The 72,089-nt window shown below is 37.9% G+C and overlaps 2 protein-coding genes across 2 annotated transcripts; both read left to right on the top strand.

Annotated features, from left to right (window-relative positions):
• Positions 1-42,019: 42,019 nt before the first annotated feature.
• LOC105438960 lies at positions 42,020-52,773 on the top strand. The gene is made up of 10 exons (XM_030983608.1): positions 42,020-42,372; positions 44,497-44,569; positions 45,340-45,547; positions 46,144-46,277; positions 46,925-47,126; positions 48,000-48,198; positions 48,449-48,476; positions 49,186-49,393; positions 51,428-51,561; positions 52,627-52,773. Exons 1-10 carry the CDS (start codon positions 42,197-42,199, stop codon positions 52,771-52,773), a joined length of 1,509 nt encoding a protein of 502 aa, XP_030839468.1. The 5' UTR covers positions 42,020-42,196.
• A 2,483-nt stretch (positions 52,774-55,256) lies between these two features.
• LOC105445585 (probable E3 ubiquitin-protein ligase HERC3) lies at positions 55,257-64,101 on the top strand. Its single transcript, XM_030983136.1, has 8 exons — positions 55,257-55,501; positions 56,663-56,929; positions 57,383-57,484; positions 59,894-60,015; positions 60,584-60,742; positions 61,659-61,836; positions 62,279-62,381; positions 63,462-64,101. Exons 1-8 carry the CDS (start codon positions 55,499-55,501, stop codon positions 63,812-63,814), a joined length of 1,287 nt encoding a protein of 428 aa, XP_030838996.1. The 5' UTR covers positions 55,257-55,498; the 3' UTR covers positions 63,815-64,101.
• Positions 64,102-72,089: the final 7,988 nt, after the last annotated feature.

The raw sequence follows: 72,089 nt of genomic DNA, 5'->3' as shown, positions 1-72,089 counted from the left end.
TGTGAAGGAAATAAATGTCGCGATTGAATCAATAATAATATTGGGTTGTTGTATAGGGCTCATATCTGTCAGAATTGACACCCCTGGCGCCCCCGATCTTTACGTCATGGCTATAGCACGGCTGCCATTATGGCGCTCTGTAATTAATTATTAAAATACATTTTTTCAAGCCCTCTATACAATCAGTTAACGTACAACAAGCTCCAGTAACGGACGCACTATCTACCAGGCGCGGATCCAGGGGGGGGGGGGGGGCGAGCGGGCCTTGCCCCCTCCCCCCAGGCAAAAAAAAAAAAAAAAGGAGAGAGAGAGAGAAGGAAAGAGTACACGAGAAGAGAAACTGAACGACGCACTTGCTCCCAGTATTAAACCCCGCAAGAAATGGAGGAAATGGAGTGTACATCAAAGCAGGCATATGCCGGGGTAAAACGGCCTCTCTACCACAGCTCGTTTTTGCTGTGTCTTATACTCAGTTTGTCCTCCCAAACGACAAAGATACGCCACGCGGGGATTTAAACTACGTCATCACTCGGTCCTGTCTCACAGCGACCCTGATGCTCTTTGAAATATTTGCGTGCTATGTTGTTCGAAAGAGAGACAGTTTTCATAGGAAGCAGGAAGTCTTTTGGCCAATGAGATGCCGACACTGTGCCCCATATGCTGTAGGCCTTCTACCGCACCTTACGGATAACGATGATGATGGTGAGGCCAAACTGAAAAATATATACAGTATGTTTGCGGGGGCACCATGTGTGAGAGAGAGAGAGAGAGGGGGGGTTGAGGAGTCCTGAAAAAGGACTCTGACTCGGTAATCTTTCTTTGGGGTGTGTAGTCCTGAACAGGACTGTTGTTATCTTTCTTAGCAAATAGTTATGAGGAGAACTATAGCGCTTGGAGAGGATGAGTGGCTCGACTTTTCGAACAGGTAGACTATCCGTCGTCAGGAGTAGAGAATAGCTGGCGTGCGTGAGCTTAAGTCACCGGGGTGCGGACGTCAAGGAAAAATAGGTGACCGTGTTGGCTTGAGTCGTCGGGGAGTGGGCATGGATGGTCGGCTGGTTCGTCTGGGCTGGAGTCTCTGGGTTGCGGACTTAGGAGAGTTTCGAGTCGATGAGTTGGGTGTGCAGTCGGCGAGACGCTGTGTGTGTCCCCGACGTAAGCGGCGTTGTAGTATGTTGTCGTCTTCTGTGCATTGTAGCTGTGAGGCTGGCGGCTGCTTTGGGATGACTGCTGTCCCATTCAATGGTGTGTTCGTGTTGCTGGGCGTGTTTGACGATGGCAGACTTATCCTAATCGCCGAGTCTGAAGCTGGTTCTGTGCTCCTTGAGTCTTGTTTCCAGATTTCTCCCCGTTTCACCAATGTAGACTTTTCCACATTTGCATGGTATTTTGTATACTCCAGCTTTCTTGTGGTTTGGATGCTTGTCTTTGTGGGAGTGGAGTATCGAATGGAGTTTGTTGGAGGAACTGTGTCGAACTTGGATGTCTGCTGCTTGAAGGATACGTTGAATCTTGTGAGAGGCTCCAGCCCAAACGGACAGTCAGACGAACCAGCCGACCATCCATGCCCACTCCCCGATGACTCAAGCCAACACGGTCACCTATTTTTCCCTGACGTCCGCACCCCGGTGACTAAAGTTCACGCACGCCAGCTTTTCTCCACTCCTGACGACGGATAGTCAACCTGTTCGAAACGTCGAGCCACTCATCCTCTCCAAGTGCTATAGTTCTCCTTAGAACTATATGCTAAGAAGGATAACAACAGTCCTGTTCAGGACTACACACCCCCAAGAAAGATTACCGAGTCAGAGTCCTTTTTAAGACTCCTCAATCCCCTCTCTCTCTCTCTCACATGGTGCACCCGCAAGCCTACTGTATATATATATACATCACCATGCAAGCCGACACTTACAAGCAGCAGAAAAATATATGTTCACCTCTGTACTCTTCTCCTTATAGGAGGGCGAATCCTTTCAGTGAAGTACATCAACTGTACCTCAAACATGTCTCTGCTGAACACCTTCTACATTTTTGGCACGATTGCCGGGATCAACCTTCCCATACCACTCATTGCTAACATCATGCGCCTTATAACTTTGGTCAATTCTGTAGTTGCCAATGTTGTCCTTTTAGGGCAAGTGCTGCTAGATTTCATATTTGCCACTATGATGTTATCTGGGATGTTATTCTTCAGGAACTACTATGATGCAGCATTAGTCGACAGTAAAAAGTTTACGTTCCCCCTAGCAGATGTACATGTCATTTTAAAAGAAAAGGGTACAATATTTAGGAAGTCAATTAATAATTTATGATATATTAGTATTAAAAAAACACGTAACTCTTAACCAGAATAACAGCACACGCGCATAACCAGTTCGCCGATTGGAGATTCTCGAAGAGTAATAGATTTTAACTTCTAAATTTAACAGCTACGCAACTTTCACAGATACACTTTTATTCCCGATAAGTCGTAATTTTGCAGAATGGAAAAATGAATATACGATTAAGAAACCACCATAACTTTGGGAGTTCTTTTCTTCAGCCATTCTCTCACAAACCAAAAACACATTTGGAAGTGCAATAGGATATGCAAAGTGGTTAAAGCTTTCTACCCATATAAGAATAATAAAGCAAACATAGATTATTGGAAGTGATTCGAAATTGTGTGCCAATTAGAAACTCTTGTCAATCTTGGGGCGATTCAAACCGCCCCCTTCTCTGATTTCCGCTCATGCCAAGCATTCGCTTTGTCACTTCATTCGACTGAGGATCTTCTTTGTTCTTTGTTGATAATTATGACTACACTCCCCGTTGAAGGTCTTACTCCTGCCAATCAAAAAGGAGACTAACATTTGTATCCATGAGTGGATTTTAACTTTCGATATCTAAAATGTGTAAATATTTGATCAAAATAAGTTACAAACAAGTCTAATACATTCATTTGTTAAAAGTTCTAATAGTGGAAATTTAAATAAGACAAGTAATAGTCCGGCAGCCAAATCCAGATTATTGGCCTAACCTTGTTTTAGGGTCTATATTTTTTTTTCAATGGATTTTGATTGCCTAGACCTTCTATTTCAAGAATCCGATTGCTGACACTCTGTCAGCCTTGAGCAATTTAAGATATATGACGTCATACAAAATGGCCGCCAAAGTACATGATTTTCCTTTAAAAATGAATAATAAATATATAATAAGGATTTTTCTACAATTTCTGGCAGCCAAATGTCTGTATCTATCTAGGACCATCACTAAAAAAATGTTTCGTGATGTTGCATTGCCATAGATGACCAGCTTATTTGCATATTTTGAAATAGCGCCCTCTATAAACATATTAATTTGAACGAAATATGTGTGCCAGCCAAATGCCAATTTCTTAAATCTATGTCACGTTGAAATCATATTAAATGCTTTTGGGGGCAACAATTGCAGTTGTGCTGCATTAATCTTTCATCGTGTTTGGTACAAAGTTAGATAGGGTAGGTGTGGGGAATGGAAGACCCTTAGGCACATTTGCATAATTTACATAAACATGAACAATGTTACACATACGAAATTGTCGTCATGATGTAACTGATTAACTCTTATCGTGCCAAGAACACTGTTCTGTGCATGTGCTGGCGTGCCACGCTCACATAATCGGGTTTCTGTTGACTTGCCATGCACACATAAACTCTCATTCGCTCGCGTGCCACGTACACATTTTTGTGCATAAGTACACACGCTAATTGTTTATGCCTATTGTGCGATGCGCATTGCATGCACGCATGAATGCTTACTGTATTTGTGGAGGGGGTTTATTGTTGTTTTGATTTTTAGCGTGCTTCACATATACCGTTACATTGGATTTTCCTGAGAAAATTGTGATATTTTATCATCAAATTTGTCAGTTTTGATCATGGCCCCTTAGATTGTGTGCGGGAAATGAGACAACTGATTGGTTTGACAACTCACTGATAGTGCTTATTTACCTTACCAAAATTACAGATTCATGAAATGATATTGGTATCAACAGAAAGAGGGTTACATTTTCTACAACTTTAACGTACAATTCTTTTTAATACTACAGATGAGATGTTATAGTGGATCAAACATAGTAACACTTTAAACTACACGCACTTGAACCAACCCTAAATTAACTTGGCACACAGGAGATTAGTGGCTGGCACAATAGGGATTAGCACTGTGGCACTGGGTGAATTGCATGGGGGCAGCTTAAGAGTTAATAAGATAACAATGATTAATGACGTCATCACCAAAGGTCTCTCATTACCTACATGTGTAGGTAATAAGGGACAGTTACAAATCAAGACATTTTAAATAAAATTTGAATGAAAATGGGATTGTTATAGTTAGTTCAAACACTTTTTGAAAGAGATACATGCAGCCAATGAACTTATTGTAATTTTGAAACGATTTTAAAACAATGTGGCCCAAAATATTTCTGTAGTTTTTTTGTTTACAGTAATAAAGGTGCTCTCAATTATGTCAAAAATACTTTCAGAATAATGTTCTGGCAATTTGACTTTTACATTGATCAAACTCACAGCATAGAAACAACTTCTTAAAATTAAATGCATTCAAATTAGAATGGTGACACGTACAACCAAATATGTTTCATGATAGTGCCTTTCAACATGAAATGGACAACTGGGGAGAAGTAGGCCCCCATCTTGGACCTGGTGTCCCCCATTACCTACACACATTTCTGATCAGACACCATTCATAATGTGAATTGCAACACCCATTCACAACACACAATGGCCATAAGCTTTCTGTGATGGTTGGCACATTTCATAAACTTCCTTTTAAAACTAATTTTTAAGAGCCATCCCTAAATATCTGCATACACCACAACATTCAGTGAAAATTGTGTTTTTATATCAGAGCAAAATGTTACGATCAAAATTGCTTATCTTGGTCAATCATTTTGCCAATTTTCTCGGAGAGAGAACGCATTGTACTCTTCGAAATGAATTGGATATATGCAAGAGTGTTGTTGAAGGCCACATATGTCGCTATATCAATATTGGAGCCAACACGGACAGACAGTGGTGGGTTCAAGCTTGGTGGTCTCCAATTCCCTACACCTACCCTACATATGTCAAGGAAAAAAATGGCTATGAAAGAATTCATTTTTCATCAAATCAGTGAGAAGTGGTTTTACGGCACACATTATTATTCAATTGATAGGCTTTATTTAGACCAGCATTGCTCCAACGTCAGTGAATGTGGATAAAGCAGTTGACACCTATACTAGACTGATGCATGATTTTCAAAAGAAATTACCTGGTGGATTCTATGACACAAATTCAAAGAGAGTTCAACCCGTGGCAGCCATGAAGAAGTCAATGTTGGGGTACGAAAGTCTATGAAAAGTAGATCTACTCCAGAGTAATAGTTCAAGAGAGGTCAATGTCAAGGACATTTTGTCATAAGAGCTTTCACCAGTCCCAACAGCAATTTTTGATGATTCTGGAAACAAGCACTCCCATGTCAAAGACGGACTTATAGAATTTGACAAAAGTAGAGATGTCAGTCAGGCATGAGACACTGGAACAACCTTGTACAGTCATTGATGGTTGTGCTCTGCTGTGGATGAAAATCTGATGATGTTTGCTTGGTGTTTGACAGATCCGAGAGTATCTAGAGGTCATAACGGGTCGAGAGTCTTCCAACTGAGTCCCGCGTCACTGCTGCCCTCCAAGAAACTATCTCTTACTGTTCGTCGTCGTCGTTGTCATATATTGATCATGGCTCACCCTTGTGACCCGTTTGGTGAGACCTTTTGATTGGCATCTGTCTCCTGCAATCCGGTAGAGTGTCTTTAGTATTTAGAGGGTGGCTAATGATTTCCCTAAGGTCGTCAGTCCATCTGAGCTTGAGTCTTCCTTTGTTACGTGTTCCTTCAAAGGTACCTTGAATGATAATTTGTCAAGGTTGTCTCCTGATCTTCTGCTAACGTGACCAAACTATTGTAGCTTGTACTTGTCAATCCTGGTAGCAAGTGGCGGTTGATCTCCGATGATGAACATTAATTGTGTCCATTGGTGTTGTAATCTCTTCATGATATCCCAAGTAGCTTCCTCCAACATCACATTTCAAAGGCAGATATTGCCGAGCTTCCACCCTCCTTGACAATTATTGACCCAAGAACATTATATAAACTTGTCCACTTGATCAACTTCTTCTCCATCAACCACCATGCTCTGTTGCATGTAGTCAATTTCCACCAATCATGATCTTGGTCTTTTTCACATTGAGGTAGGGTCCAAATTATTCAATTGCATCCTTAACTCTTTTTAAGGAGTTCTAGTAGTTCTTCTGGTGTTCTTGTTATAAATGTGGTCAGTGGCATACTGAGCAAAAACACTTAGAGGGGCAGAAAAACAATCTGCATCACCACCCCTCATACATGTTACATGCAGGCCCCGCGGAACTTTTTAAAGCGGGGTGGGGAGGGGGTGAAGTATTTACGATCAGGAAGAGAGGAGCGCAAATTGGCGTGGTGTTCAAGGGGCACAGCCCCCGGAAGCTCAAGGGTTTCAGGCATTTATTAACTGTAAGATGAACATATTTTGATACCTCATTTCACCTCGGGTCACTTTCTTTCTTTCTTTCTAGTTCTCTTTAACATACTTTATACAAAAAGTGAGGGGGGCTCGAGTCCCCTGAGCCCCGCTGTTCTGCGGACCCTGACATGTAGGCTTTTAATAAAATGAATTAATGATTTGTCAGTTTCTAACATACGCTTAACAAATAATAATTTACTAAAAAGTGAGAAAAAACCCAGGCAAATCATGTCATTTCAGCAACATTTGTAAATCACTGGTATCGAACATATAGAAAAAACAGTTTGAATTTTGTTTGGGGGTTCAACTGCCCCCCCCCCCTTCCAACCCTTCCCCATCAATACGCCAGAGAGTGTTGTATTGTCGGCGTATCTTAGGTTGGTGATCGTTCGTCCACCAACAGAAACTTGACCATAAAATGCCTTTCTCATGATGAATTCAGCATAGATGTTGAAAAGTTATGGTGATAGGATGCAGCCTTGACGGACAACTTGACCAATAGTGAATCTTTCGGTGTAGCCATTCTCTGTTCTTACTGTTGCTTCTTGGTATTGGTAGAGCGACTGGATGAGTTGAATTATATGTGCTGGAAAGCCCATCTAGCTCATAATCTTCCATAGGCGTTTATGTTGTCCGCAGTCAAAAGTTTTTCAAAGATCAATAAAGCTAGGGAGAGAAGTTGTTGAAACGTGTATCTCGTGTTGCTAACTTCACTATCTTTTAATGACAACAAACTACAGTTGATCGACATCATAATTATATGCGCGAGTCTGCAGGATGATTGGGTGCTCAGAAATAGGCAAAAGCACAAGCAGGTCATTACCGTCAAGATGAGGTTCCTGTTGAAGTGATTCCAGGCAGTGATGTCATGCCAAGGAAAGGTCTGTCCACAACATAGTTATGATGAAGCAGGCAACATCAAAGTACAGAAAGCAATTTGAATTGATGCTAATGAGAAGATGTATGTTAGGGTCCTAGTGGATGACATAGACGTCTACGTACTACTTTTGCATCATTATCTACATGACGGACTTATAAAACGCCAATGACCATGGAGACGCCCCTCCACAAATCGAACTGTTATTGATGTTCCTGCCAATGTAGACAAGTTAGGAGATATCATTCCATCGATGTTGGCAGGACATGCGTTGACGGGATGCGACACTCTTGGGTCATACTTTGGCATTGGATAGGGTACAATGCTGAAAGTGATGAAGCAGAAGTTTCGACTCCCTTAGGACTCAGTTGGCAATGTTGATGCAGCATGGTCATATGTCATCACTCAACCTACTCAATGCTTTGCTTCATGTTATGGACAGTCAACAACCAACTGAATGTCAGAGGCTCTTATCAACGTGTGGCTATCAAGGGTCCGAAGACTAGGAGCTCCAAATACCCCCAAACCTTGCCTCACTACCTCAAACTACTGAAGTGTTTGTAGAAAATGTTAAGAGAGTTTATTTGCAAACATGATTGTGGAAGCACGCATTTCAGTCACGACCTCACTTTGCAGAGTTAAGTGTTAAATGACACCCTCTTCCGCATTGAAAAATTTTAGGGTTCCCAACACTTTAGAGGGCTTTTAAACAAATTTCAAGATTTTGAAGCAAAATTATAAACGGATATAGTCCTGTATCGTATTGGTAGTTCGTAATTTTTAGGTTAATTTAAAAGAATCTAGTACCTTAGAATACAAATCTAGTTTCTTAACGCTGTCACTGAAAATGGGCATTTATCACCATATGCCACCTCATATCTATGGGACAGAGAGCATAAAATTCAACCGTGTTTTCTTCGAGTATCAAATTACAAAATAAAAATAAATGTGCAGCACAATCCAGTGCATCTGACTCATGACATATGATAATCTCATGTTAGAAATTGGTATTTGGCCATCATTTTAAACTATGCAAGTTAATGTGTCTATAGAGGGCGCCATTCCGAATTATGCAAATTTGCATATCATTTGTGATCATACAGCATCGCAATTTTTATTTAGTGATGATTCTAGAAAAAAAATCAAGATATTTGACTGCCATTTAATGTAGTAAAATGCTGTTAAAACTTTTTATATCATTAATTTTGGTTAAAAGGGGGATTTTGGCGGCCATTTTGTATGACGTCACATATCTCAAATTGCTCAATGCTGACAGAGTGTCAGCAATCGAATTCTTCAAATTGATGGTCTAAGGAACTATAATCCGAAGAAAAAAAACTATAGACCCTAAAACAAGGTATACCGAGATGGCTGCCGGACTATAATTTCAACAATTGAGTTCGTTGTGATATTAAGTTTTACCTTCTCGACTAATGAAGAAAATAAGCGTTAAGACGAAGATTATTTGAAATATTATAAATATTAAAAACGAAATTGAGTTAAGAGTTTAATTTTATTTTCTAGAATTTGTAAAGTCTTGATGAAAGGGAAAGAGAAAATAAGTGAAATTATATTAAAACATTGATCCTATTTAGATTTTTAAAAATAAAAAAAGACACGAACAATTCATTTCATTAGGAAAATCTCAATAAAAGAAAAGAATGCGAGTAATCAAATAGTATATCAAATACGAATAAGAGGATAAATAGATGACGTCATTGAGGTTTAAGTTTTCAATTCCCGAAATGTTAAAATCTTGAAAGAGGAGAGGGCAAATGCAATGTAAAACATTCTGTAATAGTGATGATATTTATACATATGATCATGTCAGAAGAAATGAATTAGTAATTATACACGGGTAATATTGTAACTCTACTTTGGCTTTTTATTCAACACTGAAGAGACACTGCATGGTATAGAATGTAAAGTACGGTTTGAGTAGATGGAATCATGTTAGAAAACAGCACTTTTTATACACATGCACATTGTACGAGGAATTCTGATATCAATATTTATATGTTTTGTAGTATCAATTTAGAATTGTGTGCAAATATACACTGTATATATTATTCTAAAACAGAATGCAAGGGCTTCATTTGATCTTGAAAAAGTAAAGGCCCGGTCACACAGAGGGGACGCATGGGGGACGCATGGCCGGCGCATGGAAAATTTGCAATTTTGGCCAGTGCGTTGTCGTTCGCTAGGCGTGCGTCGTCACTCGTTACTCGTTCGTCGAGCGCGCTGGACCCACGCTATGCATTCGTCGTCATTCGCTGTGTGCGTCGGGATTTTTTGAGCATGCTCAAAAGTGTGCGCGGAGCTCGACGCATGAATGTACACGCCAAAGGCACGTCAGACGTGCGTTGAGCGCTAGACCAGCGCCAGACATACGCGGAGCACACGCCCTGTATACGCACAGCGCGCTAGCTACACGCTGTGCATTTTGTGTCAGCTCGCTAGCTTTTCCAAAATCATGATAAAAGTTAGGCACACGGCCTTTTCCGATTTCCAATGCGCTGGCCGTACGTCGTAGAACGCGGTGCATGCGTGGACCTTTCGTCCAGCGCGCTAGCAACACGCTATGCATTCGTGGAAGTTGTTATCATGTGCGCTCTGGGTACGGTCTGTATGCGCACTGTATGCGCCCTGTATGCGCTCAGCGCGCTAGCAACACGCTATGCATTTGGTGTCAGCTCGCTGTAGCTACGACAAAAGTTGGGCGCACGACAAAGCACTGGCCAAATTGCAAATTTCCAATGCGCTGGCCGTGCGTTCCCCATGCGTCCCCTCTGTGTGACCGGGCCTTAAGCCGAGTTGCTGAGATTTAGAGAGAAGATGGTTATTTATGTGAATTACACGTAACATAAAAAGGAAATCGTTGTGAATTTTCTGTAGGTAATGCGATGACACAAACAAGCAAGAATTTGCCTTCTTCAGGCAGAACTGGCGTGTTTTGTAAAAAAAAAAAAAAAAAAAAGGAGGAAGGAAAAATACCACAAATAATAATTGGATGAAAATGTGCTGCCTCTGGTTTTCCCCCTTTTTTCCTTTGTTAATGTGTTTTATTTTATAGCTGATGAATACAACCAGAACAACAAAGAATCCCTGATATTTTTTTTTTCTCCACATTCATAACACAATTGAATTCATTATAATTCATTGCTCACTTGACGATGCTTAATAAGCTATTCATGGATGTTTCGGTTTCACTTTACATCTTCTGTTAGGGACATCAGATGTCAAGGGTTTATTCATCATCAAGTCACAAGTAATTTTGGTATCAATTACTTATCGCTGTTCAAAAAACAAAGCACATGCATCAGCTTCTGGATCTTAAAAACAATTATAACTCGATGATTTGGCCTAGTTCAAGTAGTCAGTTTTGAAGATTTGGTGGCACAGAACCTCCAGAGGTACTTTTTTTCCAGTCAGCTATTGTTGGTACTTCATACACTTTTGTTATCGAGTAAAGGAGCAGATAAACTGAACTACGAACTTGCCCCTAGTATTGAACTGCGTAAGAAATGAAAGAAATGGAGTGTACATCAAAGCAGACAGATACCGGGGTAAAACGGTCTCTCTACCACAGCTCGCTGCTGCTGTGCTTTATTCTCAGTTTGGGAAAATGCGCCGCTGTCCTCCCAAACATACCGTTTGAAGAAAACGACAAAGATTCGGCACGCGGAGGGTTAACCTACGTCATCACTCGGTCATGTCTCACAATCTTCCTGATATTCTTTGACATATTTGTGTGTTATGTTGTTCGGAAGAGAAACAGTTTTCATAGGAAGCAGGAAGTCTTTTGGCCATTGAGATGCCGACACTGTGCCCATGCCGTAGGCCTTCTGCCGCGGCTTATGGATAACGATGAAGCTGGTGAGACCGAACAGAACAATATATTTTCACCACTGTCTTCTTCTCCGGATAGGAGGGTCAATCCTTTCAATGAAGTACATCAACTGTACCACAAACCACACATGTCTCTGCTGAACACCTTCTATATTTTTGGCACGATTACCGGGATCAACGTTACCATACCAACTATTGCCAACATCATGTGCCTTATAACTTCGGAAAATTCTGTAATTGATAATATTGCCCTTGTAGGACAAGTGCTGCTAAATTTCGCTTTCACCACTTTGACATTGTTTGGGATGTTATTCTTCAGGAACTACTATGATGCAGCATTCGTCGACAATAAAAAGTTTACTTTTCCCTTAGCAGTGATTTTCGCCTCTTGCTTCTGGATCGTCGCTGTCAAGATTTTATATCCCTTAGGTGAATTGACGTCTTCAAAATACGGGCAAATGGAATATCCTTGTTCCCTTCCCGGAAACTTCGGAATCTTTATAAAACAACATGAAATAACTTTGACCCCTTTCTACGCTGAAAGTGCCATTATTGCTGCTGCAATGATGTGGCAGATGTGGTACTCTAAACTTCCAGAAGCTCTTCTGAAGAAGGCTCAAAGCACCTTACAGTTTGAGAGTCTCGGTCCAACCTGCGTTGGACCATTTTGGGGAACGATCCGTGCTTGGCTGAAGAATATTTTCCACTGTAGAAAGTTGAAGTTCCTTTTGTTAGGATCATCTAAAGAAGAAAGACAAAGCCTCGTGCCAAAATCAAGAGACCGAAAAGAAGGCGAATTTCGAGAACCCCCATTGAACATTACTTTAACAGTAGCCTTCTATGTATTGCTGGGAATCACTTATTTTTCCTTACGCCAAGTTTTTTATTATTCCAGCTTGGGATTACAAGAATCACTTCCTTCAACCGAAATTACCCTACAATATCTAAGATGGTTCTTGCATATTGTATTTTATCTGCCCTTGCTGGTGATGTACCATTTTCGTATATTCCTGACAGACAGTGCCAAGACTTTTCGTCCGAGACACACAGTATCTCTTGTTTCGGGTTTAATAGGAGAACACGACCGGGTTATCCTGGTTAGTTGTGTTGGTATTTTCATATTAAACATATTCCGCTTTGTCAGTGCAGTAGGAATCCTTGCAGAAATCCCCTGGCCTCGTGAGAACACAGTTCTCGCTTGCTACACTGGTATATACGCAATATTTCAGACCTACTCAGCCTGGGTCATGACATCCTTCTTAGTCGTCGTTCAGCGGCAGGAACTTGTTGGAACGGATCAAACGAGATGGACGCTCATTTGCCTGATCTACACCGGTATCCTAAACGCGACTCAGTGGGCGACTGATAGTTTGGAAATTGCTTCTTGGGTAGAGCTGACAACATTTTATGGATATACCCAGGGCAAGGTCATTGGTTTTCTTCTGGAGCCCCTAACATCGCTGTATGGCATTCATTCAGCTATGATTGCATATGAAGCCTATAAGACCGTTCGCAAAGATTTACAATCAAGATACAATTTGCCTGATGAAAAGGAACCCTCGGTTTGATTCTAAAAACTCGATATTATCAAGTTTGGTAAAATTGTATTGTTGTATTTCTATTTTTCCACGTGGAGCAGAGAAATAATGGCATTGGGCTAAACTATTTTAACTATCTATTTGGTAACAGCGGGGCTCAACACAAGAGACATGCATTTAATTTGTCCGCTATATGATCCAACCGTTAGGAAATAATTATGTGAATCTCTCATGGCACTATTCTTTAAGTCACTTTCATAATACTGTAAAGCAGCTTCCATATACTTATACATTGTCATAGAAAATATATTTTTTCTCAATGCCATTATATACCGACTAATTGTACTCGGTTTCTTTTTCTTCTCTGAAGGATTAACATGAATTCCATTTTCAGCACATGTCTTTTTAGAGAAGAGGATACATTTATTAGGAAGTCTGTTGGGATTTGATGAATTTTAGTATAAAACTAATGACTGTTGACAAGAATAACAACACAGTCACATAACCAATACGCCGATTGTAGATTTTCGAAGAGTAAGAGATTTTTAAGTTTCAAATTTAACATCCTTTTCGCGATTAAAACCTGGTAGTTCAGGAGAAATATAATTTTGCCAGATAACCCGTTTTATTTTGCAGAATAGAAATATTGATAAACATTTTGAATGTAACCATAAATTTTGGAGTCCTTTTCTTTCCAAATTGTCTTGCAAAAAAGAAGCCTTTGGAACTGCAAATGGATATGTTAATTTTTTACTTCTTCTACCCCTATAACGTGATAAAGTAAACAGAAATTGTGTGCCACTTGGAAACTTTTGACAATCTTGAGACGCTTCTCACCGCCCCCTCCTTCTAACCATCGCCTCATGCCAAGGAATCGCTCTGTCACTCCCTTCGCTAGAGGATCTGTCTTGGTTTGTTTTAGCTTTCGCTTTCTAAAATTGTATAAAGATCTGATTGAAATGGGTGAGAACCAAGTCTAATACGTGTACATTTTGTTTACAGTTTGTTTACAATAGGTCAAGTAGTTTGAACGATTTAGTTCATAGTGATGTTAGCTTTTACTCGCTCGGCTATTGAAATGAAAGAAGGAAACAAGACAAAGATTATCCAAAATAGTATAAATAAAGAAATATGTTGCAGTAAAATTACTAAAGGGGGTTTAGGTATGGTTGACCCTATGGGTTGACTTACAGAAAAGAGTTGGTTCTCTTAGAATTTGCTTGGATAATGAGATTTGTTGACGATTTGAAAGCTACATGAAATTTTGTTAAATGTTCGTTAAATATGGTAGGTGGAAAAGTTTAATTTTGATGATAAAATATCTAGGATATCCCATTTTCTACTTTGATTTACTTTGTACATGGTCAGAGTTAAGATATGTAAATATCATGGAATAATATTTGTTATATTACTTTGAATAACATAATATATTGCATTTAAAATTATACAGAAATTGTGGGATTTTTAAAGTAAAACATATAATTAATCGAGGACATTGAAATGATGTCGATTTCATGTGTAAAAAAAATTAGTTTCTAAAACTGCTGTTTTCTTTCAGCTTTACAAAGGTGAAGAAAACATTTCCAAAATTGTTGGTTGATCAATTGCGAAATGATTTGCATCAAACACATCACTCTAGCTTTAAACAAATATCAACTGATGATTACATCAATACTTTGAATATGAAGGCTAACCAGTTACTGATTCTTTGTGCAGAAAAAAATAACTCTTTTGTATACACTGTTTGGCAGCAACGATTAGCACTGCCCTCCGAGTTTAATTGTCATCCGGTATTAATGTTAGGTTTAAAGCTATACGAGATAACAGAATCAAACAATAAAATGTTAAAATTTTGCATATATGTTTTAACCTTCCATATATAAACTTTATAAATGTGAAATAAAAATTATTAAAGTGGAAATCCGAAGAAAATCACAAATATGTCAACTAATGTATCACTAGAAACTGGTAGGCCATCGTACAGGTTTTAGGTAAACTACATATCGGGTGATTTATACAAAATACGACTACCTCCATAGCATCTGGGATATACGAGAGATTCGCAAAGAAAAATAACAATGTTTTAATGACCTCACATAATGCACCAATACTGCCCAAGCAGACGACATCCCATACAGAATGAACATAATTGCAAAGCTATTATTTCTCAAATTGTAATGAGTTTAGTTTATATAAATGTGATGGCATTTCAAACCATTCAAAAGGGGATATGAAACCGACCGATTCTGATAACGAAAATCTTTTGTTTGTAAATATACAGGATAGGGGTTACCTAACAATCAAAGAAACCGGACTTTCAAATTGAAATACCCCCGGAATGATAATAAGGACGGCATTTGTTCCCTCTTGAAACGCCGAACATACCGTGTGTGTGCAGCTGAATATACATGTACAATTGCGTCTTATTTTGTTTACAAGCGACAGATTCCTTTATTTTTGTATCGCTGCATTTGTCATTAAAAACAAACTGCGCGGGGTTTATAATGAGGCAGTAGATTTTACCATTAGCCTGACAGTAGTAAAGTAAGAGAAAGAACTCAAGAGAATATGAAAAAACAGGCACTGGAAATGGTTTAGATGTCATAGGACATCGTCTGCTTGTGCAAATCATGTCCATACTGTGATGTCACACATCTCAGCAACGTTCAGAGAGCTCTTTAGGTGCTATGCCGGGGCTGTATTTAAGCGTTTTGTAATGTATAATAATCATTACTTCGAATGTCTCCAGCATCAAATTTAACATTGTCGAATCAAAATTTCAAATTTGCAATAATGAGAATAAAGTTAGTTTTTAAAATCAATGAATATCCACTTTAAATATGTGAATATTTTAATACCATTGAAACATCAGAGAATATAAATTTATGTCACATTTCAATTTCGAACAAAAGCAAAGATTATTGAAAAACAGGTAAAAGCTGTAATTCGTGTGCTAAATAATGTCATAAATATATATATGATATTGTAAACGTTGTAGTTGATCTGTAAAATAAGGTTCCATGAAAGGGTCCAAAATATTTTTAAAAGGAGAAAAGAAAACAAATTGAATTAAAGGTTATAGGTTTCATTTTCTAGAATTTGTAGAATTTGATGAAACGAAAAGAGAAATCAAGAAAGATGCCTTTGTTCACATCTATCCATTTTAGAGTTTATAAAAAAATTGCATGGAAATTCAATTAATAACGATTCTAAATTTCACATCCAGATATTGCTAAATCATAACGAAAGTAAAGGAGGCGATGAAGCAAATATTATTTTATAAATGTAAAAAGGGGACAAACAAATGACTTCATCGAGGTTTCAGTTTTGTTAAAATTTCCCAAAAATTCTTATGATAGAGGGGAGGGTGAATATAAATCTAATACGTTTGGCATTGATTATATTCATATAATAATTATGTAGGAAGAAGTTATTTAGGAATTGTTAATGGTTCGTATTCTTATTTTTCTTGGACTTTTTATTCATCACTTACGAGTAAACTGTATTGTATAGAATGTAAAAGTACGGTTTGAGAAGAAGAAAATATTTCAAACATGTAGTAGTATTAGAAAATAGCAATTTTGATATACATGTGCATAATTGTACAAGGATTACTGATAACAATATTCCTATGTACTGTGGTATCAACTTGTAATTGTGTGCATAAATACAATGTATATCTAATTTTAAGACAGGATGCGGGGCCTTTCTTTGAATTTGAAAAAGTTACCCGATTAGCTGAAGATTTAGAGAGAAGATGGTTATTTCTGTGAATTACATGTAACATAAAAAGGAAGGTTTGTAAATGTCTGTAGGTGATGCGATGACACAAGCAAGGAAAAAAAATGGTGTGTTTGTAGGTATTTTCTTTTGTTTAAAAAAAAGGTTAGGAAAAAATTACTACAAATAATAATTTTTTAAAAATACTTATGACCTGCATTGAGCAAATTGTGCTGATTTTGTTGATTTTATCTTTGTTTAATAGTGTGTTTTAATTAAAGAGCTCAAATTATAAAAGCTATATTGAGGAATAGTATATTATGCAGAAAATTATAAAGTATACTGATGAGAGGGTCTGATTGTGTTTACGTATATACAAATATATATATATATATATATATACAGTGTGTAGTGATGGAATATTATTGTTTATAAAGAATCGATTGAGTTGAATAATTTTCAAGCGGGGAAATTGTCGGGAGACAAACCTTTTAGATGATTGGCCTGATTATTTTCAATTATCTCAAGTGTTTGATGTATCTACACTATAGTAGAGAATTTGATGTTTTGATATTAATTGCTGTAGTAGGAACGTTTCTTTAATATCAAATATGAATGAATTACATAAAAAAGAATTTAATTTAAAATATCGGATTTCTTGTAGTAGCTCTGCTACTCTGTTTAATACTGCACACCTATAACAGTATTCTTTTCTTGTCTTGATTTCCTATAATAGGTTATAGTTGTGAAACAAATTTGGATACAAAGAATTTTGTAGTCTAAATTATTCGTCATATATTGTAATTATTTTGTTTTAATTATGAAACAATTTGTCTTTTATGTATATTTTGTTATCTGTATTGGATTTGTATGAAACATTTGAAACCAATAAATGCAAACTCAAGCTCAAACTAACCAATAGGAGCATGATTTTTAACTTGCACGTCACTATGTTATTGTATATACACTGTTGGTCATGAAGGTGGATTTTCCCCTGGTCCCCAACAAGACAAATTCCTCTGTACGGCTATGCATTATAGGCAAGGCATGGCCACACAGAGAATTAGTTTCTTTTGGAGATTGGGGGTAAATGTAATCAATTATTGATAATTGTTTGCTTTTTCTTTGTTTTTGTTTAAATTCATGGGGGCTGTCCCCCTACCCTAGCCCCCCACTGCGTACAGTCGTGATTCAGTGGAAAAGCAATGTCCTCGTAAGTTTGAGGCCCCAGGATCAAAACCGTGCCAATGTGCTATATTAGTGCCCTTTTGTGAGGCATTAATCCTTATTATGTCAGTTATAACTTAGGACGTAGATCCCCTAGTTTATAAGCATAGTAGTACACACAAATAACTCGTAAATTATTATTTAATACAATCTGAGAATGTATACCATTATCTAGATCTATTAGGAGTAAATTATTGTCAAAATCACTCCATAAATAGGGGTAAAAAAAAAAATCATTCCACCTTTATTACCAACAGTGAAGACATGTCCTTTGTTGTCTGTATCAACACATCCCTTTTCAAGATAGATTGGGGAAGCTGCTTCTGGGATTACCTCATCAAGATTCACGAGTAATATTTTGATAGGATAAGGTTACATGGTTGCAATTTTCGAAATACGAGCATTTAACCTTAATTCCTTTCGAAATATACCAGACCTCACAATTACCATGAACTACGCAAATATATGGTAAAGTCAATAAAAACTCGATAAAAGCACTGCTTTCTTGCCAGAGAATCGAATCCCTGACCAGTACTTCGTGGTCAATAGTCTGATGAATAAAAAATAATACATATGGTTTAGATATATTCGTTGTCCAGGGGAGGTGGGGATAATTTTAAAAGGGGGAAGAGGTGCTCCTTTCTTTATATGACTCACTTATTACCGGGGCAATACATGCAATTCTCTATGTCAGCTTTCAGCTAGGAATAGTGTCTAAAACGAGACGCAATAAAACGCCTGTTTAGCCTTGCCAATGGTGAGAAGTGACAAGGAACTGTGTATGTGTGTGGGTGTGTGTGTGGGTAATGAGGAGGGGGAATTTTAACCGGGGGCTTGTTAATCCCCCTGTTCAAAGGAATACACGAATAAATAGGATAGGATATAAGAATGGCCGACATATATTCAGTAATGGAATATATTTGTATAAGTTACTCCTTCATTTTAAACAATCGTGTTTTTGTTTGGTCTTGATAATAGAGGGGTACTAAGGCATACCTTCCCGACAAGCAAAATCTATCGAACCTTACAAACGCCCAAAAGAGAGAGAGAGAGAGAGAGAGAGAGAGAGAAAGAGAGAGAAAAGAGAGAGAAACGAACTGTGACTGGTTTATTAAAGGGAGACAAAACAGGGCTGGGGAAAACTGGATGGGTAGAATACAGACATTTTTGTATGTAAATACAAACGAATTATTGCTTCAACATCAAAGTGTGAATACGGGTTGTAATGCAAGTAAAAGCCCACTAAAAAAGAGGAGTCCATGTCTTGTGTGATGTTGCTATTAAACCATCTAAGATGAATGTCCGATTATCAGACATTGTAAAGGGGTGATAATAAAACCACTAATACCCCATCCCCTGTTGCGCTACGGATTGTGATCCAAGTATCGATACTACAAATTTATCTTGATATATCAATATCCTGCTGCTGATGAATGAAACAGCAACAGATAATTCCTTACAAATTTTCTCTCCACATTCATAACAAAATGTTAAATCATTTTAATTCATTGTTCACTTGACCATGCTTAACAAGCTGTTTATTGATTTTCGGTTTCGCTTTACATCCGCTTTTAGGGATAGCAGATATCCAGATTGTATTCATCAAGTCACAAATGATTTTTGAATCAATTACTTATTACTTTTCAAACAACAAAGCAAATGCATCAGCTTCTGGATCTTAAAAACAAATATAACTCCGTGATTTGGCCTAGCTCAAGCAGTCATTTTCAAAAATTGGGTTGAACAGAAGCTCCGAGGTACTTTTTCCAGTCGGATATTGTTAGTACTTCATACATATTTTATCGAGTAAAGCAATCAAGCAAGAAATCTACCGAGCAAAAAAATGAAAGAAATTAGATGTAATTCAGAGCAGGTAGATACGGGGTAAAACGGTCTCTCTATCACAGCTCGCTGTTACTGTAATGAACATTCCCATACCACTCATTGCTAACATCATGTGCCTTATAACGTTTGACAATTCCATAATTGCCAATGTTGTCCTCGCAGGGCAAGTGCTGCTAGATTTCATATTCGCAACTATAGTTTTATTTGGGATGTTATTCTTCTATGATGCAGCATTCGTCGACGAAAGTTTCGCCGGTTGCTTCTGGATCGCATCTGTCAAGATAATATCACCCTTAGGTAAATTGATGACTTCAAAATACGGGCATTTTGACTATCCTTGTTTCCTTCCTGGAAAATTTGGACTTTTTGCAAGACGACAAGAGACATCTCTGACTCCTTTCTACGCTGAAAGTGCCATTATTGCTGCTGCAATGATGCGGAAAATGTGGTACTCTACACTTCCAGGAGCCCTTCTGAAGACGGCTAAAAGCACCTCAGAGTTTTATGGTCTCGGTCCTACCTACCTTGGACCATTCTGGGGGAACGATCTGTGCTAGGCTGAAGAAAACCTTCCGCTGTAGAAAGTTGAAGTTCCTATTGTTAGGATCATCAAAAGAAGAAAGACGAAGCCTCGTTCCAAAATCAAAAGACCGAAAAGAAAGCAAATTCCGAGAACCCCCACTGAATATCACTTTAACAGTGGCCTTATATGTATTTCTAAGCATCACATATTTTTCGTTACGTCAAGTTTTTGAATATTCTAGCTTGGGATTAAAAGAATCACTCCCTTCAACCGAAATTACTCTAACATATCTAAAATGGTTCGTGCATGTTGTATTTTATATGCCCTTGATGACGATGTACCACTTTTGTATATTCCTTACTGATAGTGCCAAAACCTTTCGTCCGAGACACACAGTAACTCTTGTTTCGGGTTTAATAGGAGAACACGACCGCGTTATCCTGATAAGCTGTGTTGGTATTTTCACATTGAACATATTCCGCTTTGCCAGTGCAATAGGAATCCTTGCTGGAATCTCCCGACCTCATGAGAACACAGTTCTCGCTTGCTACACTGGTATATTCGCCATCTTCCAGACCTACTCAGCCTGGGTCATGACATCCTTCTTAGTCGTCATTCAGCGACATTCAGCCTGATCTACACCGGTATCCTGAACGCGACTCAGTGGGCGATTGAAAGTTTGGAAATAGCTACGTGGGTAGAGCTGACAACATTTTACGGACACACCCAAAGAAAGGTCGTTGGTGTCCTTCTGGAGCCCCTAACCTCGCTGTATGGCATTCATTCAGCTATGATTGCATATGAAGCCTTTAAGACCGTTCGCAAAGATTTACAATCAAGAAACAATGTGTTTCCTGAAGAGGAACACTATGTTTGAATCTAAAGGTTCGGTATTATTTAGATTGGTCAAATTTTGTTTTTATATTTACATTTTCTAAGTGTTATAGCGTGAAAAAGCGAATTCGGCCAAACTTTTCTAACTCCTTTTTTTGTGTGGAAACAGTCGAACTTTTGACAAAATACATGTATGTCTACGCTATGTGATCCAACCTTTTGGAATTAATCACATGAATCTCTCATGGGTATATTTGTTAAATCGTCGTCATATACAGTACAGCAATTTCAATATACTGATATATTATTGTGATAGAAAAAAAAAATTATCATTACCATTATGTACGGACGAATTTTACTCGCTTTCCTTTAATGTCTTCTCTGAAGTAACAACACGAACAAAATCTTCCGCACATGGCTTCTTAGAGATGATAGTTCAACATTTAGGAAGTCTCTTTGGAATTTTTGATATTTTTTATTTTATTTTGCAGAATAGAAATAACAATATACATTAAACATGTCACCATAACTCTGGGAGTTCTTTTCTTCCCAAATTCTCTTGCAAAAAACGCTTTTGGAACTGCAGTAGGATATGTAAATTGATTTCTTATTTTCTACACCTATGAACATAAAGCAAAAAAAATGGTGGGTTGTGATTTGAAATTGTATGCCACTTACAAACTCTTGAAAACCTTGGGGCGCTTCACAACGCCCCCTTCTCCGATTTTTGCTCATGCCAAGGAGTCGCTCTGTCACTTCCTTCGAAAGAGGATCTTCTTTGTTGTCTATTGATAATCATGACTGCACTCATCGTTGAAGGTCTCGCCCCTGCCAATTAAAAAATAGATGAACAATTGTATGCATGAGGTGTTTTTAGCTTTCGTTTTTAGAAGTTGTAAAGATTTGATTGAAATGACTGAGAAACAAGTCTAATACATGTTCATTTGTTAACAGTGGTAATTACAGTCGAAGTTAAAAAAGGACAAGTAGTTTGAACAATTGAGTTCATTGTGATTTTAACTTTCACTTTCTCGGCTAATTCTCCCGAGTTGTATAAGACGTGGTCTCATGAATATTCGAAAACATTTCCGGCAAGTTGTCCAACATTTGTGTGTGTGTGTGTGTGTGTGTGTGTGTGTTTTGAGGAAATTTCTGCATGATATAATTTTCGAAAGGCAAGCACTTTTATACTTTTCTTCGAAATATACCAGAACTCACAATTATAAAATGAGAATTATAAAATGTAAATTTGATAAAAGCACTGGCTCTTTGGCACAAAATCGAAACCATTACCTCGTGGTCAATAATCTGATGAATAATACACCAGACCAATACATGCCCACTTCAATAACTATGAATTTAAGTATGACAGATAAATTAATAACATATGGTATAGATTAATTCGGTGTCTAGGGAGCGAATGATACTTTAAAAAAGGGGGGGCAGGCCTCTTTTCTTTATATTCCTCAACTATGACTGGGGCATTAACATGCAATTCTCTATGTCAACCTTCACTTAGAAATGGTGCCTAAAACGTGACACAGTAAAATGCCAGTTTAGCCTTGCCAAAGGTGAGAAGTGAGCAAGGAATTGTGTGTGTGTGTGTGTGTGTGTGTGTGTGTGTGTGTGTGTGCGTGTGCGCGCGTGTGCGTGTGTGCGTGCGTGTGTTTGTGTGTGTGTGTATTTGTTTAAGTTTTTTTTTTTGTAATATATAAGTAAATAACATTTACAATTGACATATTATGTTTAGGTACTTATACGTTTACTTTGTTGCTAAGTTATATTATACTGCAAATAAGTTTGTGTTTAATTATGTTTATGTCAAAGCATTGATATTGAATATGTTTATTTTATTCAATTGTATGTCATGGTTTGTATTATATATCTGGAGAAATAAAACAAAATTGTTAAAAAAAAATTAAAAAAAAGTGTACAGTTTTTTTTAAACGGGGGATCGTTAATCCCCCCCCCCCTCTCTCATTGGCCGACACATATTTTGGAATGGGATATTTTGGTATGAGCTTCTCTTTCTTTTTATACGCTCGTTTTCTGATATTAGAGGGGTGCTATAAAGGCCCGACAAGTCAAATATATCAAACCTTACAAACACCAAAGAGATATTGAAAGAAAGAAAACAAAAAACTGTGAACTCTTCCATGCAAGACAAAACTTATTTTAATCTTGAAGTTCCCTAGCTGTTAGTCTAGAAATAAAGCTCATTGGCTCGTATTATACCAAAATTCAAACCCGACGCTTGGTTCAAGCTTTTGTTAAAATTCGTGGTTATCAAAGGGGCGGGGTCTGGGGTCATTTATGCAAGAAAAAACAGAGCCGGGGTAGACTGAATGGTTATAATGGGCCCTTGTGTATGTCGATAAACGAATTATTGCTTCTCCATCAAAATGTGACGACGGGTTTTAATGCAAGTAAAAGCAAAGTAATAAAAAGAGAGTCGGCAATTTTGTGTCAGGTAGCTAAACCGTCTGAGAAGAATTTCAGATTTTAAGACAATGTAATGAAGTGGGTTCATCATTATAAATATCACACTCCCTGTTGCTCTGCTGATTATGATTGAATTACCGACATTCCAAATTTAACTTAAAGGTATATAATACAAAGTTTTGGGAAATTTTGAAAATTGGGTGGTTAGTCATTCTTTACAATTTTGATATATTTGGATGCCCCTGTGGCTGTTTTATAAGCGCTAGAAAATTTAGCTCCTAAAACAATTCTGCTTTCGAGAAAAATTGAATATAAAAATGTTCTGGTGCTCCCGGTAAATTCTGATGAATTCCAAATAGCACCTACGGTCGTACAATAATAGATGCGACCATGAAAATCTCACAATATATAGTTTTAATATATATTTTCCGAACGGGAATAGCGGAACGGTTGATTTTAGGCAAGAAACATAGTTTTATAGCTTAATTAGTATCTTGACCTTGAGAGGGAGCTATGCAACATAAAGAGTTTATTATTTACAATTTCATAACTTTAGACTCGATTTCACCAGAGACAACGATCACTGAATAGTGTAGGTTCGCATACGCTTCCAACAAGTACATTTGAACCAAATTCATGACCCCATACCAAAACTTTGTATTACCTTTAATGATTCACAAACCTGCTCCTAATGAATGAACAATAGCAACAAGAAATCCCATTATAATCATATTTTCAATCCACATTTATAACAAAAGATTAATTTATTTGAATTAATTGTAAACAAATTGTTTATGGATGTTTCGGTTTCGCTGTACAACCCTATTAGGGATGACAAATATCAACTACTATTTCTCATTAAGTGACAGGTAAGGATCGTATCAATTACGTTTTACTTTTCAAATGTCATGAAAACAATTAAAACTATACGATTGCGGCCTAGCTCAATCAGTTAGTTCTGAAGATTAGGATGAACAGAAGCTCCAAAGTACTATTTTGCGGGCAGCTATTGTTAGTACTGCATACAAATTATATCGAGTATTAAAGGAGAAGAGAAACTGAACTACGAACCTCCTCCCAGTATTGAAATAAAAGAAATGGAGTGTAAATTAAAGCAGACAGATGGCAAGGTTAAAAGGTCTCTCTACAACAACTCGTTGTTGCTGTGCGTTTTGCTCAGTTTGGGAATATGCGCCGCTGTCCTCCCAAACATACCGCTTGAAGAAAACGACAAAGATTCACCACGCGGGGATTTAACCTACCTCATCACTCGGTCCTGTCTCACAGTCGCTCTGGTATTCTTTGAAATGTTTGTGTGGTATGTTGTTCGGAAGAGAGACAGTTTTCATAGGAAGCAGGAAGTCTTTTGGCCGATGAGATGCCGACACTGTGCTTATGCCGTAGGCCTTTTACCGCACCTTACGGATAACGATGAAGATGGTGAGGACGAACAGGGAAATATAATTTCACCTGTGTCCTCTTTTCCTAATAGGAGGGCGAATCCTTTCAGTGAAGTACATGAACTGTACCACAAACCACACATGTCTCTCCTGAACACCTTCTACATTGTTGGCACAATTGCTGGGATCAACGTTATCATACCAATTATTGCTAACATCATGTGCCTTATAACGTTGGACAATTCCGTAGTTACCAATGTTGTCCTTGTAGGGCAAGTGCTGCTGGATTTCACATTCGCCATTTTGATATTATTTGGGATGTTATTCTTCAGGAATTACTATGATGCAGCGTTCGTCGACATACACAAGTTTACTTTCCCCCTGGCAGTAATGTTCGCCGGTTGTTTCTGGATCACGGCCGTCAAGACATTAAATCCCTTAGGTGAATTGACGACTTCAAAATACGGGCAGCCGGAATATCCTTGTTTCCTTCCTGGAACATTCGGACTTTTTACAAAACGACAAGAGATAACTTTGGATCCTTTCTACGCGGAATGTGCCATTATTGGTGCCGCAATGATGTCACAGATGTGGAACTCTATACTTCAAGAAGCTCTTCTAAAGACGGCTAAAAGCACGTCACGGTTTCAGAGTCTCGGTCCAACCTATTTTGGACCCTGGTGGGGAACGATCTCTGCTTGGCTGAAGAATATCCTCCACTGCAGAAAGTTGAGGTTTCTTTTGTTAGGATCATTTAAAGAAGAAAGACAAAGCCTCGTGCCCAAATCAAGAGACCGAACAGAAGGCGAATTCCGAGAACCCCCGTTAAACATTACTTTAACAGTGGCCTTTTATGTATTGCTAGGAATCACTTATTTTTCCTTACGCCAAGTTTTTTATTATTCTAGCTTGGGATTACAGGAATCGCTTCCTTCAACCGAAATTACTCTAACATATCTCAAATGGTTCTTGCATATTGTATTCTATCTCCCCTTGCTGGTGATGTACCACTTTCGCATATTCCTGACGGATAGTGCCAAGACTTTTCGTCCGAGACACACAGTATCTCTTGTTTCGGGTTTAATAGGAAAACACGACCGGGTTATCCTGGTTAGCTGTGTTGGTATTTTCACATTGAACATATTCCGCTTTGTCAGTGCAGTAGGGATCCTTGCAGAAATCCCCTGGCCTCGTGAGAACACAGTTCTCGCTTGCTACACTGGTATATACGCAATCTTTCAGACCTACTCAGCCTGGGTCATGACATCCTTCTTAGTCGTCGTTCAGCGGCAGGAACTTGTTGGTACGGATCAAGCGAGATGGACGCTTATTTGCCTGATCTACACCGGTATCCTAAACGCGACTCAGTGGGCGATTGATAGTTTGGAAATTGCTTCTTGGGTAGAGCTGACAACATTTTACGGACAGACCCAAGGCAAGGTCATTGGTTTTCTTCTGGAGCCGCTAACCTCGCTGTATGGAATTCATTCAGCTATGATTGCATATGAAGCCTATAAGACCGTTCGCAATGATTTACAATCAAGATACAATGTGCCTACCGAAAAGGAACCCTCTGTTTGATTCTAAAGATTCGGTATTACCAAGTTTGGTCAAATTCTGTATCTAACTATCTTTGTCGTAACAGTGGAGCTTTACACAGGAGACGTGGGTTTTTACACATTGTGAAACAACCTATTGGAACTAATTATATAAATCTCTCATGGGCATATTCATTGAATCACCGTCATTACTGTACAGCAACTCCCATGTTCTTATGATAGACGAAATGCTTTTTTTCTCAATGCCATTATATTCCGACTTATTTTATTTTTTATGTCAATGTCATTCTAGAGGAACAACATGTTAACCATTTTGTACTCATGTCTTTTTAGAGAAGAGAGTACAAGATTTAGGAAGTGAGTTGGTAATTTATGATTTTTTTAAATATAAAACAGCTGACTCTTGCCCAGAATAACATCACAATCGCAGAACTAGTACGCCGATTGTAGATTCTCGAAGAGTAAGAGAATTTTTATTTCTCCAAATTTAACAGCTACGCAACTTTCACAGATACACTTTTTAAACCTATAAGACATAATTTTGCGTTCTTTTCTTCTTCCATTCTCTCACAAACAAAAAACACATTCGGAAGTGCAATAGGATATGCAAAGTGGATATTGCTTTTTACCCATATAAGCATGATAACGTAAATTATGGGGAGTGATTCGAAATTGTATGCCAATTAGAAACTCATGACAATCTTGGGGCGATTCATACCGCCCCATTCTCTGATTTCGCTTGTCACTTGAAGATGATCTTCTTTGTTGTGTATATATTGATAATCATGACTACAATCCTCGTTTAAGGTTTTCCCCCGCCATTTAAAAACGAGATGAACATTTTGTATCCCTGAGGGGATTCTAACTTATAATTTCTAATTTTGTTTAAAGATTTGATTAAAAAGAGTTAAAAACAAGTCTATTACATGTGCATTTGTTAAAAGTTCTAATGGTGGACATTTAAGTAGGTCAAGTAATTAGAACAATTGAGTTAATTGTGATTTTTACTTCTGGAGTTTTCTTTTGTAAATAAAAGAAGAAAAAAAAGGAAAGGAACAATACTACAAATAATAATTTGTTGAAAATGTGCTGCATTTGATTATAGAGATTATAGAGCTTTAACTATAATATATGTATATATATATATATATATATATATATATATATATATATAGGAATAGTACATGCATACTATGCAGTAACGTATAGAGTATACAGACTAGAGAATCGGATTGGGTTTAGATATAAAAATTTTTTAAAGAATGTACAGTGTGTATTGATGAAATAGTATAGTAATAATGACTGCTATGAAAGATATAGTTATTGTTATACGCTGAAGAGGAGGTTACATCGTGCTATCGCCCCGCGGCGTGCCGAGGGGTGATAGCACGATGTAACGTCCCCGAGAACCGATATAAACAACTATGCCCCGAATATTAAAGCAGTCATTATATATTTTATATACCGAAAAAAGTGTCATAGAATACATGTGCGACTTACCAATCATGGTAATCAAGTTTGTTTACGCTATCGAGACCAAACGTGTATGGTAGTCGCGCTCCGCACAAACTAAGTTGATTAACACGTAAATCAAAGGGGATCGCAGTACTCATACCCGCCTACCAGTCAATAATAGTGTTTTGAAAAGTGCCCTATGGACGCTTTTTAAAAGACTATGGACTGGTTTTTGCATTTTTCGTTCCTTTGCGGGAATGACTAAAATCCCGACTCCAATTTCGACCAATCAGATGGCTGGATTTCTTAAGTGAGGTATATAATATTTTTATTGAGAATCATTCGGGTCGAACGATTTTCAAGCGGGGAAACTGTCGGAAGGCAGAAATTCCTTTCTGGTAATAGGAATGAATGATTTGATTTGTAGACAGGTGATCGGAATTTTGAGATGATTGGCATGATTATTTTCAATCATCTCAGGTGTTTGATGTCTCTTCGCCATAGTAATGTAATTTGATGTTTTGATATTAATTTATTTTTCAATTGCTGAAATAGGAGGGTCTCTTTATCAAAGGTTGATTTGAATCAATTACTTGTAAAAGAAATTATTTAAAATATGGGATTTCTTGTACTAACTCTGCTACCCTATTTACTACTACACAATTATTACAGTTTTGTTTTGTCTTGTCTCGGTTTCCTAAGGCCCGGTCACACATAGGGGACGCACGGGGGACGCACGACCAGCGCGTTGGAAATTTGCGATTTTGGCCAGTGCGTTGTCGTTCGCTAGGTGTGCGTCATCATTCGTTAATCGTTCGTCGAGCGCGCTGGACCAACGCTGGACCAACGCTGGACCAACGCTACGCATTCGTCGTCATTCGCTGTGTGCGTCGGGATTTTTTGAGCATGCTCAAAAGTTTGCGCGGAACTCGACGCATGAATTTACACGCCAAAAGGACGCCAGACATGCGCGGGGGGGCGTTCTAGACCAACGCCAGACATACGCTGAGCCAATGCCCTGTATAGGCGCAGCGCGCTAGCAACACGCTTTGCATTCGGTGTCAGCTCGCTAGCTTCCCCAAAATCCTGAAAAAGTGGGGCTCACGACTATTTCCGATTTGCAATGCGCCGGCCGTGCGTCGTCTATGTGTGACCGGGCTATAGGGTTATTACCTCATCAAGATTCACCAGTGATATTTGACATGGTTGAAATGAATTTTGGCAGCGTGATAATTACTTAGGTCATTAAATGCTCTGATTCTGGTGCAATAAGGGCATGTATTCAAAGCCCGCCGAGAGAAAATCCATGTAAGTTTCTATTTCTATTTGTGGAGTGTGTAAATGAAATGATATAATCATGAGAAGTTACTTTTGAAGAAGATTAGTTGTCAAGGAGACTTGTATAATGTTAAATGTCATTTCTTTTACTGATATAAAGTTATTTGTATACGGGCAACATGGTTGATTGACTTATGCGTAATATGATCAAGAAATCTAGCTTCATTGCTCATTTGCAATTTCATATCATATTTGTAAAATATAAGTTAAGCATTGGAAAATTAGGAATGATTATTGAAGTCTTTGCTCGTGACATTTGATTTTCTTGTATTGATTGAAATCACGCAAACACTTACAATAAATTGGAACCTAGTTAGTTTCATAAAGAAAGAAATATTCCCAGTTGTATTAGACATGGTCTTTTGATTTATATTCAAATAAATTTAAAGCAGGTTTTCTATTCGTTGGGATGTGTGTTTGGGAATATTCTGCATGATACAAGTTTCGAAATGCGAGCACTTAACATTACTTTCTTTCTTAATATATCACAACTCAGAATTACCATGAACTACGCGAATTATACAATGGTAAATAATAACTCTATAATAGCACTGGTTCCTTTGGCAGAGAATAGAATCCAGCACATCGTGGTCAATAGTCTGATGAAGCATTTACAAGACCAAGACACCGTTACTTCATTTTAGGAAGTAAATCATAACCATGAATATAAGTACGAGATAAAAAAAATAGTTATATATGGTTTTGATCAATTTAGTGTCCAGGGTAGCGAATGAGAATTTTTTTTTAAAGGGGTGGCTTCTTTCTTTTTATTCCTCTCCTACGACGGTGGCAAAACAAGCAATTTTCTAGAAACAGCTTTCAGCTAGGAATAGTGCCAACATGTTGATGCAGTAAAAATGCCAGTTTAGCCTTGCCAAAGGTGAGAAGTGAGCAAGGAATTGTGTGTGTGTGGTGGGTGGGTGTAGCGGGGGGAGGCTAATTCTAACGGGGGCTAGTTAATCCCCATCTCTGAAAAAAACGCACGAATAAAGAAGATGTGAGATAAAAATGGCCGACAAATATTTAAGAATTTGATACTTTTGTATAATGTTTTTTTTATATTTAATAGAGGGATAATAAGGCATACCTCCCCGACAAGCAAAATCTATCCAACCTTACAAAGAATCAAGAAAGAGAGGAAGAAGAAAGAAACAAACTGAATCGTTTAAGCGAGAAAAATTTGGGCCGGGGTAAACTAAATGGGTAGAATACAGGCCCTTTTGAATGTGGATAAACAAATTATTGCCTCATCATCAAAATGTGACACGGGTTGTAATTTAAGAAGAAGCCCACTAAAAAAGAGGAAGTCCAAATTTCGTACGACGTGGCTAAACCATCTAAGAAGGATTTCGGATTATCAGACATTGTAAAGAGGTGATAATGAAACCACTAATACCCAATCCCCTGCTGCCGCCCTGCTGATTGTGATCGAAATATCGACATTACAAATGTTATCTGAATATTTAAACATCCTGCTGCTGATGAATAAAACAACTACAACAAAGAATCCCTTACAAATATTCTCTCCACATTCATAACAAAAGATTAATTTAAGCTTAAAAAGCTGTTTTTGGATGTTTCGGTTTCGCTTTACGTCCTCTATTTAGGGATACAAGATATCAGAGTTGTATTCGTTATCAAGTCACATATTTTGTTTTGTATCAAATAAATATTACTTGTCAAATAACAGAGCACATGCATCACCTTCTGGATAGTCGAAACAATTTATAACTCCATGATTTGGCCTAGCTCAAGAAGTCAGTTTCGAAGATTGGGTTGAACAGAAGCTCCAGAAGTACTTTTTTCCAGTCAGCTATTGTAAGTACTTCATACAGTTTTGTTATCGGGTAAAGGAGAAGAGAAACTGAACGACGAGCTTGCCACCAGTATTGAACTCCGTAAGAAATGAAAGAAGTTGAGTGCACATCAAAGCGGACAGATACCGGGGTTAAACGGTTTCTCTTCCACAGCTCGTTGTTGCTGTGCTTTATGCTCAGTTTGGGGATATGCGCCGCTGTCCTCCCAAACATTTATCCTCCTTCGCCTATTTATTTACTATTCCATTATCATTATTCTGTTGTTGTTTGTTAAGTCTACCATATTCTATAAATTTGTGGTAGATCTGATATTTATTTATAGTCAGTATAGGTAACTAGATTAGTATTGTTAATCTCCCTCCCCCTGTATTGTAATCTACTTCTGTTTTTGTTTATGTTAATGTTCTTGTAAAGGTGATCTATCTTTAAACAAGCTGTGCTTTTTTACAGGCTACCTCTTTTCCACATTTGTTAGAGTCTTTATAACTGTTTCATTGTTAACGAATTTATGCTAGTTGACGATGAACTTGTTGCTACTATTTCAAAATAAAATGTTTTTTTGTATGCAAGTGGAAATAAATAAATAAATCATTAATCTTGAATTACTAATATCACACTCTCTGTTGCTCTCCTGATTGTGATTGAATTTAAAACGGACATTCCAAATTTAATTTAATATTTCACAATCCTGCTCCTGATGAACGAACAATAGCAACAAGAAATCCCCTTATAATCATATTTCCAATCCACATTTATGACAACGGATTAATTTAATTGAATTAATTATTCACATGGTGATATTGAACAAATTGTTTATGGATGTTTCGGTTTTGCTGTAAAACCTTTTAGGGATGACTATTTATCATCAAGTGACAGGTAATGTTTGTATCAATTACTCATTACTTTTCAAATAACAAAGCGGATGCATCAGCTTCTCTGTCATTAAAACTACATGATTTTGGCCTAGCTCAAGCAGTTAGTTCTGAAGATTTGGATGAACAGACGCTCCGAAGTATTATCTTACGGGCAGCTATTGTTAGTACTGCATACAAAATTATATCGAGTGAAGGAGAAGAGAAACTGAAATACGAACTTCCTCCCAGTATTGAAATAAAAGAAATGGAGTGTAAATTAAAGCAGACAGATGGCAAGATTAAACGGTCTCTCTACAACAGCTCGTTGTTGCTGTGCTTTTTGCTCAGTTTTGGAATATGCGCCGCTGTCCTCCCAAACATACCGTTTAAAGAAAACGACACAGATTCGCCACGCGGGGATTTAACCTACGTCCTCACTCGGTTCTGTCTCACAGTCGCCATGATACTCTTTGAAATTTTTGCGTGGTATGTTGTTCGAAAGAGAGACAGTTTTCATAAGAAACAGGAAGTATTTTGGCCAATGAGATGCCGACACTGTGCCAATACCGTAGGCCTTCAACCGCATCTTACGGATAACGATGAAGATGGTCAGGCCGAACAGGAAAATATAATTTCACCTCTGTCTTCTTCTCCGGATAGGAGGGTCAATCCTTTCAATGAAATACATCAACTGTACCACAAACCACACATGTCTCTGCTGAACACCTTCTACATTTTTGGCACAATTGCCGGGATTAACGTTACCATACCAATTATTGCTAACATCATGTGCCTTATAACGTTGGACAATTCCGTAGTTATCAATGTTGTCCTTGTAGGGCAAGTGCTGCTGGATGTCACATTCGCCAATTTGATATTATTTGGGATGTTATGCTTCAGGAACTACTATGATGCAGCATTCGTTGACAGACAAAAGTTTACTTTTCCCCTGGCAGTAATGTTTGCCGGTTGCTTCTGGATCGCGGCCGTCAAGATATTGTATCCCTTAGGTGAATTGACAAATTCAAAATACGGGCATGTGGGCTATCCTTGTTCCCTTCCTGGAAACTTCGGACTTTTTACAAAACGACAAGAGATAACTCTGACTCCTTTCTACGCGGAATGTGCCATTATTGGTGCTGCACTGATGAGGCAGATGTGGTATTCTACACTACCAGAAGCTCTTCTGAAGAAGGCTAAAAGCACGACACAGTTTCAGAGTCTCGGTCCAACCTATGTTGGACCATGGTGGGGAACTGTCTGTGCTTGGCTGAAGAATATCTGTCGCTGTAGAAAGTTAAAGTTCCTTTTATTAAGATCATCTAAAGAAGAAAGACAAAGCATCGTGCCAGAATCCAAAGACCGAAAAGACAGCGAATCCCGAGAACCCCCATTGAACATTACTTTAACAGTGGCCTTTTATGTATTTTTAAGCATCACTTATTTTTCCTTATGCCAAGTTTTTAAATATTCCAGCCTGGGATTACAGGAATCACTTCTTTCAACCGAAATTACTCTAACATATCTAAAATGGTTCCTGAATATTGTATTTTATCTGCCTTTGCTGGTGATGTACCACTTTCGTATATTCCTGACAAACAGTGCCAAGACCTTTCGTCCGAGACGCACAGTATCTCTTGTTTCGGGTTTAATAGGAGAACACGACCGGGTTATCCTGGTTAGCTGTGTTGGTATTTTCACATTGAACATATTCCGCTTTGCCAGTGCAATAGGGATCCTTGCAGATATCTCCCGACCTCGTGAGAACACGGTGCTCGCTTGCTACACTGGTATATTCGCCATCTTTCAAACCTACTCAGCCTGGGTCATGACATCCTTCTTAGTCGTCGTTCAGCGGCAGGAGATTGTTGGTACGGATCAAGCGAGATGGACGCTTATTTGCCTGATCTACACCGGTATCCTGAACGCGACTCAGTGGGCGATTGAAAGTTTGGAAATCTCTTCTTGGGTAGAGCTGACAACATTTTACGGACACACCCAAGGAAAGGTAATTGGTGTTCTTCTGGAGCCCATAACCTCGCTGTATGGCATTCATTCAGCTATGATTGCATATGAAGCCTATAAAACCGTTCGCAATGATATACAATCAAGATACAATGTGCCTTTTAAAGACGAACCCTGTGTTTGATTCTAAAGATTCGGTATTCTCAAGTTTGAGAAAATGTTGTTGTTTTATTAACATTTTCCACGTAGTCCAGGGGAAAAAATCGCATTCGGCTAAACTTTTTTTACACAAGAAACATGCAATTTTATTTAGACATTATAATAGCAAATTTATTTTTTCTAAGTGCTATTTTGTACCGACTAATTTTACTCGGTTTCTTTTAATGTCTTCTCTGAAGGAACAATTACATATTTATCATCTTATGCACATGTTTTCTTAAAGAAAAGAGTACAAAATTAAGGAAGTCGGTTGGTAATTTACGATATTTTAGCAAATAAATAGTTTTATTATGCAGAATGAAAATAAGAAAATATATGAAGAGTTCTTTTTTCCCCAATTCTCTTGCGAAAAAAAAGAAGAAAAGCATTAGGATCTGCAATACGGTATGTAAATTTGTGACTTCTGTCTACCCCTATAAACTCGATAAAACAAATCGTGGGGAGTGTTTTGAAATTGTGTGTCACTTTGAAACTTTTGACAATATTGGGGGCGCTTCACATTGCCCCCTTCTTTGAGTCCTGCTCGTGCCAAGAAGTCGCTCTGTCAATTCCTTAGACAGAGGATCTTCTTTGTTGTCTATTGATGATTGTGAATTGTGAAGTAATTCCCCGTTGAAGGTCTTACCCCTGCCAATTAAAGCATAGACGCACATTTGTATCAAATAGCGGTTTTTAGCTTTCGCTTTCTATTCGCCTTAATGTGTAAGGATCTGAAGAAAATGATTAAGAAGCAAATATAATATCAGTAAATTTAAATTTGTAAAAGTTGAAATGGAAATAAGACAAGTAGTTTGAACGATTGAGTTTTGTGTGATTTTAAATTTCACTTGCTTGACTAATGAAGTGAAAGGAGGCAACAAGACAAAGATTGTTAAAAATGTTATAAAGAAAGAAAAAAATATATTGAGTTTAGGATTTTAGTTTTCATTTTAAGAATTTGTAAAACATGGTTGCAATGAATGCTCTGATTCTGGTGGACGTTTGGGCATGCATTCGAAGCCGAGCAAGAGAAAATTCCATGTAAGTTTCTACTTTATCAAATTTGTGTGAAGTTTGTTAATGAAATGTTATTATTGTGGCGGAATGGGGGGGGGGTGGTTAATAGATAATACAAAAGAGGAAGGAAGAAGAAATATGGGAGGAAGAAGGGGGTAAAGAGGAAGAGGGGTGGTGGTGTTGTAATTCCCCAGTGAGAGAGAAAAGGGGGGGTGCTTGCATCGCTTTGCCACCAAAATCAAGTCAACATTCACAACACAGTAAGCTGCAACCATCTAGTCTTTATTAAGAGCGCTAGATTCTCTTAACATCAAGTTTTAAAGAGATAAATACCAGACCTGTTGGATCACACAATAAACGATAATTAAATGACTTAATTATTCACAAATCACAGCCTTCACATTGGCTCATTTCGCACCTCTTTAATTCAACACAACGCACTAATGGTCAACCTTTGACCTGACCCCTGGGCTCTCGTAAACATTCGCGCTAGATTCAACTCGTGTCACGATCAGCCTGGCTCATCTCCACACTGTCCCACACTTCAAGTAACTTGTATTTCTTCATTTAGGTGAGTTAAAGCATCATCATAAGATCTGAATAATTCTGTCAGTACTCTGTAAGCATGATTTAATCCTAATATTCGTGTCAGACTTGTACAACTGAGATTCTCTAACGATCGGCACAACACACTGCAAGCATGTGACAGGGCACACTGGGTGTCCTGTACACGCAGTTAAAACACACACATTATTCGCACTCGTATCTTGGGGCACTTTCTCTCACATCCTCTATCACATTCCTCCCATAGGGTAGCGAGCAATCTAAAGGCACAATGACATGGATAAGTGTCTGAATAGAACCATACAATGATTTCGTTCTTCAAGTTCTCAATCGCGCTATATAAAGAAGATGTAAAAGTACCAATCACCATTCACACTTAACTAACTACTGTAACTAATGTGTAACCAGACATGTATTACTATTAGAACGAATCTGCCAGCCTAATTGTTCAGGTGAACAAATAACAAGTAACACTTTATTAATAAATTTCAATTAACAGTGAGGCTTTCATGCCTAATTCAACGTTGACGTAATTCAACTCGAAAATGTATGCAATGCAATTACTAAGTATAAGAGTTCAAATGTACATTTTATACAGATGTGTTGTCACTTTTGTCCGACAACCAATAATTTACCTAAGTGATACTAACTTAATTGTATAGACTATAATAGTAGATGCAGTATTATGTTAAAGAGTTCTATAGGGACAGGTTTAAGATCTAACAATAATAGATCACTAGCAACTGAATTCTACTCCAAAGTGTACATTTTCTTTCCTACTAAAACATGAGAAGTAATTCTATTCTGGGCTAAACACAACATAGCCTCCTCAACTTACGGTCAATCTAGGCTGACCAGCAGCCATCCAATAATCACTCCATTCCAAGTTCAAGTACAAATACTTAACTGCCTTCCTTCTTATTGCCTATAGCATAATCAACTTATAATATTCGTAATCACCGCTCAACTAGAGTTTTACTCACTGGTCTATCCACCCCTAATCTTGACATGGCAGCTCACTCTGTCGGCATAACCATGCGATCTTTAATCCTTAGGTCTTTACAACAGGTTATAGCCTCGAATTTCCAATTCCTATACCTATTGCCAACTTCCAGAATTAACTAATCGGTTTTAAACGTACTTCAATCTTAAGACAACCGGTTTGTCTAGGGATTCGTTCCTTTTCGTTCCTATTAATGGATCATTATCAATAAGTGTTACTGAGATAAAATATACCTGTAAGTTACAGCTTCATAAATACATTAGTTACTTATATTTATTTGTACATCATTAATTGTTGAATTGTGAATCTATTTACAAGTGACTAAATCTTATGCAAGTAATAGCGTCAGATCGTATTTACTTTCTTCATAAATATGACGAATATATTTAAGGTACAACTATATAGAAAACAAATATTGAATACACAAATGTTCAATATATATAAAAGGTACAACTGCTATACATGTAGATACATATATTCTTAAACTACTAGGTACAGGTGACAGACTACGTTACTGAGGCTCTCAGCCTCCTCCTCCAGAAATTCATATTACTGGTAATGTATTAGGTCACACAGCAGATATGGTCTATAGTCTAGAGTAAAAATCGATAATAAAATAGAAAATGTTCCAATGACCAATTAAATAATCAGTCCTCCATTGAATAATAAGCAGCAGCACTAATATTCAATATCTCACAAATAGATAAAAGTTTGTACATGAATAAACATTCTTAGAACTACTTGTCACAGAAACCAGATTGGAATTGGTTAGAAAAGGATCAGTTAGTCAAACTATCCAGCGACCTGAAGTACACCTAATTTCAGCGTAGCTAATGATTTATTAGCTACAAAGAGTAAAATCTCTCAACCAAAAGTAATAAATAAAGGGAATATGTTCACCACTTCCAATGCTCATTTCTTAACAGTGACTGCGATATCTGAACTGACATCTCTGTAATGCAATATAATTGTAAAGACATTTTATCAAGTGTTGCATTATTCAATAAATAATTACTGGCACGGTAATATAAAATCCAAGGTTTCATGTCCATTTTGTGTATTCTGTTTCAGTTCCAAGCATACATATTGATAACTATTATCTGATAAATGAATACAAATATAACAAGCATCTATATACACAGCAGTCATACTAATCATATGCACAATACCAATTTGGCTAGTTTTGGGCCATCCCATTTTGGCTAGATTTTTGCCAATCTGCTTCTGGACTGTATTTGGCCTTAAAAACCATGAAAATACACATTTAACTCTAAAATAAACATTAAAAAATCAATTCTGGTACAAAGTCCAATAGATTGATCAACATTTGTTGTGGTGCAATGCAAATCAGCTAATCTGCAGATGAATAGCAATGGCCGGAAACGACGAAAGGAATAATTACCGTAAATCTCGGTTCAACAAGGTTCACAGACAGGTCAGGTTCACAGCTCATCTAATGACAAAGTGTACAGCCACATCAATCAAACTCGGCTGTCACGTATATCAGCGCACTATCATGCGCGTATGCTTTAACCACGCGAATATTACATGTACGCACATGAATATTTATAAATCTTCGCAATAACTATTTCAAAGTAAGTGCGATTACATCAAATAATTTGTAACCTTTATACAAAGATAAATATATTGATCAAAATAAAGTAAGAGCCTTATTGCGAGAGTACAGCCATTCAGAATAATGGTAAGTCAGCCTGACAGTATAACTCAGCAATTTAACAAGTGAAATAGACAAAAATATATGAAAAGATCGAAAAATCAGTCCCACATATATATTTTGGTGTTTCAAGTCAGTTTTATAAAAATGAACAAGTTAGATTTTACGCTGACCGTCACATTATCATATGAAGTTACGTTTTAAGGAAGACTAGTTTAATTTGTATTTTCATCTAACTTTTGAAAACAATTTGGTTGATTACCTTGAATTTTTATGCGGAATACTTTCGCGAAAATCTAGATTTATTGCTTATTTGCAATTTCATATTATCTTTATAAAGTATAAGGTTGAGTATTTGAAAATTTGGTATGATTATTTGGAGTGTCTGCTTGTGACACTTCATTTTCTTGTCTTGATTGAAATCACTCAAACACTTCGATAAATTGAAAGCTAGTTATTTTCTTGAGGGCGCAGAGGGCGTGCTCATGTAAATATTGCATATGCCCATGGTATGAAATGTTGTTGGTATTATCTGTATAAAAGTTGAAAAGATAGTTAAATGGATAGTGCCAGTTATGTAAATAAATAGTGAATTTAAAGCATCGTCTTGTCCCGTTCTCGTCTCTGTTGGCATTCCCCTTTTCCCCCTACTTTTTAATTCCTTTTGTAGTTACGGATTAGTAAATTTAATTACTCATTATCCCTAAGTATAAGTTGAGGGGTTCACACTTGTACAAGCATTTCTTTTAGTAGACCCCTCTGTTTCCAGCATGTTTTTGTTTGTAACATTAATTTTGTCTTAAGTGCTTATAATTGATTCGTAATGTTTTGTTGAAACATGAATAAATTGAATTGAATTGAATTGACTGTTGGTTTTGAATTCCTTTAGGTTGACCTGTGAAAGGTATCGTAAGTCAAGATGACCTGGTTTCCTGCATGTTATAAACGTGTCGGTGGTTGGTGACCAGCGGTAGCCTTTTGTTGCTAGCCTTCATTTGGCTTAGAGGTTGAAGAAGTTTCACCGATTAAAAATAAGAAAGTCATGATTTTTTGAAGGTGCAAGCGTTTAAACACAAATGGGCAACTACATCTTTGAGATATCTTGTGACCTCCCTTATAATTTGCACTGTATTACAAAAAACTTCAAAAAGCTGTAATCTTCTTTGAGAAAATTTTCAATCATTTATACACCCTTATTGTAATCATTGCAATTGTGTTTATACAACCCTTGATGAAACAAATCTATTCCGTCGTAAATAACTAAGAAAATGAAAGTTTATGACATTTCTGTAAAGAGCAACTTTGAGAGAAGTTTGCAAGATACGTCACGTTGGTGCCAATTTGTGTTTCACTGATGACGAATTCAGATATACATAACTTTCCTATTTTCACCGGATTGTGCTTAGACTTTCACAATTAAAATTATTTTTTTATTTGTTCTGCTTTTGTTAAAACCAACTTAGTATCAGTGTGTCCAACGGGACAAATACCCCAAGGACAATTATCCTCGACCCCCCTCCCCGAGGACAATCACCCCCCCCCCCCCCGAAACAAAATTAAAACCAACTTACTATAAGGGTGAACTTCCCCCAGGCCTCTAATGAACAGGGAGTAATTTTCCGGGGGTGGGAGACGGGGGAATAATTGTCCTCGGTGGGTGGTTGTCCTTGGGGGTTAATTTACCGGAGGAGGGGTAAACACATGTTTTAGCAGTCACGCAAAACAAATACTCGCCAATCATTATTTAATAAAATATGAGTATGTATAATATCATCTAGATCTATTAGTAATAAATCATTGTCAAAATCCATAAATTGGGGTAAAACAATTTATTCTACCTTATGACCAACTGTACAGTGTATATCTATAGAGATTTCAGTGGGTTACGCACTGTTTTCAAGTTAACCATGAGATGGCGCTGTGCAAATTCATCAGTTAAGTAAGGACAGTATCCCACTGGGTTTATGGACCTATCAATGCATTCATCTAAATCACGTATACCTACTGTAATCTTATTGTTATTTTATTTGATTATATATATATATATATATATATATATATATATTTAATAATCGGCATAAAAGCAAGATGCATACATGAACACATAACTAGAGTATAACAACTTAATACAAGATCATACAAGTGATAAGAAATTTAGCATGGTACCGGATTATTCGTCTATGCAATAGGATAACCTCTTAATAAAATAGTATTTCAATGCTATTTTACTTTATTTCATTAATTTAGTTCATTAACACGCATTTCCTTCCAGCCATTATAGTCGGTGGGGTGACAAAACCTCGTATCTCAAAAATCATGAATTTTCAGGAGAGCGAAAAAACTTTCCTGTCTCAACAAATTTAGTGCTGTGACATCGTCCTTTCTTTTTAAACTGGAATATTTATACAATTTTTAATGTCATTTTTGAAATACAGTAAAATAATTGTTTTTATATTTGAAAGTGAGTTACGAGGTTTTTGCTTTTATCTACATTGAGATACGAGTTTTTAGTTGTTATTCAAATTGAGATACGAGTTCTTACTTACAACTCTGAATGAGTTACGAGGTTTTGGTTGAATAAGTTACGAGGATTTGAATACACTAACTTCGGTACTGTTAGGCCGTGTGTGAGTTACGAGGAAAAGGAATTACGTATCTTATGTTACGAGGTTTTGTCAGTGCAGCTTCAAAGGGGGTTAAAGTTACGAGGTTTAGTTTAAGGGTGTTTATGAGTATTTGTGAAAAACCGAGACAGGAGGCGTTCCATGGATTTATCAGGTGGTGTCGTAGGCCATTAGCTACAAAATTATGCAAAATAATCAAAATCTCAAAAAATTGAGATACGAGGTTTTGTCACCCCACCGACATATGGTGACTTGTCCGAGTATATCCTCGACGTGTTGCTGTATATTTATTGTCCTCAAATAGAAGTAATGTCACATATACTAATAAAACTCGTATTAATAATAATTATAATAATATGCGATGTATTTTTATCACCATTATTATTATTATTGTACTTATTGTATGTGATATGTGTTTGTTTTATGATATTTATTGAGAGAGGGAGAGAGAGAGAGAGATACATAATTGTATATCAGAAAGAGAGAGTCGAGGTAGGTAGTAAAATCAATTTAAATCAGTTCCCGTTTCTTGTACACTTTTATCACTGAAACATAAAAGGAAAAAAGGGTATTTTGAAGCGTGCAAGATTTCGAGAAGAAAAAATTCAAATATTATCTAAATTTATTTCCCTCATTGATGCCCCCACCCCTCCTGCATGAGTGAATTAGTTATTGATTGTACCCATCGAATCAGAGCAAGTAGGGATATTTCAGATCAGGCATTGCGAAATATTTTGAAATACCAATTCGGGTATTCCCCCACGTAAGTAATCGGCATAGAGACGGTAAAACCAACGCCGCCAACCATAGAGTGCCTAGTTTGCAGGCGCAAACCCGTGTCAGACGTTGTGTGTATTTACTGTGTGTCTAAATTCGGAGACTAAGCAGGATGCACGGTCTATGGCACAACATAGGCTGTAATTAGCTGCTCCTGCCCATACACACCCGGGGACACACATAAGTGACTGACAGAATTAGGCTCGTCTCAAGAATGTATCGAATTGTGTTGAAGTAACAAACTAGGGTCTGTGCATAAAGACTAACTGTGTGCAATATATGAAACGTATTGTTGCGTGTTTATGTTGTACTGGAGTATATTCCGCCATAACAAATTCATCGCACATATCGCACGCCTCTCAGATTTATGTTACATGTATGTCAGGTTTCATAATACATTTATATTCACTAAGCAGAAGGAGGACTAGATGCGTATAAACGTAGCCTGTTGAACATCGACAGTGTATATAGAAACTCTACTTGCGTGTTTTTAAGGCGTCCTCGAAAGATTTAGAAAGAGGCGATGGCGGAGGATATCCGGGATGTCTCAACCATTTCCGACGACCATCAAGACAATAATGCTACTACTTGTGCCGACGAGATCGACACCGTAAGCGAGGATATTGTTGACGGTCTCAATTCCGAACTCGTGAGTTGCTTTGTCCCCGATGCGTTTTTCAAACTCTTCAGTACTACTAGGTAAGTCAATTCAAGATTCAAGATTCAAGATTCAAGATTATTTTATTGGTCCATGCATGCAAACATTACATAGAAATTTTGCTTCCAATGGCTTTTTTGACAGTGAAAATACAAATGATACAAAATAAAATATAACATTAACAATAGAAAACTATGTACATAAATATGGATAACTATTTATAGTGTGCATATGCCCCTCAATTTCCTATTGCCTACATTTAACATGTGTCATAAATTAAAAAGTCTCATAACATAATATAGTATTTCTCGTCACCACCCCCCCCCCCCCCCCCCCCCCATCCGCTAGCTCCTGATCCACAGATGTACCGTTTTGGATTTGCAGAAAAATAACAGGAATAAATACATTTACATTTAGATTTCATAATTATAAATGCGTGATATAATTACGCAACACTTCTACAGTAAAATGAACTCTTAACGATTGAAGAAATCAAGTTAACAATTTACCGGCACAATCGTATGAATAAATAACATGCGTCATAAATTAAAATGTCTCATAATATGATATTTCATTTCCCGTTAGATCCCCCCCCCCCCCCCATCCGCTAGCTCCCGATCCACAGTCTCCAGCTATCCGTTTAATTGCACTTCAATATCAGCTATTGAAGTGCAATCAAACGGACAGCTTTCAAAATCAACAATAGCAATTTCAAATCCAGTAGGAAATATATTTCGAATCCAGTAGGAAATATACGATTATAAGGATAGGTAGGTAGCCTTATGTATACATTTATCGCGTCACAGTTGAATTATACACATGTATGGAATTAGGGATGAATGAATTACGAGAACGTGAAAGGCGAGTACGGGGAGGGCACAGTCTTATTTACAGAAGTACGGGGAGGGCACAGTCTTATTCCAGAATAAAAGGGGCTAAATGCAAAGAATTATCAAATATGCATTTTTGCCCCTGATCCCCAACCGGAAAAATTCCTCTGTAGGGGCCATGCATTATAGGTCAAGGCATAGCCACACAGAGAATCTGTTTCCGTTGGGGATCGGGGCAAAATGCAATGAATTATTGATAATTTATTGCATTTTTTTTTTTGTGTGTGTGTGTGTGTGTATTTGTGGGGGCGGCCCCGTACCATAGCCCCCGCTGCGTACAGTCATGGTTCCGTGGCTAAGTAATGGCCTCGCTACTGTGAGACCCAAGGATAAAAATCGTGCGATGTGCTATATTAGTGCCCTTATGTGAGGCATTAATCCTCATTACCGTCAGTTAGGAATTAAGGATGTAGGTCCCCTACTTGATTAATATAGTAGCACAAACATGCTTTAGCAGTCACGCTATTATCTAGATTTATTAGGAATAAATCATCGTCAAAATCATTCCATAAATTGGGATGAAAATAATTATTCCACCATTATGACTAACAGAGTATATATATAAACATTATTATCATTAGTACTTGTAGAAGTAGAAGTAGCAGCAGCAGTAGTAGTAGTAGTAGTAGTAGTAGCAGTAGTAAAACTAATAGTAGAAGTAATTGTTTTTTGTATGTTTTATAATCAATGATATTCTACATGGCTTACTCATGGCTTACTCATTTCGTGTCAGGTTTAGACTAGTCTGCAAGCAGACAATTTACCATCATTTATGGCTGTGTCAAATGCCGCCTAAGCACAGAGCCTATTGTAGTCTCATATTGCAGACACTGTTACACACGACGGTTGCCAAGGGTCTGTGCCTAGTTGAGGTCTGTTGACGCAAAGCACTAGGCCATTATAGCGCAGACGGCTATTTAATGTTTGCATGACCTACAAGGACGGTCAGATGGTGAATCTCATGGGCTAAAATGTGAAGGTGGGTGACAGACGGAGCTCGAGATAAGGATTTTGTTCAAATCAGTTTTTCTGGAAGAGAATTGTGTAATACGTAACTCCCACCTCCCACCCCCCCCCCCCCCCTCCAAAAAAATGGAAATAAATACAGAAACTTTTAACAAAGTTCCGGACATTCTCTTAGATATAATTTATTGATAGGAACATAATGTGTATTACTTCCAGGTACGTAGGAGGAAACAAGACATGTTTACCCAACGTTTAAATTATTGTGCCTTGTGAATATACTTATGATTACTCCATTGATATTTTCATTAGTTCCGCAGCCGTTGAGAATGAAAGAACGGACGGCAGAGCTGTTTCAACAATGGATGACCACGGATTACAGGAGGTAATTATTTGGCGACCAGCAAAGACCATATTTGCAGGGGTCGTGCTATGATGGTCTATTCACTTGCAGCTAAATATCGATGTGATGGTTACTTTATCTGACTGCTAAATCCAAGGGTTGGGGCCTCGAATCCATGAACGGCACGATACAGTGTGGATAAACAAAAGACTTGTAACCAGCTTTGATTAGCTCCCAATTAAAAATTCATGACCAATATGCCTTTGGGATGTATTTCATGATCAAGAGTAACCTATTTTCTGTCAAGTGATACCCTACTCATTATATTCCTGTCACGGGTGAGTCACATTTGCCGCCGCGGCCTTGCGGTCTAAAATATCTACGGCCAATAGCAATTATAGGACCGCCGCAACATTCCCACGGTCACATACGGTAGCGGTCACCTATGTTAGGGTATCCGCACGGCGTATTTTGAATGTGTGGAGACAGAAATTCTGCGGCTACTGTACGGCCTTTGAAGTGATGACGTGCGGTCACCTAAGGGCGTCTCCTTGGCGGCCGTAGCTTTGTGACAAATACTAAGGCAGACGCAAGGTAGCCGCAAGGTGCCCGTAAGGTGGCCGGATGGGACCATACGGCGACCGTGCGGCCAGACTGATGCTACCGCTTTACTTCTGGAGCATATACAACGCTCTACCATTGAGCAATTGCATCTCCATCATTATTAGTGTGTTTTATTGATATGTGCATGTGCATTTCAAACGTCAGTGCATCATTTCAAATTTTGGAAATATTGAAACTTCTAAAATCAGGTAGCAGAAATCCTCCACCAGTCAATAACAACTCTTGACCAATGGTTCTACGGGACGCCAGAGGGCAGGGAGCTGCAGAGGACCTTTCTTGAAGAGTTTCCCGAGCTCAGGGACCCAGTGGAAGTGGGGCTGCGCAATCTCCTCCACGTCTTGACACCAGTACTAACCCAGCTACAGGATAGGTCTCATCCCCACTTTCAAGACATAGGTAGGTTCCTAGTCTGTCATAAAGTGATATGATTTGATCTTGGAAGATGTCCCATTTATTTTATTAGATTACAATTGATTCTATTGACTCACCTGATTTGCTTTGAAGTGATATGTTATTATTGAAGTGGCCAAAAGCATGTAGAGCACTGTGTGCTGTGTATTGTAACTGCAAGGAATAGGCACAATAACAATTATTGTTAGGATTGGATGGGATTAGATGAGGAGAAAAGTGATAAATTAATGTCTTTATTTTATTTTGCGAAATGTGAAATATTTAGGCACTATTGTTCTTGTAGAAGTCTAACTGTCCAAGTGAAGTCGTACTGAGAACATGAAATTACAGTTTATTGCTTCATGAAAAATCAAGAGCCATGTAAACTAATATGCATCAGACGCAGGCTCGGAACATAGGTGCAATTGTAATTATTGATGGATATTTATATTTGAAACCAGAAGATTAGATTAAGCAAAAGAAAGCTGCACTTTCTTCATGGCCCATTAAAATTTGATTTTCTTCGATCTGAAATACAAATCTACAAATCTCTTTGAATAATACTAGTTTGATGAAAGGCGCTTGATTCTATCATGATCTAGAACGATGGTTTTCTACCTACCATATGCTTGTGAAGGTAGCTGTTAATTTTCTTCACGGAGGAGTGATGAGGCTGATGAAGAGTAATGCTGACAAAGGAAACATGTCACTTGATGTGTCAAGAATCATCAACGAGGTAGGTAGCATGTTCGCCATGTCGTATACACTATCGCCTCAGCTTTTTTTCGAACCTCAGCTGCCAAAAGAGGGCGCAAACAAATTAGATGCATAGTTGTGGCCGTGCAAACGCACGTATAGGTACGCATGCGCGATCATAGGTTAATTATGTACTCCAAACAATTCTCTCCCACTTAAAATTAATCTAGCTATGATCAGGTGCTACCCCGTTTTGTAACAACCCTTACAGTTCATCAAACAAAGCAAATCGATGCAGATTCATATATTGTAAGATGATAATGGTGAAAAGGCCATGCGTGATGTTTATTAGAATAATATAGCTAAAACTTTGTCAAAAGAAGAGCAAAACAAACATGTAAACAAGTTTATGAATCGAAATATGCCGTCCATTTTGTACACGTGCTTTAATGTTTTTGTTAAAACGACTTGTTGTTCAATAAAAAATGTTTCATTAATTCATTTGTGCAATGGTGCTGTGAATGTAGTTAAGGGTTGGCGATTATGCATAAATAATATAACAAGGAAACAAAAAAAAGGGAAACAAAATATGGAATTTGTGAGTTCGTATGTGTCTCTTAGATTTGTGAAATCATGCTTCAAACAATTACCTTTTTAGCACTATTTTTCTCTTTCTTCTAAACCTAGTTAGCGTCTATCCGTGTAATAACTGACATTGGTAAACATCTCTGCGAGACGCAAGAAGGGTTGGCGAAGCTCACAGGATTCTTTCTTCAGATTCCTGAGCCCATGAGACCCGATGAAAGGGCGTTCCGTAATCTGCTCCAAAACCTTCCAGATATACTTAACCAGATGAAAGATACCTCTAATCCCCTGGTTCAAGCAATAGGTAATCGGTAAATATATGTAATGCAATGAAAATGTTTTAAGAGCCCCAATATTGTTTTTATATATTTATATATACCTTGCAGTGTCGTTATATATATATATATATATATATATATATATATATATATATATACATAAATTAAAAGTTATCAAAACATTTGACATCAAGTGCTCTACCACTGAGCCATCGCGCCTTTATATAGGTTACTCACTGCAATAAATATAATACTGTCTATTCAGTGCAAAAACTTTTTAAGAGATAACATTCCTTCCTAGACAAAAGGTATATCTTTCGTCATACAATAGATTTTGAGGAAGATTTTGTTCCAGTGATGTAGACTGATATTTGATTTTGTATATGCTTGTAAGCAGTAAAGGTGCCGTGGTCTAGTGGGTACGTCGCTGGACTGTGAATCCCATGGTTCGCGGTTCGAGTCCCACTGCAGCAATAATAACCTTTGACGTCATATTAATCCAAAATACAATTACCACTCCTAACCCAGGTGTAGTAAATGGGTACCAAATAGGAGGACATTTCTTGAATGCTCGTGCGTATTCTCAGAATTGCAAGGTCATATTACTAATGGCGCTACCCTGGGTAAACACGACATTATTTCATTATTATTCATATCATAATCATAATAATTATTCAAAGTATAATAATTATTCATAGTATAATAATTATTTATAATATAATTATTATTCATAGTATAATTATTATTCATATAATAATAATCATTATTGTTATATTATTATTATTGTATACAAACAAAATATTGCATTATAACTTTCTTACAGCTCGTTCCGACCATCAAACATATTATCGGGCCGAAATGATAATACATTTTAATATTGGATCTTTTTCTTCATCTAGAACAATGGTTTGCAAACTCCAATGTGCTCATAAGGCTGGCTCTAGATTTTCTGCATGGAGCTGTCATGGGGTTGATAAACAATGAGGCTTGCAAAGGACTTGGCCCACTGGATGTGACACACATTTTCGTGGAGGTTGGACAACCAATACTTTGTTGTTGTAAACTTGTGTTTCTATTTTATCCATGTTCAGGCAATTGGTATTCTTACCTTTTTTTTAACTGTGTCCAGTCGGCTTAATGCAACCAGTAAGCTGCTATAAACTCTTTTATGTTGACTTCGGGGGATCCTGAATGATGGGACTTCCACATTTCGATTTCGAATTTAATAAACCCAACTCAGACGTAATTTCGTTTTGGGGATATGTTGATGGACGCAAATGTATCACATTTCGACTCGTTTCGATCCCTTTGATAAATATGATCCACATCTCTTTGAAATAAATGCGAGGGCAACCACAGATACACATAGCAAGAACGTAAATGGTTTTAAAAATCTAATGGTACTGGAAAGACTGATGAGTACATACTAAATGTGAGGGAGAATGAAAGGTCGCCAAAGCAATGGTCAATGACCTGTCAATGCTACCGTCAAGGCAATCACTGTCACAAATCATAACTCACAGTATTAAAGAAACTACTGCAATAATTTACCAGCCAAATGACAGAAATCAAAACAAAGTAGTCGCACATTTTTAATTCAATGTATAGCAACGAAAAACAGATAACTTAAACCTTTTCGTCTTACACTCATCGGAGTAAATCGCAAGAAAGAACAAGGGAGATAAGGGAACAAGGCGAGCGAAAATTTAACGGCTGTGATTGGCTGCGTCAAAGTGGATTAAAAAATCCAGCTGTTTAATGAAAACATGCTATAGCAATGCTACCTAGATTAACAAGAGAATTCTCACGAACCTCTCTATAATTACCACACAGGACAATTACACTACCCCGGGACAATTACCCCCCCCCCCCGGACAATTATCCTTTCGGACTGTTACTGTGCTTTCTTGCGATTTACTCCGATAAGTGCAAGACGAAAAGTGTTATTAAGTCTGTTTTTCGTTGCTATTCTTCTATTCTCTAGTACCAATCATCTCTTTTAATAAATAATTATACTAATTATGATGATAATACCACTGATATGAATATTTCAATTTGCTTTTCCGTGAATTTCCTCTAACTTAGGTGAAGAAGGCGCTTCACCAGGTTAAAACTTCTTGGGGCCAATGGCTCTTTGAGACTCCAAATGGCCAAGTCATCCTCAAGACCATATTCATGGAACTTCTTGGACCTATGAGGCCAGTTGACAACGGATATCGTAATGATCTTCAGTTAACGGGGGATTGCCTTATCCAGTTGAAGAACAGCTCCGATCCCCTTTTCCAGTCACTAGGTAATCAATCTTACGTGTGAATTGTGGCTGATTAAGATGGCCTACTACCTATATACAGTGCGTCCCAGAAAAAACGAAACCGAGAAGTATCGATGTTTTATCATGACTTAATCAGAACCATAATTAATGAATGATACATATTTGGAAAGCTTAAAGTCTCCTCTTTCAGGTGGTGCTAATCAGATGATGCATATTTCACGCATGAGTGATTAAAAGCAATTTGAAGGAAGGAAACCAAAAAGTAATTTGGCGGGCGGTATCTGAATTTCAAAGAAAAATTCACATTTCTAGAAAGTTCATTTTCTGTTCTTTCATATGATACCTCAATCAAGAAAAATGAGCCAGGAATAACAAAGTTCTGTTTGTTTAAAGTAGCCCTTACATTTTCATAATTTTAACAAACGAATTCGTTTTCACTGGCTGCCTGCCGTAGCAAAAAGCAGATTTGACAAAAGACATAACTCCTTTTCGTTGACAATCAGCCATGCATGCAGACTATCGTCTACGGCTGATTGTCAACGAAACGGAGTTAAGTCTTTTGTTAATTTCGTTTATTGATACGGCAGGCAGCCAGTGAAAACGAATTCGTTTAATAAAATTATGGAAATGCAAGCACTACTTTAAACAAACATAACTTTGTCATTCCTCGCTCACTTTTCCTGATTAAGGTGTCATATGAAAGGGCAGAAACTCAACTTTCTAGAAATGTGAATTTTCCTTCGAAATTCAGATACCGCCCGCCAAATGTCTTTTTGGTTTCCTTCCTTCAAATTGCTTTTAATTACTCATGCGTGAAATATACATCATCTGAGTAGCATCACATGAAAGAGGAGACTCTAAGCTTTCCAAATATGTATCATTCATTAATCATAGTTGTGATTAAGTTATGATAGAACATCGATACTTCTCGGTTTCGTTTTTTCTGGGACGCACTGTATAACGAATTAAGTAATGCTACGGTCACAAAGGTTCGTACGAACGATAATTTCGTACGAATCTCCCTGTTTTCCAATTGTCTTCCCGAATTTCCATTGTCTAAAAATCGTTGGTACGGCGTTCGTAGCAGTTCGTAATGGCATTTGTGACCGAGGCTTTACGTTTCCACTCAATATTGAGTTTAAAAGGGAAACATGCTGGTTTTAAATATTTGACCCAATTCGCTTAGAATGGGGAACGGCAACACATGAAGACACACACATCTGTTTGCTACCAATATTAATATATTCCCTGATGTTATGATCGAGTAGCCATGATTAGGCATATTATTGCCTATAATCTTTAAAATAATTTATTACGTAAACTTTCAATACGTTATAACGACACTGTTTTCTTAAAAGAAAAATCAGAATGTAAACTCCGGACCCCCATTTGATTAGGATATTTTTTGTTTTTTTGCGACTTTACCCCCGTTATGCCTCTCTCTATATGGAAAAGCAAAGACTAAATAAAAAGACAAAACAAGACTAAAGAAAACAACTGTGACAAAATCAATTTGTTCTTAAGATTGACAGCTTTATTATTTGCCATGGTTTCTCAAAATAATCTACCGTTTCATTTGTGGTTATTCTCTTTTCTGATAGGCAGTCACATGACTATGTTATGGTTATAATGATTTATTCCTGTATCGAAAGGTTTGACCCTAATAAGCATGCAGGTGGTATATCAATTGCTGCGGAGTTATAACCACAGCTTGATGATAGTCGAGTAGGTTTAATGTGAGGCACTCGGTTTTCCGAAGGTTCATAATTCCGAAGTTTGGTGATTCCGAAACAAATTTTTGATACCAGGGGGTTCATATTGTCGACCCTTTTTGCGTAATTCCGATATGTATCAAAATTACATAATTCCGGAAATAAAATGGGATTTATTATTCGGAAGGTTCGTATTAATTGCGAGAAAAAGAGTACAAAATTCTATGTCATTTTCGGAGTTATGCACCTTCTGATAAGATCCCTTTATATATATTCAGAAAAACAAACCTTCGGAATTAGGAACCTTCGGTAACCGGTTGAATTTTGATCTTATTTTGTACAGAACGGATGTTGGTAGAGGACCAAGAGCTTTTGGCACTGTTTGTAAAGGCTTTTCATATAATGCTGGTGTGGTCGATCAACACGAGGTCCCAAATTAATCTTCTGTGCATCCGTGTACTACAGATATTAAATGAGGTTGGTTTCCTTCAGTCAACTCATTGTGCGACTTTACTGAAGTAGTCTTACGAATCATGATCATGGATAAAAACAACCGTCTATGGTACGTGTAGTTTAAAATGGTAGAGGTTTTCGGGTGGGAGGGGGCCGTGTCATACTGCCCATATTCCGCTCTGCTTAAGCTTTTGTTCAAAATCGGATTTTAAAACGAAATTGATAGAGCCTGACGTCTGAGTGATAGACCCAGGTTCGATTTTAACTAGATTAGAAGAATAGGGATCATTGTGAGGATCGTACTCAGATTGGGGGAGGGGGAGCAGTGCAACCGGGGACCTAACGTGGGCCTAGTAATTGAGGTACCACCCGGATCATAGAATGGATGGGGAGGCCTTACTGTGAAAAAGTAAATAGTAAGGCCGTCGAGTGATTTTAACAGTGCAGATGGGGGCATCCATTTGCTTCTACGTTGCTTCCATCTCTCACATGATTTATCCCTATCTCGCTCCCCCCCCCCCCCCCCCGCCACCACCTTCTTATTTTTTTCCATTCTGTCCAGAGAGGGGACGGGGAGCACGTGTCCATTTATAGCCACACCATTAACTCTTACCATGTTTGTCCTTCCTTATAATGATCGAGAAGCTAAATGCACGGAAGATACATTGATCAATACGGTTCATGTTTTTGACGGTTCTAGTACACCTACCCCCTGGACATCCACCCCCGGATAACTACCCCCGGTCGACTACCCCATATGACAATTACCCCCTAAGGCAACCACCCTCAAGGACGACTTCCCGCCGGGACAACTACCTCCTACGACAACCATCATCTAGGACAACTACCCAGGGGGTAGATTTTCGGGGTTAGTTTTCATAGGGGGTAGTTGTCCGCTGGTAGTTGTCCAGGGGTAGTTATCCTAGGGGGTAATTGTCCTAGGGGGTGGTTGTCTTGGGGTAGTTATCCGGGGGTGGATATCCAGGGGTAGGTACGGTATTTAACGTTTTCATTGTACTTTGAATTTGTTTTGTTAAAATAGCTTTACTTCGTTTAATTTTTTACTCCTAAATTTAATCTGTTTACAAGATCAATGAGAAAAATGGGTACCCGGTGTCTCGTCGCTTGTTCTGGCTCCAAGGCCTGGAATCTAGTCCACATTTACGCCGTGACCTGCTCCAGTACGCCAAGAATACCACCTCCGAATCCAAGGTTGGAATCACTCAATTTTTTTAAGACAAGCTAGACTGTGAAAAGTGTGTTTTTTTATTTTAGGTTCATTTTGGAATAACATCACAAAAGAAAATATCCCATGAAAAAGATTGTTCTTTAGAAGAAAAAATATGACAAGAAACAGAGCTCCGAACAATTTGGACCAACAAACTTGCGTGTAGTCCTCATTGGGACAACGCGGATTGAATCATTTCTGTACGCAGTACATGTGGCATTTAGCAAAACTAGATAATTTTTTTTATATCATGGCGTTTCGTATGTACCAAACCATTCGCTGTGTGTCCGGACAGGTTGTGTTTACGGACAGAGAAGATTTTAAACGGCAATTTGAAGAATAATGTTATGATCGTTTGGGCTAATTGATGCATACATTTCGGTAAATGTTTGTTAAGCATCCGGACACACAGGTTCTAGGACACCTTCCCCCTGGACATGCACCCCCGGATAACAAACCCAGACAACTACCCCCTAGGACAACTGCCCCCCAGACAACTACCCCTTACGACAACCATCCTCTAGGACACCTACCCCCGGACAACTATCCCTCATGGTAGTTGTCCGGCTGCAAACTCTGCACTGCACTTCTGCCTGGAGGAGCCAGAGAAGTGAGCATAAACAGTACACAGTAGAACTGCGATTACGATGAGCGTTTCAAATCGCTCATTCTGCCTTCAAAACTGGGCATAGACGTACCCATAAACGCACAATCATTTGTAAACGCGTTTTAATGGGGCCAACGTAGCATGCGCAGTGCATACTCTGCACTGCACATCTCTGGCTCCTCCAAGCATGATTCTGGCTCTGAGCACGAATCATGCCTGGAGGAGCCAGAAAGGTGAGCATAAACAGTACACCGTGAAACTGCGATTACGATGAGCGTTGACGATGAGCGTTTACGATGAGCGTTTTAAATCGCTCATTCTGCCTTCTAAATTAAGCATAAACGTACCCTAGGAAGATTTAACTGGTTCGCTGTCCAAAAATATATGTTGCAAACGAAATGTTGTGTCACGTATAAATACCAAGTTTTGTGGTCAGTTATTGCTGTTTTGATGTTGCGTTGAACCTTGTGGTTTATAGAATGAGAAAGTGATTTTCATTTTAATCATATACATTTTTGTATAATTATAAATAGGCCTTCTCTTGGCTTGACGTACCTTTTCTGCTCAATGTCAGAACAAAATGGAAGTTCGTTCCTCTTGAAGCTGTTCTGATCATGGTAAGATACTGTACTTATACGTTTCGGTAAGTCAAGGTATTTGACCTTTAGATGCCCCACGTATTACTAAAATTCTGGAGCTTTGAAGATTTTGACTTCATGTTTGATCCGATAAATGTTTGTTAAGCATCCGGACACACAGGTTCTAGAACACCTTCCCCCTGGACATGCACCCCCGGATAACAAAGCCAGACAACTACCCCCTAGGACAACTGCCCCCCAGACAACTACCCCTCACGACAACCATCCTCTAGGACACCTACCCCCGGACAACTATCCCTCATGGTAGTTGTCCGGGGTTAGTTGGCCAGGTAGTGGTTGTCCGGGTGGATTTGTCCTAGGGGTTAGTCGTCTTAGAGGGTGGTTGACCTAGGGGGTACTTGCCCTAGGGGTAGTTGTCCTAGGGGTTGTTGACTGGGGGTGGTTGACATAGGGGGGTACTTGCCCTAGGGGTAGCTGTCCTAGGGGTTGTTGACTGGGGGTGGTTGTCCAGGGGGCAGGTATCCGTATACGCCCTAATATAATATAACATGCATGTACTACATAGCCTACATTTTCCAATTGCCTCACAACGGGTCTTCTTTTCACTTATATATGGTGCGTTTATGCTCAACTTTTTCTGGCCAGAATGAGGCATCTGTTACACGTTTAGTTAAAAACGCTTTTGCGTCCTTTCTCATTTTTGTAGAATCAGCGAAAAAAGGCGATCGTAATCGCCGATCGTAAACTCACAAAAAGGTGCGTTTACGATCGGCGTTTCTGGGGAAGCATAAACGCACAATCATTTGTAAACGCGTTTAAATGGGGTCAACGTAGCATGCGCAGTGCAGGTGTGCGAATCCAGCTGCAAACACTGCACTGCACTTCTGCATGGAGGAGCCAGAGAAGTGAGCATAAACAGTACACAGTGGAAGTGCGATTACGATGAGCGTTTCAAATCGCTCATTCTGCCTTCAAAACTGGGCATAGACGTACCCATAAACGCACAATCATTTGTAAACGCGTTTTAATGGGGCCAACGTAGCATGCGCAGTGCATACTCTGCACTGCACATCTCTGGCTCCTCCAAGCATGATTCTGGCTCTGAGCAAGAATCATGCCTGGAGGAGCCAGAAAGGTGAGCATAAACAGTACACCGTGAAACTGCGATTACGATGAGCGTTGACGATGAGCGTTTACGATGAGCGTTTTAAATAGCTCATTCTGCCTTCTAAATTAAGCATAAACGTACCCTAAGAAGATTTAACTGGTTCGCTGTCCAAAAATATATTTTGCAAACGAAATGTTGTGTCACGTATAAATACCAAGTTTTGTGGTCAGCTTTAGCATGTTTAGTAATGTTTTGATGTTGCGTTGAACCTTGTGGTTTATAGAATGAGAAAGTGATTTGCATTTTAATCATATACATTTTTGTATAATTATAAATAGGCCTTCACTTGGCTTGACGTACCTTTTCTGCTCAATGTCAGAACAAAATGGAAGTTCGTTTCTCTTGAAGCTGTTCTGATCATGGTAAGATACTGTACTTATACGTTTCGGTAAGTCAAGGTATTTGGTCTTTAGATGCCCCACGTATTACTAAAATTCTGGAGCTTTGAAGATTTTGACTTCATGTTTGATCCGATATTATCTCTTGGGGTTGTTTTTTTTCTTTATCTGACTGCTAAGAAAGCATGTATATGCTTGTAAGTAAGAAACCAGGGGACCGACGGCTTAAAGTCCTCACCGAAGTATTTTGAAATGAGGATTAATGCCTTACCAAAGGGCACTAGCGCATCAACTTGGTTTCGGACCCGGGACCTGCCGGTTGCGAGACCACTACTCTACCAAAAAGCCATCATGCCTTACTTCATACAAGGATCAGATACACAACAATATACGCGGACATATATCGGACATAGTAGTCTCGACTTGCCCATTTGTAAAAGATGGGTTCAGTTAAATAACATTTCATATCGGTCGGTAAAGACTAAAACCACATGTCAGGATCACCTCAACCAATGAAGTTTTTTTTTTTTTTCTTCATGTGAGATCCACTATTCTTCACAATTCAGATGTCTGCCTCAATGCACTGAATTCCAATAACACAACTGCTAACACATTAAACAATATTATTATGTCGAGGGGGTCGCCCCCTACACGACCCACAACACGCTCTCAAATATTTATACCAGTCCCGCACTGTATATCCCATCTTCAATCATTAGAAATTAGCCAAAGTATTCATAATTTGGTTAACAAAAAACAAACATAGGCAGAAACAAAATCAACACAGAATGGTCGCTGGGTCCTGAAGCCGTTGACTGCCACCTTATTTTGAATGTATAATACACATTAAACATGCGACGAATTAAGTCGACTGTGGCGCCTCGCTTTCGTCCCATTAGGTGACCGAAGCAGATAAAAAGTTAAATTTCCTTTAAAAGATTCTGTAAGTATTCAGTTTATTATCGTTTTCCTTAATTAATTAATGTGTTAATTTAACAAAAACAAAACAAAATGTTTTTATTATGCTATTTTTATGATATTATGGTAGATTTTCAGTTAATAACATTTCATGGTCTTTTATTCGGTTTTATTGTATTTATATTTGTGCTGTTTGTGTGTCCGTTTTTATATTTTGTTATCGTATGTTTATTTTTGTAGCGTTTTTTCTTCTTCCTTGTGCCACAGGAGCGAGACATGATGAAGGCAGACCGCGAGAACACCATCAGGCGACGGATTAACAAGACGATATATGCAAAGTGGTACCCTAAAGCTCGGTTACCCATCATTCCAACATGTCTTCAGTTCCATGTGGAGCGACACAATATCGTGCAGTCGGCGATAAAAAATGTCGAGAAATACTGGGGATATTCGGATTCAGACTCCATCTGGCTCAAACCGTTGGAAGTAAACTTCGAAGGGGAATCTGCGGTAGATTTTGGGGGCCCCAGTAAGGTAAATATAATAGCACGAACATGCTGAATAGTTCGGCCTCGTTCAGATATAATGCAGCAAAACCGCGGCGGGTTTCCTGAGAGCATATCCATATATACCGGATTCATCCAGTTTCATCTGCTGCGACCAGTTCATACCTGTTTGAAAGCAGCTTCTCGTAAAGCTGCTCAGGGAAAGGCACGGTAGTAACAGCTCCATCGAAGATTAGGCTGATCGATTCAACAACGGAATGTTTTGAACGGAATTTTACATAAAATCTGTCTTTCCACTTCATGTTGGAACAGATGAAAGCTTTCAAACCATTATTAACCTAATACTATAATGTGATATAATAGATTATTATATTTAAGTAAAGATATATAAAGCCTGTGACATACGGGGAAAAATTCATCTCGGGTTTGCCCATAATCCTTTAAAATGAATAACAATTATGCTTCGATTATATTTCTGCAGGACTTCTTTCATCGCCTGTTCTCCGCCTTGTTGGACCCAGAGATTCACATATTTCGGAAGATTGATGACCAGGCTGTCTCCTCAGACGTGTGGTTTAACCCGGTATTGAAATAGTTGATATCTTACTTGTGTATTATGCCTGACATATTTACTCGCGCGACAGTTCAGCTCATGTCATAGTTTCGTCGGAGATAGTGGCCCAAATTCACAAAGGAGGTTTGTCGACATACCTAGGTCATATGGCGCGTTTCGATGCGTTTCAAAGCAAGGTGTACGAACCTTGGTTTGAAACGCGTCGAAACGCGTCATATGACGCACATTAACCTAGGTTTGTCGACAAACCTTCTTTGTGAATTCGGGCTATAGTGTTAGGCTTTTGGTTACAATAAGCCGCTTCGGAGATTCAATCTGCGCATGGGAAGATAAAGATTGTTTTGTTTAAAAAAAACATTTAAAAAATTGCTCATGAAAGTAAGATAATTAGTATTCGTTTATTCATCAACCGTACATTCTATGGAAAGAGGTGCCTTTCAAGAAGGCAAACAATGAAGCACCCCATCGCTTTGGCAGTGATTATTCTAAAATACACAAAGCGGGACTTCTCCATTTTGAATTTGAATTAATTTGAATTTGAATTTATTAACAACAACAACATAACACAATGTTACAATTGTATTAAAGTGGGTAACAAAAATAACATGTCGTATACATATCCATGTATATGGGTTACAATGAAAAAGCAAATATCCATAGTTAAACCACATGTAAAAATAAGGTTAATCATCATGTCATATCAAACATGTGAATTAGTTATAACTTAATAATACGTAGAGATTTGTGGCTGGAATTGAAATTCACAGAGTTCCAATAACCTATAAGTGATTCAAATAAAGGATATTTTTAAACTTAACAACTTAAAATGTTGTTAAAGGGCGAACCAAAAGTTAGCACGAGTGCTAGTCGGGATTAGTTCTCCGAGTTTCTAAAACTGTATGCAAATTCATATTAACATTTATTTTGTCTTAATATCATATCATTTGATCCTTATGATTCATCTCTGCTTAGGAGTTTAATTCTGAGATTTTGACGAAATGATGATCTTGTTTTTTTCTTCTCTTATATGTATGGGAAATTAATTCTACAGCTTTGCTCCAATGAAAGAAATTGAAAAAGTCCCACGTGTCGTACTAAATTTAGATAATCGTAGCATTAAATGTTCTCCCCCTCTTGTTCTATACATGTGATTCATTAAAGCAAAGTAATTCATTAATGAATGTGGTAGATGTCCTTTTTGCAGATCATATACAAATAACCCTAATAAGACTATTTTGAACCTTTCTCGGCAACGGAAACTCCGGTTGACTCCAAATGTGGCATGGTGATAGATGTCCATGAGATCTACAATATTGCACAGTTTTTAAACAAATTGTATTTTTCTTTGTTTTTCTCTGTTTTTCCCGTTTCAAAAAGAGCCTAAGACTCTAAGAAAAAAGCCATGAAGTGACACCGTAAAATATTTTAGCATTACCAAGAAATCGCGAAAATAGAGGAGGGGGTCTAAATCAGCCCCCCCCCCCCCCCAGTCATTTCAGAGTTAAATGATCTGCGGATATTTGGGGGTCATTTCTAGAAGTACATTGTCAGAAGTTTCATATTGCGTTATATGTCAGGTATAGGGCTGTAATTGTATTTTAGGTTATGTAAGGTTAGGTATAGTTTTTGGTCCAGGGTTTAAAGTTCAGGACTCGGGTACTGTAGGATGTACAGTGTCGTACCCCGGGGTCGTACAACCCCTTTCCTTTAGTTTTAATTCGTGTAAGTAGTTCATACTCTAGAAAAGTGTTGTATCAAAAGTCAAATAATCCAAGTATTAACAGAAACACATTTTACTTTAATAGCGTTGGATATTTTGTAAAGGAGATAAATAACTTCCAATGCGGAATTCGTTGGATTCAATTAGAATACATTTTCTCCTCATTATCACAACTAAACATAAAATTCATTAGGAACCCCTAAATGGCACAGCTCATAACATAAATGCACACAGCGGGTATAACATTGCAGCTAAAAAATAAGACTCTCTCTTGATATCGGAAACTTTCGTATTCATCATCTTCTTCTTCTTTTTTTTCCTTCTACCCCTTCTTCCTCTTCTATTTCTTCCACTGGTCTTCCTCTTCTTTATTTTCCTTTTTCTTCTTATTCATCATCTTCCTCTACTCCTTCTTCCTTTTCTAATCGCCCCACTAGTATTCTTAGTTGTTTCCTTTTAGTTCTATTCTTCCTCCTTTTCTTATTCTTTTTCTTCTTCTTTTTTTTATACATCTTCTTATTTTTTCCCCAAGTAAACCTTATCTTTCCTTTTTATTCGCTTTGTTTTGTTCCTAGTTGTTCTTTTTTCCTCCTCCTTCTTCCTCTTCTTCTTCTACCTCTTAGTTCCTCGGGTCCACTCACATTGTTTTGACAATCCTATGGTTTATACATAATTTGTTATATTTGGTATTCTTGCAGGAGTATCTGGATTATAGCACCTTGGAGAAGATCGGTCTCCTCTTTGCCCTCTTAATCTTCAATGGAGCTGTTACTACCGTACCTTTCCCTGAGCAGCTTTACGAGAAGCTGCTTTCAAACAGGTATGAACCGGTCGCAGGCAGATGGAACTGGCTGAATCCGATATATGCATGTATTCTCAAAAATCGTTGGGTAACATTCTGCATACAGTGGGTAAATTCAACCAAATTTGTAAACACATTTCCCCTAATATTCGGTTAGTTACTGAAGAAAAGAAAAATCAGTTTTTCTTTTCATGAATCCCATCCAATAACGGGTAAAATTGTATTCATTTTGTTTTTTTTAGAGGGGGAAAGATTTATTATCCAATTGATGAAATTTGGTATATATTTCAAGATATATTTTTTCGCAAACATTGAAACATGAGCTACAGATCATTGAATATTTTACTTTTCATTTGCAATTTGTGTGGATTATGATTTTTAATTTGTTTTCACGTGCAAGATAATTGTCTTGGTACCAAACTTGTCGCGTTCGTTACGACATCATAACTCGTATCCATGTATAATCGTTGAGACTAAAGTGTTGGTAAGTACAGACGTAAGGGGGAAATTTAAGAACAAAATATTACATAATTTATTTAACTTTGTCACCCTATATTTCACAATGAATTTATTAATCACTCGATAGAGACCCTGAAGCGTCTGATCTGGAGAAAATAGACCAAGAGTTTGTCAAACAACTCTTTAAGCTTCGTGAAATGGGGGCGGAGGACGTGGAAGCCCTGGATTTAGACTTCGAAGAACTCCGGCCAGGAGACGAGAATGTCCCCGTCACGAAGGAAAATTTGTAAGTCCGAGATTTAAAGTAGTTCCGAACACGTAATACTCCGAAGGTCAATAATTCCGAAAATTTCTATTTCAAAAAATTGAATAGGGTTCATGATTCCAACATAAAACGTTTTTTTTTTCCTATGAATGATAAACCTTCGGAATTATTAACCTTGGAAAAAAATGAACATTTGTAAATACAAGTGGTTCTCCAGCGACAAGGCTTTAGTTCGTCAAAGATAAAGAGTTGGGGATAAAGTAGTCCAGAATCTGCCCTGCCCTTTATATATTCCCTACACACTTGATTCAAGCCGTCGAAGATGGCGTTATCAACAAAATCATAAGTATGCGCACCAGCCCTATTTTTTCGCCGGGCGTCCTAATTTAGTGATCACGCCATCATCGGCTGGTGATAGCGTTAGTGTGGTGGAGATCAAAATTAAATAGGCTACATTCTGGACTAGGGTTAAGGTTGCAACTAGATTTTTAGGTTTATATTTAGGGTTGGGCAAAGGGTTTAGTAGAGAGTTAAAGTTACGAATCATGTAAAGAGTACAACATTCACAGCCGGATAGCCCAATTTACATATTAACCAGTATTTTATCTGTCATGGTTTCATTGTACGATTATGTAAGTATGTTTTGTGAATGGATAGTTATTTCTATTTATAGTATCCTCAATACTTGTAAACATATACATTTCAGCTTTTTAGCTGCAGCATGTGCATCATTGTACTCTATGTTTTTCGAAATAAAGCGTTGAATTGTATTTTTAAAAATATAAAATAATGTTATGTACATGCATTCTTCATGTTCTTGCTGATGAAAAAAGAAATAGAGATGAAAAAAGAAATAGAGATAAAAAAAAGTTACTAGGTATACTGAATCGAATTCAAAAAAATTCATGAAGGCTACTTTTGTTTTTCGGTGTAATAGGGAACTGTACATCAAGGAGATGATGACCAAGCGGTTAGCCATTCCTCAGCTTGCAGCCTTTACCAAAGGATTCAACCGAATAGCCTCCATGACACCTCTCATGAAAGATATCTTCAAAGCAGAAGATCTGAGAGACGTCATCTTGGGTGAGGAATTGGACTGGAACGCTTTCAAATTGGTAAGATTTTGTAATGGTTGTTTTCAGGCGCGTACGCAAGAATTTTTTTGAAGGTTTTTTTTTTTAAAGGGGCAGAGGGGAAGGTAAGAGCACATTTTTTTTTTTTTTTTTTTTTTTTTTTTTTTTGGTCCCGAAATGAGGGGGGGGGGGGATTTTCCTCCAAAACACGCACACAAAATAAATTTGAGGGGGTTCGACCCCCCCCCCCCCCTGCGTACTCGCCTGGTTGTTTCTGTCTCTTGAAAAGTTATTGGTGAGGTTTCTCATTCCTCTTATGACAGTTTGAAAGAATATCGTAGTAGATATATTCCCTATATATACAAAGACAGGATTGCTCTTCAAATGCCCTCATATTAGGGGCGATCACACCTACAGAAATAGGTGAGATTTATAAATCATACTTACAAATAAACGTTTCATGTACTTACCGATTACCTTGCAGAGTGCCGTGTACCAATTTCCCTACTCCGAGGACCACCCGGTCATCAAGATGTTCTGGAAAGTGTTTGATGAATTCGAGGAAAATGACAAGAGACAATTCCTCAGTAAGAAATAACGAAAACAAAACGTCTACCTACCTATTTCTCCCTTCTCCTCTATCAACTTTTTTTGATCGATTCCACAACGTTTTTTTTACCATGCAATCGCATAACCAGAACTCAACTTTATCTTTAATAGTGATCACATATAAAAAAATTAAAAAAAATAAATAAATAAAATGAAATAAAATAAACAACAAATTAAAACACATTGCAAGCATTGACACATGTACTAAGAGAACCTGCGCATAAAGACCACCTGCTTTAATACAGTGTGAGTCAAAATAAAGTTTACACCTAGAAAATTGCTTATTATTTTAAAAATCATCTATGAACCGTAAGTTATTATACACGTTATGAACGAGTGTTTTATCCCAAATAATTCGGTATTATTTTTGTGGGGTATGTGTCCACGCTTGGATAAATAGGAGGCATTGTTTGCGAGAGTGCAAACATGACTTGCGCCAAAGTGATGCCTGCAGTATGTTTTACGTTGGGATTAGCGGAGTGAGAGAATGAATTGAATGTATCAAATGAAATGGAATGCTTATGCTTTTGGCAGAAGCAATCAAGCAAAGTCACATACACACGCGCGCACAATTAATGTTGGTTGATATTTGATATTCGATATTTGATATGTGTTGTTAGAGATGTTATTTGGATCTGCAATGACCGAATTATTACCCAAATCCTAATTGTTTTATTCAAACATCACATAAGCAACTTTGGCGCAAGTCGATTTTTGCACTCTCGCAAACAATGCCTCCTGTTCATCCAAGCGTGAACACATACCACACAAAATGATACTAAATGATTCGGGATAAAAACCCTCTTTCATAAGATGTATACTAATTTACTGTTCATAGATGATTTTAAAAATAACTTGCAATTTTCTAGGTGTAAACTTTTTTTTGACTCACACTGTATAAAGACCACTTTTATCGTCTCTCTTGAGAGGTCTTTATACAGGTTTCGGAGTAGTATACTTTTCATATTATTAAAGTTAATTGTTAAGCGCTTGGAGACATCGTACATGTTTTAAGCTTTATAAAAAGCACATGATATTGTTTTAATCGCTTCTTGCAGAGTTCCTGACAGGTGCTGACCATGTTCCTGTTGGTGGCTTTGTTCGCTTCCCTGTGAGACGATTGAACAACATGGCTGACAAATACCGTGATCCTGTAGTGCCGAACAAGTTCCCCGAACCCGGCACTCTCATGCCAGAGGTGATGACCTGCAGAGGATTTCTGTCCTTGGATATACCAGAGTACCAGACCAAAGAGGACTTACGATTTCGGCTCAAGATGGCCATTCAGACCAGCGGGTTCCACAGGGAGGCACCTCATCGTTCCTCTGCAACGGCGCCTTGTTCCGAATCACCAATGTTGCGGCAGGTCGTACAGGCTGGCGTGCAGCTTCTGTTGGGTGGAAGACGCTAGTCCTAGGTGCTGGATTTGTGCGGACCCTCAGTTTATTGTGCACGCACACAGTCGTAGAGGCAGTATCCTCTGGATCCGTAGTCAAGAACTTCTTGGCAGCCAATTCGACGATTATTTCTAAGTTCTGGAAGAACAGATGCCCTCTATACAACTAATGTTGATCCAGAAAGAGACAGTGACAGGCTCCCCACCCTATACAGATTCCGAGATTATAATGTAATAAGTGGCCGTTTACACAAAATTGTACATCGTTGTACATATAATATATGTGTGTGCATGTGTGCGTGCGTGCGTGTGTGCGTGTGTGTGGCCTACATACCTATGTCTGAACACACGTTTTATCTTAACTTTTTTCCCGCCACAGTCGACTTATTGAACATTCATCCGGTCGCTTTAGTGACGATCGTCACAGATCCATTCGCAATACATACAGAGCCCTTTTTTCTTTCTTTTTTTGTAATAGTAATTTCATTTTATTCCTCCAAATGTGTAATACAAACAATAACATACAATTGAATAGAATAAATAAACGTTTTTAATATTATTCATATTCATATGCATATTCATACTCATATTTATTTCATTTTCAACAGAAAGGTAAATAAAGATATTACATTTGATTTCATACATAATTCATTTTTCCAAGAAACTATACAAATAAACTTTGCACATAATGAAATAATTACAAGAATTTCTTAATATCTGAGGAAATGGGGGGGGGGATCCACTAAAAAGCAGTGCTTGTAGGTTGTGGATCCCCCAGAAAAAAAAAATACAAACGTTTCAAGTTTTGCCTACGAAGACTTAAGAAAACACAAGACAATATTTTAAGACAACATACAATTTACAAACACGAAACGAACAAGGAGAAGTAAAACAGATAAGAAGGAAAGAAGGAAAGGGGAAAAGGGGGAAGGAAGAAGAAGAAGAAGAAGCAGGACAAATCATGACCGGAAAAGGTAAGTTATAATGTTAATTTTGGGAAGGTAAGATCATAAGACCAAATAAATATTAAATTAATCGAGCAGATTATGAAGAACTAAATGAAAAATTAAGATGATTACCAACTGTTATCAGATTATTCTTGTATATTACTATAAGATTTGAGCAAAAATGTTTTTAGATTTTTCTTGAAAGAATTTAGGGATGGACTATTTTTAATACTTTCACTTAGAGAATTCCAAAATCTAGGACCATCATACATAAAAGACTTCTTCGCTAATAAAGTTCTAAAGAGTGGAAGGTGAAACTCGTTTGACCGTCTAGTTGGGTAATCATGAAATGACCGACTTAGTGGGAACATGGCATCAAATATATGTGGAAGTGTCTTTTTTGAATACTTATACATAAATTGTCCTAAGTGAAGTAGATACAGGTCATTTGTTTTACTTAATTGCTTATACATAAACATAATGTATAAGTCACTTGTACATATTGTGTACTTATATTTATTAAAAAAACTTTTACAAATCTGGAGAACACACAAAACTTTTGTACACGCACACACAAAATGTGTAGCGCGCATATTGCACTGTTCACACTTTCACCTTTAATAGATCTAATTGTTTTCATCGTTATTGCTTTTACTCAGATTTTTCGAGAAAATCGTGTTTTTCTGCAAAAGTACCCTTCATCCTACCCTGGGGAAGGGGGGGGGAGAAGCCATTACATCCATCTATGTCTGGGGTGGGGCATTCTAATTAGAGGCACTGTCGTCTTGTGAAGATGGATAGGCTACATCCCTCTACCTACTAGTTCGACTTGTATTAACTATAACTAATATATATCTATTCAATTATTGTTACCACTTTGTCGTTCACTACACAAAATATAAATACATGCAAGTTCATTATATTTCGTTGAAATTCGTATTCAATACAAAAAGTAGACCAGCCAAACATCAAAAAGGCTCTAGAAAAATATTTCATGGTATTCCAGGGTGATGAATGGCATTCATGCTAAAAATCTTGCAAAAATACTATGGAATGAGATACGGGTGGATGCCACGCGCAATTTTTGCTCAAAATCATGATTTGTTATGTTTTGACCGAATAGGCCTAATGCATTATACATTTCAATTGATATAATTTCCGTTTTGAGTTTGAAGTTACAAACCTGTTCAATATACATTTGAATGTTGGGTATTACACATATGTGTGTGTTTACTGAGAACATGGGGTTATAAAAACTATCTTTTAAAGTTATTTACACACCATAACTATGTTCATAATCATTGATTTTTATATATGAATAGTATCGAAACTCAATGTTTCTTCTGGATATAATTTTCCTTCTGTTTTGCTATAAACAGTGCATTGGTAACTGATTTATAATAATAATAATAATAAAAACGTTACTTATAAAGCGCTTACCACCGAAGTCCTTAAGCGCTATATATATGATATATATGTTTACAAACAGAATATTGATTTGTTACATTACATTGTAAATTGATTTATATGATAATTATGTATGTTTCAAAACAGAAAATTGATTTGTTACACTGCATTGTAAATTGATTTACATGTTTATAAACAGAATGTTAATGTACATCAATGAAGTTTAATAAAAACAATACAATACAGGATTCAACTTTTTTAAAATTCCTCGATATTAGTGCATCCAACAAAAACATATTACTCTCAGTATAACTTGGATGCTGGTGTGAGGAAATAAGATTCCTAGGAGGGAAATGGGAAATATGTATCATCAATATAAAAAATAAAAAAAATTAGTGGATAGCGAGGCAATGACGTCACAGACTCAAAGTGAATTGTCAATGTGTCTTGCGATTTTCAAAGTTTTTCATGTCATTAAAAATTTTAACTTTCTTCTTAGTTATCCGATTTTGCTTAAACCTTTTTGAGTGGTTTGTCTGATGTTTCTGCTTCTTTTGAGAGTAAGTGATAATTGGAGTGGACTTGTCCTTTAAGAATTATACATTGCAGTTGCATGTGATGGTCTGAATGTTCATTTACGAAGCGAGCGAGGAAGGGGAAAGACCCAACCCTGGCGAGGTTCTAAGCGCGATCAAATTATGAGCTTTGAGGGAAATTAAAGAAATATCTGCTCGTAGTCGCTTTAAATTAGGGGCACACATTATGGGGTGAGTATGGGGGCACTTATCAAAAGATAACATTACACTTAGAAAAGGAAAAGAGCAACTGTCAAAGTAAAATGGACAATTATCAGAGGTTAAAATCAGCGCTTCAGCACCTGAAAAGGGGCACTCACCAGAAATGCAAAACAGGATACTAATAATAATTGAAAAGGAGCTTGCGAAGCAAAAGGGGCACGCATCAGTTTGTAATAGGGGCATTTATCAGTGGTGAAAAGGGGCATTGATGAAAAGGGGAAGGTGATCTTATAAAGGAAAAAGGACACGCCGTGTCAAAATAAGAGGGGCCCTTATCAGAGGTGGAAAGGGGCACTCGTCACATTAAAAGGGGCACTTTTCAGATTAGAATAGAGGCAAGTAACAGAGGCAGTAAGGGGCACTAATAAGAATTTGGAGCGGGCACCTATAAAAAAAAAATGGTACTCTTAGCTGAAGTAAAAGGGGCACTTTTGATGTACTCAATAATTTGGGGTACTGTGAGGATTTGCCAATGGAAAGAAAAGTCGAGGATAAACATGGATATATCACCATATTTACTAGCAAAATGGTTGGATTGAAATGCTTGTTAATGATCAAAATTCATGAAATAAAGTAAAATAGCGTTGAAATACTATGTTATTATTACCACTTGTATGATCTTATATTTTGTCGTTATAAACTAGTTATGTGTTCATGTATGCATCTTGCTTTTATCCATCATCAATGCGTATAATTCAGTCCACCACATTTGATGCCGAATATTTAATATAATATACAATTAAATAAAATAACAATAAGACTAGGCATACGTGATATACATGAATGCAATGATAGGTCCATGAACCCAATGAGATATTAAACGTCTTTACTGAAAAGATGAATTTGCACAGCGCCATATCAAGGTTAACTTGAAAACAGTCCGTAACCCAATGAACTCTCTATAGATAATACCGTTTCAGGACAATTACCACTTGAACAATAATCCCCGGAACATTACCCAACATAAAACTACCCCAAAGGACAATAACCCCAAGAAAAACCATCCGCTGAGGAAAATTATGGCCCCATCTCCCGACCCCCCCCCCCCCGAAAATTACTCCCTGTTCATTAAAGGCCACCCTAATAGTAAGTTGGTTTTTAATTTTGTTTCAGGGAGGGTGATTGTCCTCGGGGGGGGGTAATTTTCCGAGGGTGACTGACCAGGGGATAATTGTCTTAGAACCTTTATAGACATGTCATGGGGTGGGTTGGATGAGATATCCGGGGTGGACCGTGTTAGGGAGCAGAGTAAACACGAGCTTAGGGAGACTAGGAGCCCGTTCCATATTATGTTATCTAGAAAACGACTGCTAAATTCCTATGACAAATTTGCTCTCGGCCGATCAAATTCCATGACTTCAGTAACTTATAACAGTAGCTTGTAACTCGTTATTGATATCAAGTTTCATGAAACAGGGTCCTGGAAAAAATACAAGTGATAAACAACATCTTTCTATTGGATCACATTATCAGTAAAGCAATAAATGCGAAATGACGCATGTTCCATTAAATCATATTAATTTCTAAGTAAAACCATACAGGTGTTATATATTAAACACTTTATCTTGATTGAGCATTACAATCTATATCAAATATGCATTCATGCGTATCAGGACAATCACCCCCCCCCCCCCCCCCCCTGAACCTGAAATATATCGCCCCAAGGACAACTACCCCAAGGACAACTACCCCAAGGACAACCACCCAAGGACAATTACCTCCCGGAACATTGACCTCTAGGACGATAACCCCGAGGATAATTACCCACCCTCCCCCCCCCCCCATGACAATTATCCCCAAGGACAATTACCTCCGGGGAAAATCCCCATTTTCTTACTAGAAAAGTTTGGCCGAAAGCGCTTTTTCACCCTGGAACACGTAGAAAATGTAATACAACAACAAAATTTGACCAAACTTGGTAATACCGAATCTTTAAAGTCAAACACAGGGTTCCTTTTCAGTAGGCACATTGTATCTTGATTGTAAATCATTGCGAACGGTCTTATAGGCTTCATATGCAATCATAGCTGAATGAATGCCATACAGCGAGGTTAGCGGCTCCAGAAGAACACCAATGACCATGCCTTGGGTATGTCCGTAAAATGTTGTCAGCTCTACCCAGGAAGCAATTTCCAAACTTTCAATCGCCCACTGAGTCGCGTTCAGGATACCGGTGTAAATCAGGCAAATAAGCGTCCATCTCGCTTGATCCGTACCACCAATCTCCTGCCGCTGAACGACGACTAAGAAGGATGTCATGACCCAGGCTGAGTAGGTCTGGAAGATGGCGAATATACCAGTGTAGCAAGCGAGAACTGTGTTCTCATGAGGTCGGGAGGTTTCTGCAAGGATCCCTACTGCACTGGCAAAACGGAATATGTTCAATGTGAAAATACCAACACAGCTAATCAGGATAACGCGGTCGTGTTCTCCTATTAAACCCGAAACAAGAGATACTGTGTGTCTCGGACGAAAGATCTTGGCACTATCAGTCAGGAATATACGAAAGTGGTACATCACCAGCAAGGGCAGATAAAATACAATATGCAGGAACCATCTTAGATATGTTAGAGTAATTTCAGTTGAAGGAAGTGATTCCTTTAATCCCAAGCTGGAATATTCAAAACTTGACGTAAGGAAAAATAAGTAATTCCTAGCAGTACACACAAGGCCACTGTTAAAGTGATGTTCAGTGGGGGTTCTCGGGATTCGCCTTCTTTTCGGTCTCTTGATTTTGGCACGAGGCTTTGTCTTTCTTCTTTAGATGATCCTAACAAAAGGGACTTCAACTTTCTACAGCAGAAGATGTTCTTCAGCCAAGAACAGATTGTTCGCCAGAACGGTCCAACGTAGGTTGGACCGAGACTCTGAAACTGTGAAGTGCTTTGAACCTTCTTTAGAAGAGCTTCTGGAAGTGTAGAGTTCCACATCTGCCACATTATTGCAGCACCAATAATGGCACATTCGGCGTAGAAAGGAGTCAAAGTTATCTCTTGTCGTTTTGTAAAAACTCCGAAGTTTCCAGGAAGGGAACAAGGATAGTCCACATGCCCGTATTTTGAAGTCGTCAATTCACCTAAGGGATACAATATCTTGACGGCCGCGATCCAGAAGCAACCGGCGAATATTACTGCCAGGGGGAAAGTAAACTTTTGTCTGTCGAGAAATGCTGCATCATAGTAGTTCCTGAAACATAGCATCCCAAACAATATCATAGTGGCAAATGTGAAATCTAGCAGCACTTGCCCTACAAGGACAACATTGATAACTACGGAATTGTCCAAAGTTATGAGGCACATGATGTTAGCAATAATTGGTATGGTAACGTTGATCCCGGAAATCGTGCAAAAAATGTAGAAGGTGTTCAGCAGAGACATGTGTGGTTTGTGGTACAGTTGATGTACTTCACTGAAAGGATTGACCCTCCTATCCGGAGAAGAAGACAGAGGTGAAATTGTATTTTCCTGTTCGGCCTGACCATCTTCATCGTTATCCGTAAGCTGCGGTAGAAGGCCTACGGCATGGGCACAGTGTCGGCATCTCATTGGCCAAAAGACTTCCTGATTCTTATGAAAACTGTCTCTCTTTCGAACGACATACCACGCAAAAATTTCAAAGAGTATCATGACGACTGTTAGACAGGACCGAGTGATGACGTAGGTTAAATCCCCGCGTGGTGAATCTGTGTCGTTTTCTTTAAACGGTATGTTTGGGAGGACAGCGGCGCATATTCCCAAACTGAGCATAAAGCACAGCAACAACGAGCTGTGGTAGAGAGACCGCTTTACCCCGGTATCTGTCTGCTTTGATTTACACTCCATTTCTTTCATTTCTTACAGAGTTCAATTCTGGGGGCAAGTTCGTCGTTCAGTTTCTCTTCACCTTTACTCGATAACAAAAATGTATGAAGTACTAACAATAGCTGACTGGAAATAAAGTACCTCGGAGCTTCTGTTTAACTCAATCTTCGAAACTGACTGCTTGAGCTAGGCTAAATCATGGAGTTATAATTGTTTTGTTCAGATCCAGAAGCTGATGCATGTGCTATATTTTTCGAAAAGTAATAAGTAATTGATTCAAACATTACTTGTGACTTGATGATGAATAAAACTAATAGACGATGTAAAGCAAAACCGAAACATCCATTAACAGCTTTATAAGCATCGTGAAAGGTATTATACAAAGTTTTGGGAAATTTTGAAATTTGGTTGGATAGTGATTCTTTACAATTTTGATATGTTTGGATGCCCCGGTGGATGTACTATAATCACTAGAAAATTTAGCCCCTTAAACACTTCTGCTTTCGAGAAAAATTTAATATAAAAATTTCCCGGTGCTCCCGGTAAATTTTGATAAATTTCAAATAGCGCCTGCGGCCGTACAATGTAGCTGCGACCATGAACATCTCAGAATATGTAGTTGATATATATGATTTCCAAACGGGAATAGCTAATCGGTCGATTTTAGTCAACAAACATGGTTTTAAAGCTTAATTAATATCTTGATCTTTAGAGGAAGCTATATAATATGAAGAGTTTATTATGCACAATTTCATCTCTTTAGACTCGATTTAAACCGCAACAACGATCACTGAATATTGTAGGATCGCATATGCTTCCAAAATGTTCATTTGAACCAAATTCATGACCCCATACCAAAACTTTGTATTACCTAAGTAAACTAAGTGACCAATAAATGTAAACGGTATGTTTGGGAGGACAGCAGCGCATATTCCCAAACTGAGCATACAGCACAGCAACAACGAGCTGCTTTGATTTACACTCGATTTCTTATATTTCAATACTGGGAGGAGGTTCGTAGTTCAGTTTCTCCTTTTCTTTACTCGATTCAAAAAATTATGAACTACTAACAATAGCTGCCCGCAAAGTAGTACTTCGGAGTTTCTGTTCATCCTAATCTTCAGAACTAACTGCTTGAGCTAGGCCAAAATCATATAGTTTTAATTGTTTTCATGAACGAGAAGCTGATGCATCTGCTTTGTTATTTGAAAAGTAATAAGTAATTGAAACAAACATTGCCTGTCACTTGATGATAAATAGTAGCTGATATTTGTCATCCCGAATAGGGTTGTACAGCGAAACCGAAACATCCATAAGCAATTTGTTCAGGATCACCATG

The sequence above is a fragment of the Strongylocentrotus purpuratus genome, unplaced genomic scaffold, assembly GCF_000002235.5.
Source record: "Strongylocentrotus purpuratus isolate Spur 01 unplaced genomic scaffold, Spur_5.0 spur5_scaffold_13, whole genome shotgun sequence".
In the NCBI taxonomy this organism is placed as follows: Eukaryota; Metazoa; Echinodermata; class Echinoidea; order Camarodonta; family Strongylocentrotidae; genus Strongylocentrotus; species Strongylocentrotus purpuratus.
This window is presented reverse-complemented; position numbering and strand designations above follow the sequence as displayed.

Coding starts and splice junctions, on each gene's coding strand:
- LOC105445585 (XM_030983136.1), top strand. Junction 56,930..57,382: donor ATTTTGGGGGCCCCAGTAAG/GTAAATATAATA, acceptor ATATTTCTGCAG/GACTTCTTTCATCGCCTGTT. Junction 61,837..62,278: donor ACTGGAACGCTTTCAAATTG/GTAAGATTTTGT, acceptor ATTACCTTGCAG/AGTGCCGTGTACCAATTTCC.
- LOC105438960 (XM_030983608.1), top strand. CDS start 42,197: ATGGCGGAGGATATCCGGGATGTCTCAACCATTTCCGACGACCATCAA. Junction 47,127..47,999: donor TCCCCTGGTTCAAGCAATAG/GTAATCGGTAAA, acceptor TTCTTCATCTAG/AACAATGGTTTGCAAACTCC. Junction 51,562..52,626: donor TACTACAGATATTAAATGAG/GTTGGTTTCCTT, acceptor TCTGTTTACAAG/ATCAATGAGAAAAATGGGTA.